Genomic DNA, 72,089 nt, shown 5'->3' on the forward strand with positions numbered 1-72,089 from the left:
TTCAGGGGTGACCTAATAACTATGTATAATATATATCACTGGACAGTACAGAGATATAAATACTATTACATATGGGGGGGTGGACAGTTCAGGGGTAACCTAATACCTATGTATAATATATATCACTGGACAGTACAGAGATATAAATACTATTACATATGGGGGGGGGGCGACAGTTCAGGGGTGACCTAATAACTATGTATAATATATATCACTGGACAGTGCAGAGATCAAAATACTATTACATATGGGGGGGTGACAGTTCAGGGGTGACCTAATACCTATGTATAATATATATCACTGGACAGTACAGAGATATAAATACTATTACATATGGGGGGGGGGCGACAGTTCAGGGGTGACCTAATAACTATGTATAATATATATCACTGGACAGTACAGAGATATAAATACTATTACATATGGGGGGGTGGACAGTTCAGGGGTGACCTAATACCTATGTATAATATATATCACAGGACAGTGCAGAGATATAAATACTATTACATATGGGGGGGGGGGGGGCGACAGTTCAGGGGTGACCTAATAACTATGTATAATATATATCACTGGACAGTGCAGAGATATAGATACTATTACATATGGGGGGGGTGACAGTTCAGGGGTGACCTAATAACTATGTATAATATATATCACTGGACAGTGCAGAGATATAAATACTATTACATATGGGGGGCGACAGTTCAGGGGTGACCTAATAACTATGTATAATATATATCACTGGACAGTGCAGTTATATAAATACTATTACATATGGGGGGGGACAGTTCAGGGGGTGACCTAATAACTATGTATAATATATATCACTGGACAGTGCAGAGATATAAATACTATTACATATGGGGGGGGGGCGACAGTTCAGGGGTGACCTAATACCTATGTATAATATATATCACTGGACAGTGCAGAGATATAAATACTATTACATATGGGGGGGGGCGACAGTTCAGGTGTGACCTAATAACTATGTATAATATATATCACTGGACAGTACAGAGATATAAATACTATTGCATATGGGGGGGTGGACAGTTCAGGGGTAACCTAATACCTATGTATAATATATATCACTGGACAGTACAGATATATAAATACTATTACATATGGGGGGGGGGGGCGACAGTTCAGGGGTGACCTAATACCTATGTATAATATATATCACTGGACAGTACAGAGATATAAATACTATTACATATGGGGGGGGGGAGACAGTTCAGGGGTGACCTAATAACTATGTATAATATATATCACTGGACAGTGCAGAGATCAAAATACTATTACATATGGGGGGGGCGACAGTTCAGGGGTGACCTAATAACTATGTATAATATATATCACTGGACAGTGCAGAGATATAAATACTATTACATATGGGGGGGCGACAGTTCAGGGGTGACCTAATACCTATGTATAATATATATCACTGGACAGTGCAGAGATATAAATACTATTACATATGCGGGTGGTGGACAGTTCAGGGGTGACCTAATAACTATGTATAATATATATCACTGGACAGTGCAGAGATATAAATACTATTACATATGGGGGGGGGGGTGGACAGTTCAGGGGTGACCTAATAACTATGTATGATATATATCACTGGACAGTACAGAGATCTAAATACTATTACATATGGGGGGGGGGCGACAGTTCAGGGGTGACCTAATAACTATGTATAATATATATCACTGGACAGTGCAGAGATATAGATACTATTACATATGGGGGGGGTGACTGTTCAGGGTTGACCTAATAACTATGTATAATATATATCACTGGACAGTGCAGAGATCTAAATACTATTACATATGGGGGGGGAGTGACAGTTCAGGGGTGACCTAATACCTATGTATAATATATATCACTGGACAGTGCAGAGATATAAATACTATTACATATGGGGGGGGGGGTGACTGTTCAGGGTTGACCTAATAACTATGTATAATATATATCACTGGACAGTACAGAGATATAAATACTATTACATATGGGGGGGGGGCGACAGTTCAGGGGTGACCTAATAACTATGTATAATATATATCACTGGACAGTACAGAGATATAAATACTATTACATATGGGGGGGGGTGGACAGTTCAGGGGTGACCTAATACCTATGTATAATATATATCACTGGACAGTACAGAGATATAAATACTATTACATATGGGGGGGGGGGCGACAGTTCAGGGGTGACCTAATACCTATGTATAATATATATCACTGGACAGTGCAGAGATCTAAATACTATTACATATGGGGGGGGGGGAGACAGTTCAGGGGTGACCTAATAACTATGTATAATATATATCACTGGACAGTGCAGAGATCTAAATACTATTACATATGGGGGGGGGGTGACAGTTCAGGGGTGACCTAATAACTATGTATAATATATATCACTGGACAGTGCAGAGATCTAAATACTATTACATATGGGGGGGCGACAGTTCAGGGGTGACCTAATACCTATGTATAATATATATCACTGGACAGTGCAGAGATATAAATACTATTACATATGCCGGTGGTGGACAGTTCAGGGGTGACCTAATAACTATGTATAATATATATCACTGGACAGTGCAGAGATATAAATACTATTACATATGGGGGGGGGGGTGGACAGATCAGGGGTGACCTAATAACTATGTATGATATATATCACTGGACAGTACAGAGATCTAAATACTATTACATATGGGGGGGGGTGACAGTTCAGGGGTGACCTAATAACTATGTATAATATATATCACTGGACAGTGCAGAGATATAAATACTATTACATATGGGGGGGGGTGACTGTTCAGGGTTGACCTAATAACTATGTATAATATATATCACTGGACAGTGCAGAGATCTAAATACTATTACATATGGGGGGGGGAGTGACAGTTCAGGGGTGACCTAATACCTATGTATAATATATATCACTGGACAGTGCAGAGATATAAATACTATTACATATGGGGGGGGTGACTGTTCAGGGTTGACCTAATAACTATGTATAATATATATCACTGGACAGTACAGAGATATAAATACTATTACATATGGGGGGGGGGCGACAGTTCAGGGGTGACCTAATAACTATGTATAATATATATATCACTGGACAGTACAGAGATATAAATACTATTACATATGGGGGGGTGGACAGTTCAGGGTGACCTAATACCTATGTATAATATATATCACTGGACAGTACAGAGATATAAATACTATTACATATGGGGGGGGGGCGACAGTTCAGGGGTGACCTAATACCTATGTATAATATATATCACTGGACAGTGCAGAGATCTAAATACTATTACATATGGGGGGGTGGACAGTTCAGGGGTGACCTAATACCTATGTATAATATATATCACTGGACAGTACAGAGATATAAATACTATTACATATGGGGGGGGGGGGCGACAGTTCAGGGGTGACCTAATACCTATGTATAATATATATCACTGGACAGTGCAGAGATCTAAATACTATTACATATGGAGGGGGGGGAGACAGTTCAGGGGTGACCTAATAACTATGTATAATATATATCACTGGACAGTGCAGAGATCTAAATACTATTACATATGGGGGGGGGGTGACAGTTCAGGGGTGACCTAATAACTATGTATAATATATATCACTGGACAGTGCAGAGATCTAAATACTATTACATATGGGGGGGCGACAGTTCAGGGGTGACCTAATAACTATGTATAATATATATCACTGGACAGTACAGAGATATAAATACTATTACATATGGGGGGGTGGACAGTTCAGGGGTGACCTAATACCTATGTATAATATATATCACTGGACAGTACAGAGATATAAATACTATTACATATGGGGGGGGGGGGCGACAGTTCAGGGGTGACCTAATACCTATGTATAATATATATCACTGGACAGTGCAGAGATCTAAATACTATTACATATGGGGGGGGAGACAGTTCAGGGGTGACCTAATAACTATGTATAATATATATCACTGGACAGTGCAGAGATCTAAATACTATTACATATGGGGGGGGTGACAGTTCAGGGGTGACCTAATAACTATGTATAATATATATCACTGGACAGTGCAGAGATCTAAATACTATTACATATGGGGGGGGCGACAGTTCAGGGGTGACCTAATAACTATGTATAATATATATCACTGGACAGTGCAGAGATCTAAATACTATTACATATGGGGGGGGCGACAGTTCAGGGGTGACCTAATAACTATGTATAATATATATCACTGGACAGTGCAGAGATCTAAATACTATTACATATGGGGGGGGGGTGACAGTTCAGGGGTGACCTAATAACTATGTATAATATATATCACTGGACAGTGCAGAGATCTAAATACTATTACATATGGGGGGGCGACAGTTCAGGGGTGACCTAATAACTATGTATAATATATATCACTGGACAGTGCAGAGATCTAAATACTATTACATATGGGGGGGGCGACAGTTCAGGGGTGACCTAATAACTATGTATAATATATATCACTGGACAGTACAGAGATCTAAATACTAAACCTATATGGAGAGCACCAAAGGAGCAGCGCCAGCCAGGCCCAAATCCCAAAAATAAATCGTTAATAAGATAAATGTCTTTTGTATACATGTAGGATAATTAGAGGGACAACAAGAAGGGGGGCGGGACTTACAAGCCCTGAGTGAGCATGATGGTATCGGTGGAGATACCCACTAAATGAATTGTAAACAGAGAAACGGAGTCCGACACACCAAGGTTGTTGAAATATAACAAATTTTATTAAACACATGACAAAGAAGAACATTAAAAAGTTTAAAGATGATAGCCACAGTATGGAAAGGATGGCAGACAGTAATATATACGATGTTAGAGTTGAATGCATTAAATAACAAAGTGACAAACAAAAGGAAACAATGACAATTCCCACTTCATACATGATTGAATGGATGAATAAATAAATAAATAAATAAATATATGTGAAATGTAGTTATAATGCACAAAGTCCTGCAACTGGTATAATGGGTGAAGACTACACCAACCGGTGTATGTCAGTCACAACCAGATGCAGGAGTTAAAGTGCAACAACAATCCACTCACATACATATAGATAACACTAGATATATGCATGGAGGTAACAGCAAAAGCAATCAATTGAGAGCTCAAAAAATGAAGTAGGACGTCTTACCCATGTCACACACAGCACTGTCTGGCACCAACCCCGACGCGCGTTTCGGCCCTCGAGCCTTCGTCTGGGGGTGGTGTCAGAAAGTGAAGAGACATCCTTTTAAACAGTCAGGGGCAAATCAGAGCATCAGGGGGCAGCTGAAGCTGCTGACAATCATTGTACAATGTATTGTAATCCATCAGTCCGGTGTGTCGGCCGCCGGGACCGGAAACGAGGCGAGAGTCACGTGTCCCGCAGCCCAGTCCGGCCAGGGACACAGGCAGCCGAACAGAAGTTCCGGCATGTCAGCCTCCCAAGCACGGACCCAGACCCCGGGAGACGGGAGACACGCCCCCATACTGCTCCGGCCGAGGCAGCAAAGACCCGGACTGACAGGCCGCGCGTGCGCAGTAGACAGAAGATGGAACACCGTGGATTATGAAGAAAAGAAGAAAAACGTATGTATATATATATTGAATTGAGTTATACTCATGTGCAGATTACGCAAGAACCAGAATAAATGTTTAAATGATTTTAAATTATGTATAGCGTTTTGGAATAATAAAATAAAGGAATAAAAGAGTGACAAAAAAATGATGATGAAATAAATGTACATATTAAATTAGTCACAATTAGTTCTTATTTGGCTGTTCCTACTACTTTCCCTACAGCAATTACATAATATAATATATATGGTATGAGTTACATGTATACACATGTGTCCATATCAAAAAAAAGGGGTTTACATATATTTGCAAATCAAACATAGACAAATGCAATCAAAATAAATTCACATGATTGTACTACTGCAGTTTGGTTTGAATAAAAAAATGTTAATACAAATTATGATAAGAAGGCATATGAACCATAACCGAACATATACATAAGAACACATATCTATATACGCATATACATACACATACACAAGTCAAAGAGTATATATAAAGCTAAATAAAAAGTAATAGTTAAGTACCATTACAACTGTAACAACATTTATGTATATTAAAGGTACACATGATACAATATATACACACATATGTTCCCCTACACTCACATATACAAAAGTACCAGAATTCATACATTACATATGCATTCAATATACACAGACATTGCAAGTATACATAAATGTATAACAATCTATATGCAAGTTTTAATAACAGGAGATACCCGTACTAAAAAGTTATAACGGTGATTAAGATATAATAGTGACAATAATATTGTGATGATAAAAAGCGGGGTGTATACAATATTAAAAAAACATCAAATATATATAGTGTATATGTATTTATAAACTATACATTAATCTAGATCTGATGATCATACAATCACCCACATAAGAACGTGAAAGAGTGTATGATGCATATTGATGATGGCACTTATAAATGCGCCAATGGTCAATGTGATGTGAAAGTGCATGTTGCTAATAATAAATTACAGTGACTAAAAAGTGAACAGTAAGTACATAATTAAACTAAAACATCAAGATATGTAGGTGAGTGTAAAAATAAAATAAATATAAATATAAAAGTCTGCAATATGTGTGTGTGGGTATGTGAAGAGCTGGGAAAAATAAGGTGAGGTGAATAATGAATGTGTGTGTGTGTGTGTGTGTGTGTGTGTGTGTGTGTGTGTGTGTGTGTGTGTGTGTGTGTATGTGTGTGTGTGTGTGTGTGTGTGTGTGTATGTGTGTGTGTGTATGTATATTCAAGTGATGTGAGAATAACAATAAAGTGGAAAAATTGATAAGAATTTTTTCTCGTTGTATGATATAGTAAAGTAGTGTGAGAAACACACTTGAATAATCACTGTTCTTACTGGATAGTAATGTTTATAACCAATTATGCACAGTTGCGCTACATATATAACTCTAAATGTCTACATTTTAGTATTGTATTCCCATAGTTTTCTACATATCCATTGTTTTAAGATAGTTAGGTGAATCCCCTGGGATGAACTGTTTAAAAATCAAATGAGGAAGTAGTTATGGTCTCAGAAGGTCATTACATGTTAGATCACAGCAAGTTCATAAACGATCATCTGTAACATTAAAAATAAAAATTAGAAACATAAAAGTTTAGAAACGACAGTGATTTGATCATTGCTAAACAATTAAAACTGACACCATGAGAGATCCCGACACCTCTATAAAAATGCTGCAAATCCCAAATTCTCATTCAAGCCATTTGGTTGTACTGTCTTTAATTTCCAGATCCATCTGGATTCCAATTTTGACAGTTTTTTCATTACTGACCCACCTCTCAAATCAGTCTTTACACAATCAATGCCTTTGACTTTGAGGGCTCTGGATTCACATCCATGGTATGTGAAAAAGTGCCTCGGAAGAGTTTTTAACAACTCAATGTTTTCTGGAGCAGTGCCCCTCGCTGCCTCTATGCTGTTCACGTGTTCCCTAGTTCTGATTTTGAGCTCTCTGCTGGTAAGACCAATATAAATCTTTGGGCATGGGCACCATGCCTAATAGATCACTCCTTTGGTACCACAGTTGATTGGCCAAGTGATTTTGTATGTCATCTGGCCAGTCGAATCTACAAATTCATCGCTCCTAGCCACATTTGGGCAGGCTATACATCTACCGCAAGGGCAGCAGCCCCATTTAGGTTTTGTCGCTCCAAAGATTGGTTTTATGCTTTGGGGTTGGTGGTAACTGTGGACAAGGGTATCACGTAGATTCCTTGCTCTTCTCGATGCTACCGCAGGTTTTACAGGGAGAATTTTAGATAAGGTAGTGTCAGTTTGTAATATAGACCAGTGTTTGGCCAGACATTTCCTCATCTGCCCCTATCTGTCATGATAGGTAGTGACATACCTGATTGTCGAGTCCACATTTCTCTTGGTAATGGGGTGAAGAAGTTGGGTTCGTGTAGAGCGTCTTGCCCTCTCATATGCCTTATTTATACATCTTCTGTTGTATCCCCTGTCGAGAAAACGTTGTTTCAGATTATTTGCCTGGATCTCAAAGTCATCATTAGATGAACATAGCCTTTTAATCCTCAAAAACTGACCGATGGGAATAGCACGGATCAGATGGCTCGGGTGTGAAGATGAGGCATGAAGATAAGAATTAACTGACGTATCCTTTTTATGTATATCTGTCCTGATATAACCGTCAGTGTCTCGTCTAATAAGTACGTCTAGAAAATCAATCACTGTTTCACTGGTTTTCCAAGTCAGGTGAATATTGAGGTCATTGATGTTAAGATTTGTCATGAAACCAGCAAATTCATCACTGGTGCCATGCCAGATGATGAAGATATCATCAATGAACCGGGTACAAAGGACCACCTTGTCCATTGATGATATCCGGTCAGATAGAAACAGATCCCTCTCCCACAGCCCCAGGAACAGGTTGGCATATGAAGGTGCACAAGCCGCCCCCATTGCCGTGCCCTGGAGCTGTAGGTAGAAGGATCCGTTGAAAGTGAAAAAGTTGTGCGTGAGCACAAATTCTAGGAGGGTGAGAATGAATTGGTACATGGGTGGATTACTATCAGTCATCCCCATAAAGTATGACACTGCCTGGAGACCATCCTGATGTCGGATGTTGGTATATAAGGATTCTACGTCACACGTAGCAAGCAACATATTAGGTTCTAATTGGATCCCTTCCAGTCTTTTGAGGAGGTCTGAGGAGTCTCTGAGGTATGATGGTAAGGTCTTAACCATGGGCTTCAGTGTAGCATCAATATACTTACTTATATTGTCACATAGGTTGCCTCTTCCAGATATGATGGGACGCCCTGGTGGTAATTTGGGGTCTTTATGTATCTTGGGTAGTAAGTATAAGCTTGCTACTGTGGGATCCTGTACCATGAGACATTCAGTAAGGGCCGCAGAGATGGTACCCTCATTTTGAGCTTCTTTTAATATATCATCAAGTAGACCACTGAAAGAAGAGAGAGGATTAAAGGTCAGCTTTTTGTAGCAGGTCGTGTTTCTCAGTTGCCGATACACTTCTCGTTCGTACATGGCCCTAGGCCACATCACTATATTGCCCCCCTTATCTGCGGGTTTAATTACAGTATCCTCGAGATTTTTCAATCTCTTTAGACTCATCCGTTCAGCGCAGGTTAAATTGTCACACTTAATACCCGTGGATATTCTCTCGAAATCCCGGGCCACCAATTTCACAAATAAGTCGATTGGTGGACATATCGAAAATGGAGGAAATTTAGAGGATCGTTTCCTTATAGTTTGAGGGATCGTACCTGTCTCAGGGTTTTGTTGTTCTTCAAGTGAACAACATGCCTGGTATTAGGGGTGACCTAATACCTATGTATAATATATATCACTGGACAGTGCAGAGATCTAAATACTATTACATATGGGGGGGGGGTGACAGTTCAGGGGTGACCTAATAACTATGTATAATATATATCACTGGACAGTACAGAGATCTAAATACTATTACATATGGGGGGGGTGACAGTTCAGGGGTGACCTAATAACTATGTATAATATATATCACTGGACAGTACAGAGATATAAATACTATTACATATGGGGGGGGTGGACAGTTCAGGGGTAACCTAATACCTATGTATAATATATATCACTGGACAGTACAGAGATCTAAATACTATTACATATGGGGGGGGGGTGACAGTTCAGGGGTGACCTAATAACTATGTATAATATATATCACTGGACAGTACAGAGATATAAATGCTATTACATATGGGGGGGGGCGACAGTTCAGGGGTGACCTAATAACTATGTATAATATATATCACTGGACAGTACAGAGATCTAAATACTATTACATATGGGGGGGCGACAGTTCAGGGGTGACCAAATACCTATGTATAATATATATCACTGGACAGTGCAGAGATATAAATACTATTACATATGGGGGGGGGGTGGACAGTACAGGGGTGACCTAATACCTATGTATAATATATATCACTGGACAGTGCAGAGATCTGTGTAATTGACTTTCTATATCCAGGACTGTAAATAAAGGGGCGTCCACTACGTGGAGATTTAGGGTTTTTGTTCTTCTCACTATATAACTGTTACTCACCTCCACAATCCTCAGGTCCTCTGCACTGCTCCATGCGGAAGAAACAGATGTCTTTTCCATCGGGGCAGCCCAACTACCAATGCCTGACAAAAGAAAGAATGAATGAGATGTGTGAAGTCCCAGAAACTTGTCCCAATCTATCAGTGTAATTCACTGCAGTCTTCTAGTGGGGAAGAAGAAATCTCAGAAATGTTCATTAGGCCTCCAGGCTGCCATGACAACTATCGGCACCCCGTGATGGCGTCATGGGCAGGCTGACGTGCTGTCGGAGGGGGCCGCTTTCCTCTTTCTAAAGGCTTAGATGCTGCAGTCACTATTGACCGCGGCATCTAAGTGGTTAAATGGAGTATTCTCCGATTCCGCCTGTTGCATTGAGGTTTCAACTGTAATATACAGCCAACGCCCGCTCCGTGTAAAGCCCGTCAGCCCGCTTTATATTTCCTCTTGGCTGTCGCGTCCATATACGTAACATGCCGCCAAGGGACTAATATTCATATAATAAACAATAATATGAAATCATGACAGGACTCGTATATGTCCACGAATCACAGCGGCTAACACCGGCCGGATTATATAATGACAGGACTCGAATATGTCCACGCATCACAACGGCTAACACCGGCCGAATTATATAATGACAGGACTCGTATATGTCCAGGCATCATAGCGGATAACACCGGCCGGATTATATAATGACAGGACTCGTATATGTCCACAAATCATAGCGGCTAACACCGGCCGGATTATATAATGACAGGACTCGTATATGTCCACGAATCATAGCGGCTAACACCGGCCGGATTATATAATGACAGGACTCGTATATGTCCAGGCATCATAGCGGATAACAACGGCCGGATTATATAATGACAGGACTCGTATATGCCCACGAATCATAGCGGATAACACCGGCCGGATTATATAATGACAGGACTCGTATATGCCCACGAATCATAACGGATAACACCGGCCGGATTATATAAAGACAGGACTCGTATATGTCCACGAATCATAGCGGATAACACCGGACGGATTATATAATGACAGGACTCGTATATGTCAACGAATCATAGCGGATAACACCGGCCGGATTATATAATGTCAGGACTCGTATATATATGTCCACAAATCATAGCGGATAACACCAGCCGGATTATATAATGACAGGACTCGTATATGTCCAGGCATCATAGCGGATAACACCGGCCGGATTATATAATGACAGGACTCGTATATGTCCACGAATCACAGCGGCGAACACCGGCCGGATTATATAATGACGACTCGTATATGTCCACGCATCACAGCGGCTGACACCGGCCGGATTATATAATGACAGGACTCGTATCATAGCGGATAACACCGGCCGGAATATAATGACAGGACTCGTATATGTCCGCAAATCACAGCGGCGAACACCGGCCGGATTATATAATGACAGGACTCGTATATGTCCACGCATCACAGCGGCTGACACCGGCTGGATTATATGATGACAGGACTCGTATATGTCCACGAATCATAGCGGATAACACCGGCTGGATTATATAATGACAGGAATCGTTTATGTCCACGAATCACAGCGGCTAACACCGGCCAGATTATATAATGACAGGACTCGTATATGCCCACGAATCACAGCGGATAACTCAGGCCGGATTATATAATGACAGGACTCGTATATGTCCACGAATCATAACGGATAACACCGGCCGGATTATATAATGACAGGACTCGTATATGTCCACGAATCATAGCGGCTAACACCGGCCGGATTATATAATGACAGGACTCGTATATGTCCACGAATCATAGCGGCTAACACCGGCCGGATTATATAATGATAGGACACGTATATGTCCACGAATCATAGCGGATAACACCGGCCAGATTATATAATGACAGGACTCGTATATGTCCACGAATCATAGCGGCTAACACCGGCCGGATTATATAATGATAGGACACGTATATGTCCACGAATCATAGCGGATAACACCGGCCAGATTATATAATGACAGGACTCGTATATGTCCACGAATCACAGCGGATAACACGGGCCGTCTTATATAATGACAGGACTCGTATATGTCCACGAATCACAGCGGCTAACACGGGCCGGATTATATAATGACAGGACTCGAATATGTCCACGAATCATAGCGGCTAACACCGGCCGGATTATATAATGACAGGACTCGTATATGTCCACAAATCACAGCGGCGAACACCGGCCGGATTATATAATGACAGGACTCGTATATGTCCACGCATCACAGCGGCTGACACCGGCCGGATTATATGATCACAGGACTCGTATATGTCCACGAATCATAGCGGATAACACCGGCCGGATTATATAATGACAGGAATCGTTTATGTCCACGAATCACAGCGGCTAACACCGGCCAGATTATATAATGACTGGACTCGTATATGTCCGCGCATCACAGCGGATAACACCGGCCGGATTATATAATGACAGGACTCGTATATGTCCACGAATCACAGCGGCTAACACCGGCCGTATTATATAATGACAGGACTCGTATATGTCCACGCATCATAGCGGATAACACCGGCCGGATTATATAATGACAGGACTCGTATATGTCCACGAATCACAGCGGATAACACAGGCCGGATTATATAATGACAGGACTCGTATATGTCCATGAATCACAGCGGCTAACACCGGCCGTATTATATAATGACAGGACTCGTATATGTCCATGCATCATAGCGGATAACACCGGCCGGATTATATAATGACAGGATTCGTACATGTCCACGAATCACAGCGGATAACACAGGCCGGATTATATAATGAAAGGACTCGTATATGTCCACGAATCATAGCGGCTAACACCGGCCGGATTATATAATGACAGGACTCGTATATGTCCACGAATCACAGCGGATAACACCGGCCGGATTATATAATGATGGGACACGTATATGTCCACGAATCATAGCGGATAACACCGGCCGGATTATATAATGACAGGACTCGTATATGTCCACGAATCACAGCGGATAACACGGGCCGTCTTATATAATGACAGGACTCGTATATGTCCACGAATCACAGCGGCTAACACGGGCCGGATTATATAATGACAGGACTCGTATATGTCCACGAATCATAGCGGCTAACACCGGCCGGATTATATAATGACAGGACTCGTATATGTTTCACGAATCATAGCGGCTAACACCGGCCGGATTATATAATGACAGGACTCGTATATGTCCACGAATCATAGCGGCTAACACCGGCCGGATTATATAATGATAGGACACGTATATGTCCACGAATCATAGCGGATAACACCGGCCGGATTATATAATGACAGGACTCGTATCATAGCGGATAACACCGGCCAGATTATATAATGACAGGACTCGTATATGTCCACGAATCACAGCGGCTAACACCGGCCGTATTATATAATGACAGGACTCGTATATGTCCACGCATCATAGCGGATAACACCGGCCGGATTATATAATGACAGGACTCGTATATGTCCACGAATCACAGCGGATAACACAGGCCGGATTATATAATGACAGGACTCGTATATGTCCACGAATCACAGCGGCTAACACCGGCCGTATTATATAATGACAGGACTCGTATATGTCCACGCATCATAGCGGATAACACCGGCCGGATTATATAATGACAGGACTCGTATATGTCCACGAATCACAGCGGATAATACAGGCCGGATTATATAATGACAGGACTCGTATATGTCCACGAATCATAGCGGCTAACACCGGCCGGATTATATAATGATAGGACACGTATATGTCCACGAATCATAGCGGATAACACCGGCCGGATTATATAATGACAGGACTCGTATATGTCCAAGAATCACAGCGGATAACACGGGCCGTCTTATATAATGACAGGACTCGTATATGTCCACGAATCATAGCTGCTAACACCGGCCGGATTATATAATGACAGGACTCGTATATGTCCACGAATCATAGCGGATAACACCGGCCGGATTATATAATGACAGGACTCGTATATGTCCACGAATCATAGCGGCTAACACCGGCCGGATTATATAATGACAGGACTCGTATATGTCCACGAATCATAGCGGCTAACACCGGCCGGATTATATAATGATAGGACACGTATATGTCCACGAATCATAGCGGATAACACCGGCCGGATTATATAATGACAGGACTCGTATATGTCCACGAATCACAGCGGATAACACCGGCCATCTTATATAATGACAGGACTCGTATATGTCCACGAATCACAGCGGCTAACACGGGCCGGATTATATAATGACAGGACTCGTATATGTCCACGAATCATAGCGGCTAACACCGGCCGGATTATATAATGACAGGACTCGTATATGTCCACGAATCATAGCGGCTAACACCGGCCGGATTATATAATGATAGGACACGTATATGTCCACGAATCATAGCGGATAACACCGGCCGGATTATATAATGACAGGACTCGTATATGTCCACGAATCACAGCGGATAACACGGGCTGTCTTATATAATGACAGGACTCGTATATGTCCACGAATCTTAGCGCCTAACACGGGCCGGATTATATAATGACAGGACTCGTATATGTCCACGAATCACAGCGGCTAACACCGGCCGTATTATATAATGACAGGACTCGTATATGTCCACGCATCATAGCGGATAACACTGGCCGGATTATATAATGACAGGACTCGTATATGTCCACGAATCACAGCGGATAACACAGGCCGGATTATATAATGACAGGACTCGTATATGTCCACGAATCATAGCGGCTAACACCGGCCGGATTATGTAATGATAGGACAAGTATATGTCCACGAATCATAGCGGATAACACCGGCCGGATTATATAATGACAGGACTCGTATATGTCCACGAATCACAGCGGATAACACGGGCCGTCTTATATAATGACAGGACTCTTATATGTCCACGAATCACAGCGGCTAACACGGGCCGGATTATATAATGAAAGGACTCGTATATGTCCACGAATCATAGCGGCTAACACCGGCCGGATTATATAATAACAGGACTCGTATATGTCCACGAATCATAGCGGCTAATACCGGCCGGATTATATAATGATAGGACACGTATATGTCCACGAATCATAGCGGATAACACCGGCCGGATTATATAATGACAGGACTCGTATATGTTTCACGAATCATAGCGGCTAACACCGGCCGGATTATATAATGACAGGACTCTTATATGTCCACGAATCACAGCGGCTAACACGGGCCGGATTATATAATGAAAGGACTCGTATATGTCCACGAATCATAGCGGCTAACACCGGCCGGATTATATAATAACAGGACTCGTATATGTCCACGAATCATAGCGGCTAATACCGGCCGGATTATATAATGATAGGACACGTATATGTCCACGAATCATAGCGGATAACACCGGCCGGATTATATAATGACAGGACTCGTATCATAGCGGATAACACCGGCCGGATTATATAATGACAGGACTCGTATATGTCCACGAAACACAGCGGCTAACACCGGCCGTATTATATAATGACAGGACTCGTATATGTCCACGCATCATAGCGGATAACACCGGCCGGATTATATAATGACAGGACTCGTATATGTCCACGAATCACAGCGGATAACACAGGCCGGATTATATAATGACAGGAGTCGTATATGTCCACGAATCACAGCGGCTAACACCGGCCGTATTATATAATGACAAGACTCGTATATGTCCACGCATCATAGCGGATAACACCGGCCGGATTATATAATGACAGGACTCGTATATGTCCACGAATCACAGCGGCTAACACCGGCCGTATTATATAATGACAGGACTCGTATATGTCCACGCATCATAGCGGATAACACCGGCCGGATTATATAATGACAGGACTCGTATATGTCCACGAATCACAGCGGATAACACAGGCCGGATTATATAATGACAGGACTCGTATATGTCCACGAATCATAGCGGCTAACACCGGCCGGATTATATAATGATAGGACACGTATATGTCCACGAATCATAGCGGATAACAACGGCCGGATTATATAATGACAGGACTCGTATATGTCCACGAATCACAGCGGATAACACGGGCCGTCTTATATAATGACAGTTCTCGTATATGTCCACGAATCACAGCGGCTAACACGGGCCGGATTATATAATGACAGGACTCGTATATGTCCACGAATCATAGCGGCTAACACCGGCCGGATTATATAATGACATGACTCGTATATGTCCTCGAATCATAGCGGCTAACACCGGCCGGATTATATAATGATAGGACACGTATATGTCCACGAATCATAGCGGATAACATCGGCCGGATGATATAATGACAGGACTCGTATATGTCCACGAATCATAGCGGCTAACACCGGCCGGATTATATAATGACAGGACTCGTATATGTCCACGAATCATAGCGGATAACACCGGCCGGATTATATAATGACAGGACTCGTATATGTCCACGAATCACAGCGGATAACACGGGCCGTCTTATATAATGACAGGACTCGTATATGTCCACAAATCATAGCGGCTAACACGGGCCGGATTAGATAATGACAGGACTCGTATATGTCCACGAATCATAGCGGCTAACACCGGCCGGATTATATAATGACAGGACTCGTATATGTCCACGAGTCATAGCGGATAACACCGGCCGGATTATATAATGACAGGACTCGTATATGTCCACGAATCATAGCGGCTAACACCGGCCGGATTATATAATGACAGGACTCGTATATGTCCACGAATCATAGCGGATAACACCGGCCGGATTATATAATGATAGGACACGTATATGTCCACGAATCATAGCGGATAACACCGGCCGGATTATATAATGACAGGACTCGTATATGTCCACGAATCACAGCGGATAACACCGGCCGGATTATATAATGACAGGACTCGTATATGTACAGGAATCATAGCGGATAACATCGGCCGGATTATATAATGATAGGACTCGTATATGTCCACGAATCATAGCGGATAACACCGGCCGGATTATATAATGACAGGACTCGTATATGTCCACGAATCACAGCGGATAACACCGGCCGGATTATATAATGACAGGACTCGTATATGTACAGGAATCATAGCGGATAACATCGGCCGGATTATATAATGAAAGGACTCATATATGTCCACGAATCATAGCGGATAACACCGGCCGGATTATATAATGACAGGACTCGTATATGTCCACGAATCATAGCGGATAACACCGGCCGGATTATATAATGACAGGACTCGTATATGTCCACGAATCACAGCGGATAACACGGGCCATTTTATATAATGACAGGACTCGTATATGTCCACGAATCACAGCGGCTAACACGGGCCGGATTATATAATGACAGGAATCGTATATTTCCACGAATCATAGCGGCTAACACCGGCCGGATTATATAATGACAGGACTCGTATATGTCCACGAATCATAGCGGCTAACACCGGCCGGATTATATAATGATAGGACACGTATATGTCCACGAATCATAGCGGATAACACCGGCCGGATTATATAATGACAGGACTCGTATATGTCCACGAATCACAGCGGATAACATGGGCCGTCTTATATAATGACAGGACTCGTATATGTCCACGAATCATAGCTGCTAACACCGGCCGGATTATATAATGACAGGACTCGTATATGTCCACGAATCATAGCGGATAACACCGGCCGGATTATATAATGACAGGACTCGTATATGTCCACGAAACATAGCGGCTAACACCGGCCGGATTATATAATGACGACTCGTATATGTCCACGAATCATAGCGGCTAACACCGGCCGGATTATATAATGATAGGACACGTATATGTCCACGAATCATAGCGGATAACACCGGCCGGATTATATAATGACAGGACTCGTATATATCCACGAATCACAGCGGATAACATGGGCCATCTTATATAATGACAGGACTCGTATATGTCCACGAATCACAGCGGCTAACACGGGCCGGATTATATAATGACAGGACTCGTATATGTCCACGAATCATAGCGGCTAACACCGGCCGGATTATATAATGACAGGACTCGTATATGTCCACGAATCATAGCGGATAACACCGGCCGGATTATATAATGACAGGACTCGTATATGTCCACGAATCACAGCGGATAACACGGGCCATTTTATATAATGACAGGACTCGTATATGTCCACGAATCACAGCGGCTAACACGGGCCGGATTATATAATGACAGGAATCGTATATTTCCACGAATCATAGCGGCTAACACCGGCCGGATTATATAATGACAGGACTCGTATATGTCCACGAATCATAGCGGCTAACACCGGCCGGATTATATAATGATAGGACACGTATATGTCCACGAATCATAGCGGATAACACCGGCCGGATTATATAATGACAGGACTCGTATATGTCCACGAATCACAGCGGATAACATGGGCCGTCTTATATAATGACAGGACTCGTATATGTCCACGAATCATAGCTGCTAACACCGGCCGGATTATATAATGACAGGACTCGTATATGTCCACGAATCATAGCGGATAACACCGGCCGGATTATATAATGACAGGACTCGTATATGTCCACGAATCATAGCGGCTAACACCGGCCGGATTATATAATGACAGGACTCGTATATGTCCACGAATCATAGCGGCTAACACCGGCCGGATTATATAATGATAGGACACGTATATGTCCACGAATCATAGCGGATAACACCGGCCGGATTATATAATGACAGGACTCGTATATGTCCACGAATCACAGCGGATAACACGGGGGCCATCTTATATAATGACAGGACTCGTATATGTCCACGAATCACAGCGGCTAACACGGGCCGGATTATATAATGACAGGACTCGTATATGTCCACGAATCATAGCGGCTAACACCGGCCGGATTATATAATGACAGGACTCGTATATGTCCACGAATCATAGCGGCTAACACCGGCCGGATTATATAATGATAGGACACGTATATGTCCACAAATCATAGCGGATAACACCGGCCGGATTATATAATGACAGGACTCGTATATGTCCACGAATCACAGCGGATAACACGGGCCGTCTTATATAATGACAGGACTCGTATATGTCCACGAATCATAGCGCCTAACACGGGCCGGATTATATAATGACAGGACTCGTATATGTCCACGAATCACAGCGGCTAACACCGGCCGTATTATATAATGACAGGACTCGTATATGTCCACGCATCATAGCGGATAACACCGGCCGGATTATATAATGACAGGACTCGTATATGTCCACGAATCACAGCGGATAACACAGGCCGGATTATATAATGACAGGACTCGTATATGTCCACGAATCATAGCGGCTAACACCGGCCAGATTATATAATGATAGGACACGTATATGTCCACGAATCATAGCGGATAACACCGGCCGGATTATATAATGACAGGACTCGTATATGTCCACGAATCACAGCGGCTAACACCGGCCGTATTATATAATGACAGGACTCGTATATGTCCACGCATCATAGCGGATAACACCGGCCGGATTATATAATGACAGGACTCGTATATGTCCACGAATCACAGCGGATAACACAGGCCGGATTATATAATGACAGGACTCGTATATGTCCACGAATCATAGCGGCTAACACCGGCCGGATTATATAATGATAGGACACGTATATGTCCACGAATCATAGCGGATAACACCGGCCGGATTATATAATGACAGGACTCGTATATGTCCACGAATCACAGCGGATAACACGGGCCGTCTTATATAATGACAGGACTCTTATATGTCCACGAATCACAGCGGCTAACACGGGCCGGATTATATAATGACAGGACTCGTATATGTCCACGAATCATAGCGGCTAACACCGGCCGGATTATATAATAACAGGACTCGTATATGTCCACGAATCATAGCGGCTAATACCGGCCGGATTATATAATGATAGGACACGTATATGTCCACGAATCATAGCGGATAACACCGGCCGGATTATATAATGACAGGACTCGTATCATAGCGGATAACACCGGCCGGATTATATAATGACAGGACTCGTATATGTCCACGAATTACAGCGGCTAACACCGGCCGTATTATATAATGACAGGACTCGTATATGTCCACGCATCATAGCGGATAACACCGGCCGGATTATATAATGACAGGACTCGTATATGTCCACGAATCACAGCGGATAACACAGGCCGGATTATATAATGACAGGAGTCGTATATGTCCACGAATCACAGCGGCTAACACCGGCCGTATTATATAATGACAAGACTCGTATATGTCCACGCATCATAGCGGATAACACAAGCCGGATTATATAATGACAGGACTCGTATATGTCCACGAATCACAGCGGCTAACACCGGCCGTATTATATAATGACAGGACTCGTATATGTCCACGCATCATAGCGGATAACACCGGCCGGATTATATAATGACAGGACTCGTATATGTCCACGAATCACAGCGGATAACACAGGCCAGATTATATAATGACAGGACTCGTATATGTCCACGAATCATAGCGGCTAACACCGGCCGGATTATATAATGATAGGACACGTATATGTCCACGAATCATAGCGGATAACACCGGCCGGATTATATAATGACAGGACTCGTATATGTCCACGAATCACAGCGGCTAACACGGGCCGGATTATATAATGACAGGACTCGTATATGTCCACGAATCATAGCGGCTAACACCGGCCGGATTATATAATGACATGACTCGTATATGTCCACGAATCATAGCGGCTAACACCGGCCGGATTATATAATGATAGGACACGTATATGTCCACGAATCATAGCGGATAACACCGGCCGGATGATATAATGACAGGACTCGTATATGTCCACGAATCATAGCGGCTAACACCGGCCGGATTATATAATGACAGGACTCGTATATGTCCACGAATCATAGCGGATAACACCGGCCGGATTATATAATGATAGGACACGTATATGTCCACGAATCATAGCGGATAACACCGGCCGGATTATATAATGACAGGACTCGTATATGTCCACGAATCACAGCGGATAACACGGGCCATCTTATATAATGACAGGACTCGTATATGTCCACGAATCACAGCGGCTAACACGGGCCGGATTATATAATGACAGGACTCGTATATGTCCACGAATCATAGCGGCTAACACCGGCCGGATTATATAATGACAGGACTCGTATATGTCCACGAATCATAGCGGCTAACACCGGCCGGATTATATAATGATAGGACACGTATATGTCCACGAATCATAGCGGATAACACCGGCCGGATTATATAATGACAGGACTCGTATATGTCCACGAATCACAGCGGATAACACGGGCCGTCTTATATAATGACAGGACTCGTATATGTCCACGAATCATAGCGCCTAACACGGGCCGGATTATATAATGACAGGACTCGTATATGTCCACGAATCACAGCGGCTAACACCGGCCTTATTATATAATGACAGGACTCGTATATGTCCACGCATCATAGCGGATAACACCGGCCGGATTATATAATGACAGGACTCGTATATGTCCACGAATCACAGCGGATAACACAGGCCGGATTATATAATGACAGGACTCGTATATGTCCACGAATCATAGCGGCTAACACCGGCCGGATTATATAATAACAGGACTCGTATATGTCCACGAATCATAGCGGCTAATACCGGCCGGATTATATAATGATAGGACACGTATATGTCCACGAATCATAGCGGATAACACCGGCCGGATTATATAATGACAGGACTCGTATCATAGCGGATAACACCGGCCGGATTATATAATGACAGGACTCGTATATGTCCACGAATTACAGCGGCTAACACCGGCCGTATTATATAATGACAGGACTCGTATATGTCCACGCATCATAGCGGATAACACCGGCCGGATTATATAATGACAGGACTCGTATATGTCCACGAATCACAGCGGATAACACAGGCCGGATTATATAATGACAGGAGTCGTATATGTCCACGAATCACAGCGGCTAACACCGGCCATATTATATAATGACAAGACTCGTATATGTCCACGCATCATAGCGGATAACACCGGCCGGATTATATAATGACAGGACTCGTATATGTCCATGAATCACAGCGGCTAACACCGGCCGTATTATATAATGACAGGACTCGTATATGTCCACGCATCATAGCGGATAACACCGGCCGGATTATATAATGACAGGACTCGTATATGTCCACGAATCACAGCGGCTAACACCGGCCGTATTATATAATGACAGGACTCGTATATGTCCACGCATCATAGCGGATAACACCGGCCGGATTATATAATGACAGGACTCGTATATGTCCACGAATCACAGCGGATAACACAGGCCGGATTATATAATGACAGGACTCGTATATGTCCACGAATCATAGCGGCTAACACCGGCCGGATTATATAATGATAGGACACGTATATGTCCACGAATCATAGCGGATAACACCGGCCGGATTATATAATGACAGGACTCGTATATGTCCACGAATCACAGCGGATAACACGGGCCGTCTTATATAATGACAGGACTCTTATATGTCCACGAATCACAGCGGCTAACACGGGCCGGATTATATAATGACAGGACTCGTATATGTCCACGAATCATAGCGGCTAACACCGGCCGGATTATATAATAACAGGACTCGTATATGTCCACGAATCATAGCGGCTAATACCGGCCGGATTATATAATGATAGGACACGTATATGTCCACGAATCATAGCGGATAACACCGGCCGGATTATATAATGACAGGACTCGTATCATAGCGGATAACACCGGCCGGATTATATAATGACAGGACTCGTATATGTCCACGAATTACAGCGGCTAACACCGGCCGTATTATATAATGACAGGACTCGTATATGTCCACGAATCATAGCGGCTAACACCGGCCGGATTATATAATGACAGGACTCGTATATGTCCACGAATCATAGCGGCTAACACCGGCCGGATTATATAATGATAGGACACGTATATGTCCACGAATCATAGCGGATAACACCGGCCGGATTATATAATGACAGGACTCGTATATGTCCACGAATCACAGCGGATAACACGGGCCATCTTATATAATGACAGGACTCGTATATGTCCACGAATCACAGCGGCTAACACGGGCCGGATTATATAATGACAGGACTCGTATATGTCCACGAATCATAGCGGCTAACACCGGCCGGATTATATAATGACAGGACTCGTATATGTCCACGAATCATAGCGGCTAACACCGGCCGGATTATATAATGATAGGACACGTATATGTCCACGAATCATAGCGGATAACACCGGCCGGATTATATAATGACAGGACTCGTATATGTCCACGAATCACAGCGGATAACACGGGCCGTCTTATATAATGACAGGACTCGTATATGTCCACGAATCATAGCGCCTAACACGGGCCGGATTATATAATGACAGGACTCGTATATGTCCACGAATCACAGCGGCTAACACCGGCCGTATTATATAATGACAGGACTCGTATATGTCCACGCATCATAGCGGATAACACCGGCCGGATTATATAATGACAGGACTCGTATATGTCCACGAATCACAGCGGATAACACAGGCCGGATTATATAATGACAGGACTCGTATATGTCCACGAATCATAGCGGCTAACACCGGCCGGATTATATAATGATAGGACACGTATATGTCCACGAATCATAGCGGATAACACCGGCCGGATTATATAATGACAGGACTCGTATATGTCCACGAATCACAGCGGCTAACACCGGCCGTATTATATAATGACAGGACTCGTATATGTCCACGCATCATAGCGGATAACACCGGCCGGATTATATAATGACAGGACTCGTATATGTCCACGAATCACAGCGGATAACACAGGCCGGATTATATAATGACAGGACTCGTATATGTCCACGAATCATAGCGGCTAACACCGGCCGGATTATATAATGATAGGACACGTATATGTCCACGAATCATAGCGGATAACACCGGCCGGATTATATAATGACAGGACTCGTATATGTCCACGAATCACAGCGGATAACACGGGCCGTCTTATATAATGACAGGACTCTTATATGTCCACGAATCACAGCGGCTAACACGGGCCGGATTATATAATGACAGGACTCGTATATGTCCACGAATCATAGCGGCTAACACCGGCCGGATTATATAATAACAGGACTCGTATATGTCCACGAATCATAGCGGCTAATACCGGCCGGATTATATAATGATAGGACACGTATATGTCCACGAATCATAGCGGATAACACCGGCCGGATTATATAATGACAGGACTCGTATCATAGCGGATAACACCGGCCGGATTATATAATGACAGGACTCGTATATGTCCACGAATTACAGCGGCTAACACCGGCCGTATTATATAATGACAGGACTCGTATATGTCCACGCATCATAGCGGATAACACCGGCCGGATTATATAATGACAGGACTCGTATATGTCCACGAATCACAGCGGATAACACAGGCCGGATTATATAATGACAGGAGTCGTATATGTCCACGAATCACAGCGGCTAACACCGGCCGTATTATATAATGACAAGACTCGTATATGTCCACGCATCATAGCGGATAACACAAGCCGGATTATATAATGACAGGACTCGTATATGTCCACGAATCACAGCGGCTAACACCGGCCGTATTATATAATGACAGGACTCGTATATGTCCACGCATCATAGCGGATAACACCGGCCGGATTATATAATGACAGGACTCGTATATGTCCACGAATCACAGCGGATAACACAGGCCAGATTATATAATGACAGGACTCGTATATGTCCACGAATCATAGCGGCTAACACCGGCCGGATTATATAATGATAGGACACGTATATGTCCACGAATCATAGCGGATAACACCGGCCGGATTATATAATGACAGGACTCGTATATGTCCACGAATCACAGCGGATAACACGGGCCGTTTTATATAATGACAGGACTCGTATATGTCCACGAATCACAGCGGCTAACACGGGCCGGATTATATAATGACAGGACTCGTATATGTCCACGAATCATAGCGGCTAACACCGGCCGGATTATATAATGACATGACTCGTATATGTCCACGAATCATAGCGGCTAACACCGGCCGGATTATATAATGATAGGACACGTATATGTCCACGAATCATAGCGGATAACACCGGCCGGATGATATAATGACAGGACTCGTATATGTCCACGAATCATAGCGGCTAACACCGGCCGGATTATATAATGACAGGACTCGTATATGTCCACGAATCATAGCGGATAACACCGGCCGGATTATATAATGATAGGACACGTATATGTCCACGAATCATAGCGGATAACACCGGCCGGATTATATAATGACAGGACTCGTATATGTCCACGAATCACAGCGGATAACACGGGCCATCTTATATAATGACAGGACTCGTATATGTCCACGAATCACAGCGGCTAACACGGGCCGGATTATATAATGACAGGACTCGTATATGTCCACGAATCATAGCGGCTAACACCGGCCGGATTATATAATGACAGGACTCGTATATGTCCACGAATCATAGCGGCTAACACCGGCCGGATTATATAATGATAGGACACGTATATGTCCACGAATCATAGCGGATAACACCGGCCGGATTATATAATGACAGGACTCGTATATGTCCACGAATCACAGCGGATAACACGGGCCGTCTTATATAATGACAGGACTCGTATATGTCCACGAATCATAGCGCCTAACACGGGCCGGATTATATAATGACAGGACTCGTATATGTCCACGAATCACAGCGGCTAACACCGGCCTTATTATATAATGACAGGACTCGTATATGTCCACGCATCATAGCGGATAACACCGGCCGGATTATATAATGACAGGACTCGTATATGTCCACGAATCACAGCGGATAACACAGGCCGGATTATATAATGACAGGACTCGTATATGTCCACGAATCATAGCGGCTAACACCGGCCGGATTATATAATAACAGGACTCGTATATGTCCACGAATCATAGCGGCTAATACCGGCCGGATTATATAATGATAGGACACGTATATGTCCACGAATCATAGCGGATAACACCGGCCGGATTATATAATGACAGGACTCGTATCATAGCGGATAACACCGGCCGGATTATATAATGACAGGACTCGTATATGTCCACGAATTACAGCGGCTAACACCGGCCGTATTATATAATGACAGGACTCGTATATGTCCACGCATCATAGCGGATAACACCGGCCGGATTATATAATGACAGGACTCGTATATGTCCACGAATCACAGCGGATAACACAGGCCGGATTATATAATGACAGGAGTCGTATATGTCCACGAATCACAGCGGCTAACACCGGCCGTATTATATAATGACAAGACTCGTATATGTCCACGCATCATAGCGGATAACACCGGCCGGATTATATAATGACAGGACTCGTATATGTCCACGAATCACAGCGGCTAACACCGGCCGTATTATATAATGACAGGACTCGTATATGTCCACGCATCATAGCGGATAACACCGGCCGGATTATATAATGACAGGACTCGTATATGTCCACGAATCACAGCGGCTAACACCGGCCGTATTATATAATGACAGGACTCGTATATGTCCACGCATCATAGCGGATAACACCGGCCGGATTATATAATGACAGGACTCGTATATGTCCACGAATCACAGCGGATAACACAGGCCGGATTATATAATGACAGGACTCGTATATGTCCACGAATCATAGCGGCTAACACCGGCCGGATTATATAATGATAGGACACGTATATGTCCACGAATCATAGCGGATAACACCGGCCGGATTATATAATGACAGGACTCGTATATGTCCACGAATCACAGCGGATAACACGGGCCGTCTTATATAATGACAGGACTCTTATATGTCCACGAATCACAGCGGCTAACACGGGCCGGATTATATAATGACAGGACTCGTATATGTCCACGAATCATAGCGGCTAACACCGGCCGGATTATATAATAACAGGACTCGTATATGTCCACGAATCATAGCGGCTAATACCGGCCGGATTATATAATGATAGGACACGTATATGTCCACGAATCATAGCGGATAACACCGGCCGGATTATATAATGACAGGACTCGTATCATAGCGGATAACACCGGCCGGATTATATAATGACAGGACTCGTATATGTCCACGAATTACAGCGGCTAACACCGGCCGTATTATATAATGACAGGACTCGTATATGTCCACGCATCATAGCGGATAACACCGGCCGGATTATATAATGACAGGACTCGTATATGTCCACGAATCACAGCGGATAACACAGGCCGGATTATATAATGACAGGAGTCGTATATGTCCACGAATCACAGCGGCTAACACCGGCCGTATTATATAATGACAAGACTCGTATATGTCCACGCATCATAGCGGATAACACCGGCCGGATTATATAATGACAGGACTCGTATATGTCCACGAATCACAGCGGCTAACACCGGCCGTATTATATAATGACAGGACTCGTATATGTCCACGCATCATAGCGGATAACACCGGCCGGATTATATAATGACAGGACTCGTATATATCCACGAATCACAGCGGATAACACAGGCCAGATTATATAATGACAGGACTCGTATATGTCCACGAATCATAGCGGCTAACACCGGCCGGATTATATAATGACAGGACTCGTATATGTCCACGAATCACAGCGGATAACACGGGCCGTCTTATATAATGACAGGACTCGTATATGTCCACGAATCACAGCGGCTAACACGGGCCGGATTATATAATGACAGGACTCGTATATGTCCACGAATCATAGCGGCTAACACCGGCCGGATTATATAATGACATGACTCGTATATGTCCACGAATCATAGCGGCTAACACCGGCCGGATTATATAATGATAGGACACGTATATGTCCACGAATCATAGCGGATAACACCGGCCGGATGATATAATGACAGGACTCGTATATGTCCACGAATCATAGCGGCTAACACCGGCCGGATTATATAATGACAGGACTCGTATATGTCCACGAATCATAGCGGATAACACCGGCCGGATTATATAATGATAGGACACGTATATGTCCACGAATCATAGCAGATAACACCGGCCGGATTATATAATGACAGGACTCGTATATGTCCACGAATCACAGCGGATAACACGGGCCATCTTATATAATGACAGGACTCGTATATGTCCACGAATCACAGCGGCTAACACGGGCCGGATTATATAATGACAGGACTCGTATATGTCCACGAATCATAGCGGCTAACACCGGCCGGATTATATAATGACAGGACTCGTATATGTCCACGAATCATAGCGGCTAACACCGGCCGGATTATATAATGATAGGACACGTATATGTCCACGAATCATAGCGGATAACACCGGCCGGATTATATAATGACAGGACTCGTATATGTCCACGAATCACAGCGGATAACACGGGCCGTCTTATATAATGACAGGACTCGTATATGTCCACGAATCACAGCGGCTAACACGGGCCGGATTATATAATGATAGGACTCGTATATGTCCACGAATCATAGCGGATAACACCGGCCGGATTATATAATGACAGGACTCGTATATGTCCACGAATCACAGCGGATAACACGGGCCGTCTTATATAATGACAGGACTCGTATATGTCCACGAATCATAGCGGCTAACACGGGCCGGATTAGATAATGACAGGACTCGTATATGTCCACGAATCATAGCGGCTAACACCGGCCGGATTATATAATGACAGGACTCGTATATGTCCACGAATCATAGCGGATAACACCGGCCGGATTATATAATGACAGGACTCGTATATGTCCACGAATCATAGCGGCTAACACCGGCCGGATTATATAATGACAGGACTCGTATATGTCCACGAATCATAGCGGATAACACCGGCCGGATTATATAATGATAGGACACGTATATGTCCACGAATCATAGCGGATAACACCGGCCGGATTATATAATGACAGGACTCGTATATGTCCACGAATCACAGCGGATAACACCGGCCGGATTATATAATGACAGGACTCGTATATGTACAGGAATCATAGCGGATAACATCGGCCGGATTATATAATGAAAGGACTCATATATGTCCACGAATCATAGCGGATAACACCGGCCGGATTATATAATGACAGGACTCGTATATGTCCACGAATCATAGCGGATAACACCGGCCGGATTATATAATGACAGGACTCGTATATGTCCACGAATCACAGCGGATAACACGGGCCGTTTTATATAATGACAGGACTCGTATATGTCCACGAATCACAGCGGCTAACACGGGCCGGATTATATAATGACAGGAATCGTATATTTCCACGAATCATAGCGGCTAATACCGGCCGGATTATATAATGACAGGACTCGTATATGTCCACGAATCATAGCGGCTAACACCGGCCGGATTATATAATGATAGGACACGTATATGTCCACGAATCATAGCGGATAACACCGGCCGGATTATATAATGACAGGACTCGTATATGTCCACGAATCACAGCGGATAACACCGGCCGGATTATATAATGACAGGACTCGTATCATAGCGGATAACACCGACCGGATGACGGGAAATCTATTCATCCGGATGTTTATTATTGAAATGTTATATGGGAAAGTCAGATCTGAATTTTATTTTCTTACCGCATGTTGTTGAGCACGGACCATATAGCAGGTCTCCTCTGATGTCTAGAAAGGAAGAAGAGACATTAAAGAACAAAGTGAGAAACCAAATGTACAACCGACCAATGTTCTATCTATCTATCTATCTATCTATCTATCTATCTATCTATCTATCTATCTATCTATCTATCTATCTATCTATCTATCTATCTATCTATCTATCTATCTATCTATCTATCTATCTATCTATCTCCTATCTATCTATCTATCTATCTCATATCTATCTATCTATCTATCTATCTATCTATCTATCTATCTCATATCTATCTATCTATCTATCTATCAAATTCAAATTCAAATTCAAATTCAAAGAAGCTTTATTGGCAGGACCAAATACATATTAGCATTGCCAAAGCAAGTAAGAAGTAAGGGAATGAGGGATAGGGACTGAGGGCTTGGGGATAGGGACACATCTAGGGTCGGGGTTATACAAGTCCATGGCATATCATGTCTCTCTCAGTTTATGGCATGCAGTGACATATTGTGCCGCTGTGCCCACTGTGGTTTCCTCTTCACCCAGCAGGATGTAGAGTTTCTCTTCCTCTTCCATGGAGCTGAAGTCCGGTAAGAGATCGGAGAGTCTCCTGAAGTGAGTGTCCCTCACTGCTGAGTATTTGGAGCAGTGTAGCAGGAAGTGGGCCTCATCCTCCACGGCCTCCTGGTCGCACTGTTGGCACAGTCGGCTCTCCCTGGGCTTGTAGGTCTGTCTGTGGCGCCCGGATTCGATGAGCAGGTTGTGGGCGCTCAGTCTGTAGCGGCTCAGGATCTGTCTGTCTCTGGAGTTTGGCAGTTTCTCCAGATATGGCGCCAGTTTATATTCCCGCTGTAGACTCCGGTATATTGTCAGTTTCTGGGATGTCTTTATGTCGTTCCTCCAGTCACTGATATACTCCTCTTGGCCTTTGTTTATTGTCTCCTTGATTTCGGCTTTTGTGAGGCCGCGCTGAGTGACATTTTCTTCAGGCCGGGTCAGTGTGAGATGTTCTGCGGGGCCTGGTTTACCTGGGACCCCTTGGTGTAGCAGGGCTTTATGGTGATAGGAACTTTGCCTGCTGCTGTGTAGATGGGCCCAGAATGATAGCGCCCTATTCTGGATTGTGAGGTGTAGTGGGAATCTGCCCAGTTCTGCCCGACAGGCACTATTTGTGGTGCTCCGATGGACTTGGAGAAGGTGTTTGCAGAATTCTAGGTGGAAGATTTCTGTTGGGCTGGAATCCCACCTTGACCAGTCTGGGTATGTGTCCGGACCCCAGACTTCACTGGCATACAGGAGGATTGGGGAGATGATGGAGTCAAAAATTTTCAGCCAGACCGTCACTGGTGGTTTGAGGTGATAGAGTTTTCTTCTGATGGCATAGAAGGTTTTGCACGCCTTGTCTTTCAGTATCTCTATGGCTTGTTTAAAGCTTCCTGATTGGTTGATTTCTAGGCCCAGGTAAGTGTATCTGTCGGTCGCTGTGATTGTGGCGTTATTTAGTGTGATGGTCGGGTGCCTGGGGGATTTTGAGTTTTTCTTCTGGAACACCATGATGTTGGTTTTCTTTGCATTGATGGGCAGTGCCCACGTGGAGCTGAATTTTTCTAGAATTTGCAGGTTGTCTTGGAGACCTTTCTCGGTTGGTGATAGTAACAGAAGGTCATCTGCATACAACAGGAATTTCACCTGGGTGTCATGGAGGGCGAGACCTGGTGCTGAGGAGGATTCCAGAGCTGTGGCCAGTTCATTGATGTAGATGTTGAAGAGCGTTGGACTGAGGCTGCAGCCTTGTCTGACTCCTCGGCTCTGCTGGAAATCGGCCGTTCTTCTCCCGTTCACCTTCACGCTGCATCTGTTCTCTGTGTAGGAGCTTCTGATGACGTCATAGGTTTTACCTCCTATTCCGCTCTCCAGCAGTTTCAGGAATAGGCCCGGGTGCCACACTGAGTCAAAGGCCTTCTTAAAGTCCACAAAACAGGCGTAAATCTTCCCATGCTTTGTATTGTGGACGTGGCTCTTGATGAGGCTGCGCAGGGTGTAGATGTGGTCAGTGGTGCGGTGGTTTGGCATGAACCCAGCTTGGCTTTGGTGGAGGACATTGTGCTGGGTGAGGAAGCTGAGGATTCTCTTATTCAGGATGCTGCTGAACAGTTTCCCCAGGTTGCTGCTGACACATATCCCTCGGTAGTTGGCCGGGTCGTACCTGTCCCCACTCTTGTGGATTGGTGTTATAAGGCCTTGGTTCCAGATTTGCGGGAAGTAGCCGGCACTCAGCACTATATTAAATAGTTTTACTATTGCGGCCTGTATTTCTGGCGGGCTGTGTTTTATCATTTCTGGTGAGATTCTGTCTAGGCCGCTGGATTTTTTACACCTTATGTCTGAGGTTCTCTCTGTTACTTCTTGCAGTGTTATTGGTGTATCCAGGGGGTTTTGAGAATCTTTAAGTGTTTCCTCCATCGCCTTCAATTTTGATATTATTTGTTTTTGTTCTTGGCTTTGTTCTTCTTTCGGGATATCTTTGTAGAGGTCCTTGAAATATTGGAGCCAGATGTTGCCATTTTGGATATGAAGGTTGTTTTTCTTGCAATTTTTGCCCATGTGTTTCCATAATTCCCAGAACGAGTTGTCATGGAGGGCGTCTTGGAGTTGGGTAAGTTTGGTGGAGATGTGCCTTTGTTTTTTCTTTCGGAGGATGGTCTTGTATTGCCTCTGTATGTTGCTGTAGGCCTCCTTCAGACCGGTGTTGTTTGGGTCTCGGTGCTTCTTATTTGAGGCATTTCTTAGGGTCTTCCGTACTTCTTTGCACTCACGGTCAAACCAACCGTTAGGATGTATTTCTTGTGGCCTCTTGTAGTCACATCTTTTCAGGTCGGACCTCTCTGCCATGGTATAGAATATATTATTGAGGTCATTTACGGCCTGATTTACCCCTCCTGGGCTGGTCTCATACACCTTGTTGTAGAGGTTGTGAAGCATCTCCTGCACTTCTGGTCTGTTCATTGTCTCTTTATATTTTATAGTTGACGTTTTGGACCATTTATAAGATGGGGGCAGGTTGAAGAGGCCGGTTTGATGCGGTTTTTGTGCAGATGGTTTGGTTGTGGATTTGATGTATAGAAGTAATTGGTTGTGATCTGACAGGTGCGTTTGTGGAGTGACTATGAGTGCGCCAATGTTTGCGGGGTCCATGTCCGTGATGGCATAGTCTATTACACTGCTGCCTACATGGGAGTTTAGTGTATACCTTCCTAAAGAGTCTCCCTTGGTGCGGCCATTCAGTATGTGGAGTCCTAAGCTTCGACATAGATTCAATAGTTTTTTCCCGCTTTTGTTGACGGTGCTGTCATAGCTGTTTCTCTCTTTCTGTAGGGAGTTCTGACAGTCGGCCTCTGCTCCAAAGATGAAGATGTTTCCATCATTGGTCAGGTAGTCTTTATCTCTCCCCGTTCTTGCATTGAGGTCTCCGTAGATGAGAACGCTGCCCAGGGTCTGGAAATGGGCGGCTTCCCTTTGTATAATCTCAAAGCTGTCTGGGTTGGAGTACGGGGACTCTGGCGGTGCGATGTACGTTGCGCAGAGATACATGTCAGACTGAGAGGTGAGGATGGAGCGGCCTATTCTTATCCAGATGTGGCTGTCTCCTCGCTTCACGGCTTTGATCTGCTCATGGAGCTCCTCCTTGTACCAGACTAATATTCCTCCTGAACACCGGCCCTGCTTGATGTGTTTATTTTTCAGGGCGGGGACAGAGATTTCCCTGTATCCAGTGGGCACCAGGGACTCATTCTCTGTCCTAGTCCATGTTTCCAGGAGGATTTGTATATCGATATTTTTCAGTCTTTGGTTGAAGTCTGGATCGTTAGTTTTGCATCCAAAGGCTGAGGCGTTGAGGCCTTGAATATTCCAGCTGCTGATTATAAAGGACGTCATTGTGTGTCCATATACCTTGTAATGAGCGGCGCTGTGTAGGACGGGCTGGAGATGTGACTGTTGGATGTGTTGTAGATGTTCTCGTGTTGTACAGTCACATTAGTTTTTTACATAGAGTGCTGAGCAGGGTCTTTATCTCCTCCATGTCTCTGATCTGCGTGTCTCTGTGTGAGGCAGGGGGTTTCCTCCATGTCTCTGCTCTGCGTGTCTCTGTGTGAGGCAGGAGGTTTCCTCCATGTCTCTGCTCTGTGTGTCTCTGTGTGGGGCAGGGGGTTTCCTCCATGTCTCTCCCCTGCGTGTCTCTGTGTGAGGCAGGGGGTTTCCTCCATGGCTTTTGCCTCTGTTGGTCTGACCTTGGGTAAAGGGGTTTTTCTCCTGGGTGTAGTGAGGTGTGTGGAGTTTGGGGTCTTTTCATTGTTAGTGATGTCTCCATGTTTTGGCTTTGGCTGGTGTGGGGTCCAGGTCTGGGGGGTCTGTTCAGCACAATGTCTTTCAGTTCTTTGGCCAGAAGGCTGACCCCTCGTTTGTTGAGGTGTTTGTCATCATACAGGTGGTGCTGCTCTATGGAGGGGTGTTGTGCCAGGCTGATGTTTGACATTGAGCTGATGTTCGCTGCCAGCTTTGTGTTGATGGCCTGGGTGATCTCGTTGGGCATATCTTTTCTTGGGAGCACGGATGATAGAATTATTTTACTGTCAGGGAACTTTTGTTGTGCCGTCTTTGTTAGTTGGGTCAGTTGTTCTGCAATCTGCTGTTGCTGGTCTTGGAGGTTGTTTGTACCCGTGTGTATAATGAGATGGTTTGGATTGGTAAAATGTGGGTTATTGATGACTGATGTGACTTGTTGGATAGTTGCACAGTGAATTTTACTGACCCTTTTTCCTGGGAAGAGTCGCCGTGTATTAAGGTATTTGCCATTTGAGTCAATTATTAGGACAGTATCAGGACATTGTGACTTGCGGGTGGCTTGTCTGATGCTTGTGTCCTGGGTCCTGCTTGGTGGTGGTATGTGGTGCTGCTATCTATCTATCTATCTATCTATCTATCTATCTATCTATCTATCTATCTATCTATCTATCTATCTATCTATCTATCTATCTATCTATCTATCTATCTCATATCTATCTATCTATCTATCTATCTATCTATCTATCTATCTATCTATCTATCTATCTATCTATCTATCTATCTCATATCTATCTATCTATCTATCTATCTATCTCATATCTATCTATCTATCTATCTATCTATCTATCTATCTATCTATCTATCTATCTATCTATCTATCTCATATCTATCTATCTATCTATCTATCTATCTATCTATCTATCTATCTATCTCATATCTATCTATCTATCTATCTATCTATCTATCTATCTATCTATCTATCATCTATCTATCTATCTATCTATCTATCTATCTATCTATCTATCTATCTATCTATCTATCTATCAATTCAATTCAAAGAAGCTTTATTGGCAGGACCAAATACATATTAGCATTGCCAATATCTATCTATCTCTCTCATATCTATCTATCTCATATCTATCTATCTATCTATCTATCTATCTATCTATCTATCTATCTATCTATCTATCTCATATCTATCTCATATCTATCTATCTATCTATCTATCTATCTATCTATCTATCTATCTATCTATCTATCTATCTATCTATCTATCTCATATCTATCTATCTATCTCATATCTATCTATCTATCTATCTATCTATCTATCTATCTATCTATCTATCTATCTATCTATCTATCTATCTATCTATCTATCTATCTATCTCATATCTATCTCCTATCTATCTATCTATCTATCTATCTATCTATCTATCTATCTATCTATCTATCTATCTATCTATCTATCTATCTATCTATCTATCGATCTCATATCTATCTCCTATCTATCTATCTATCTATCTATCTATCTATCTATCTATCTATCTATCTATCTATCTATCTATCTATCTATCTCATATCTATCTATCTATCTATCTATCTATCTATCTATCTATCTATCTATCTATCTATCTATCTATCTATCTATCTATCTCATATCTATCTATCTATCTATCTATCTATCTATCTATCTATCTATCTATCTATCTATCTATCTATCTCCTATCTATCTATCTTTCTATCTATCTATCTATCTATCTATCTATCTATCTATCTATCTATCTATCTATCTATCTATCTATCTATCTATCTATCTATCTATCTATCTATCTATCTCATATCTATCTCCTATCTATCTATCTATCTATCTATCTATCTATCTATCTATCTATCTATCTATCTATCTATCTATCTATCTATCTATCTATCTATCTATCTATCTATCTATCTATCTATCTATCTATCTATATCTATCTATCTCATATCTATCTATCTATCTATCTATCTATCTATCTATCTATCTATCTATCTATCTATCTATCTATCTATCTATCATGGATAGAACACTATTACGCTTCCTTCACAAACACTTTTTTTCAGAGTTTTTAAACATTTGTTTCAAGCCTTTTTAATGGTGATTTTGAATGTGTTTTTTTCGTTCTTTGACGTTTTTTTTCCGTAGGCTTCTCTATAGAACTTCAAAAACGCCAGAAAAATCCGCAATACCCAGAGCACGCTGTGTGAAAGTCACGCCACTGACCCCCATCAGCACAAGACACCACAACACTGAGCGCTGAGCGAGTCACCGTCTTATATTTTATTCTACACTTTATAGTAACATTCGGCTGCAGCATTTTGGGCAAAAAAGTGGGAAAAAGGCTGTAACCCCCAGAAGTAACCGCTGTGTATGATCCAGCCTCAGGCGTCCATGTATAATCTATGTGTTACTGGACTGAACACGTGGATCAGTCCTATCAGATCATTGACCTGTCCACCAGCATTAACCCCTTATTCACTGTATATCTGGTAATGCACTTACTTGTATTTATCCGATTCTCCGCAACCGATTCATATCCGCGGATACCGATAGGAGCGCCTTCCACAGACGCTAAAAGCACAGTCACAATGAGAAATAATCGTAACAGCATGATGGCCTGGAGATATATCTCTTCTTCTCTATATATCCAGACTAATCCCACAGCTCCGTAACATGGCTCAATACTCCTACAGATTCCGTGATGTCACAATAGGACGCACATTACAAGGAGCAGTATACAGCAGTGATGTCACATCTATACACACATCACAAGGAGCAGTATACAGCAGTGATGTCACATCTATACACACATCACAGGGAGCAGTATACAGCAGTGATGTCACATCTATACACACATCACAGGGAGGAGTATACAGCAGCGATGTCACATTTATACACACATCACAGAGAGCAGTATACAGCAGTGATGTCACAATAGTACGCACATTACAGGAAGCAGTATACAGCAGTGATATCACAACTATACACACATCACAGGGAGCAGTATACAGCAGTGATGTCACATCTATAAACACATCACAGAGAGCAGTATACAGCAGTGATGTCACAATAGTACGCACATTACAGGAAGTAGTATACAGCAGTGATATCACAACTATACACACATCACAGGGAGCCGTATACAGCAGTGATGTCACATCTATACACACATCACAGGGAGCCGTATACAGCAGTGATGTCACATCTATACACACATCACAGGGAGCAGTATACAGCAGTGATGTCACAACTATACACACATCACATGGAGCAGTATACAGCAGTAATGTCACAACTATACACACATCACAGGGAGCAGTATACAGCAGTGATATCACAACTATATACACATCACAGGGAGCAGTATACAGCAGTGATGTCACATCTATACACACATCACAGGGAGGAGTATACAGCAGTGATGTCAGTAGTACGCACATTACAGGGAGGAGTATACAGCAGTGATGTCACATCTATACACACATCACAGGGAGCCGTATACAGCAGTGATGTCACATCTATACACACATCACAGGGAGCAGTATACAGCAGTGATATCACAACTATACACACATCACAGGGAGCAGTATACAGCAGTGATGTCACATCTATAAACACATCACAGGGAGCAGTATACAGCAGTGATGTCACATCTATACACACATCACAGGGAGCAGCATACAGCAGTGATGTCACAACTGTACACACATCACAGGGAGCAGTATACAGCAGTGATATCACATCTATACACACATCACAGGGAGCAGTATACAGCAGTGATATCACAACTGTACACACATCACAGGGAGCCATATACAGCAGTGATGTCACATCTATACACACATCACAGGGAGCCGTATACAGCAGTGATGTCACATCTATACACACATCACAGGGAGCCGTATACAGCAGTGATGTCACATCTATACACACATCACAGGGAGCAGTATACAGCAGTGATGTCACAACTATACACACATCACATGGAGCAGTATACAGCAGTAATGTCACAACTATACACACATCACAGGGAGCAGTATACAGCAGTGATATCACAACTATATACACATCACAGGGAGCAGTATACAGCAGTGATGTCACATCTATACACACATCACAGGGAGGAGTATACAGCAGTGATGTCAGTAGTACGCACATTACAGGGAGGAGTATACAGCAGTGATGTCACATCTATACACACATCACAGGGAGCCGTATACAGCAGTGATGTCACATCTATACACACATCACAGGGAGCAGTATACAGCAGTGATATCACAACTATACACACATCACAGGGAGCAGTATACAGCAGTGATGTCACATCTATAAACACATCACAGGGAGCAGTATACAGCAGTGATGTCACATCTATACACACATCACAGGGAGCAGCATACAGCAGTGATGTCACAACTGTACACACATCACAGGGAGCAGTATACAGCAGTGATATCACATCTATACACACATCACAGGGAGCAGTATACAGCAGTGATATCACAACTGTACACACATCACAGGGAGCCATATACAGCAGTGATGTCACATCTATACACACATCACAGGGAGCCGTATACAGCAGTGATGTCACATCTATATACACACATCACAGGGAGCCGTATACAGCAGTGATGTCACATCTATACACATCACAGGGAGCCGTATACAGCAGTGATGTCACATCTATACACACATCACAGGGAGCAGTATACAGCAGTGATGTCACAACTGTACACACATCACAGGGAGCAGTATACAGCACTGATGTCACAACTGTACACACATCACAGGGAGCCGTATACAGCAGTGATGTCACATCTATACACACACATCACAGGGAGCCGTATACAGCAGTGATGTCACATCTATACACACATCACAGGGAGCAGTATACAGCAGTGATGTCACATCTATACACACATCACAGGGAGCCGTATACAGCAGTGATATCAGATCTATACACACATCACAGGGAGCAGGATACAGTAGTGATATCACAACTATACACACATCACCGGGAGCAGTATACAGCAGTGATATCACAACTATACACACATCACAGGGAGCCGTATACAGCAGTGATGTCACAACTATACACACATCACAGGGAGCAGTATACAGCAGTGATATCACAACTATACACACATCACAGGGAGCCGTATACAGCAGTGATATCACAACTATACACACATCACAGGGAGCCGTATACAGCAGTGATGTCACAACTATACACACATCACATGGAGCAGTATACAGCAGTGATGTCACAATAGTACACACATCACAGGGAGCAGTATACAGCAGTGATATTACAACTATACACACATCACAGGGAGCGGTATACAGCAGTGATATCACATCTATACACACATCACAGGGAGCAGTATACAGCAGTGATGTCACATCTATATACACATCACAGGGAGCAGTATACAGCAGTGATATCACAACTATACACACATCACAGGGAGCAGTATACAGCAGTGATGTCACATCTATACACACATCACAGGGAGCAGTATACATCAGTGATGTCACAACTATACACACATCACAGGGAGCAGTATACAGCAGTGATGTCACATCTATACACACATCACAGGGAGCAGTATACAGCAGTGATGTCACAATAGTACACACATCACAGGGAGCAGTATACAGCAGTGATATCACATCTATACACACATCACAGGGAGCAGTATACAGCAGTGATGTCACAATAGTACACACATCATCGGGAGCAGTATACAGCAGTGATGTCACAACTATACACACATCACATGGAGCAATATACAGCACTGATGTCACAATAGTACACACATCACTGGGAGCGGCATACAGCAGTGATGTCACATCTATACACACATTACAGGGAGCCGTATACAGCAGTGATGTCACAACTATACACACATGACAGGGAGCAGTATACAGCAGTGATATCACAACTATACACACATCACAGGGAGCCGTATACAGCAGTGATATCACAACTATACACACATCACAGGGAGCCGTATACAGCAGTGATGTCACAACTATACACACATCACATGGAGCAGTATACAGCAGTGATGTCACAATAGTACACACATCACAGGGAGCAGTATACAGCAGTGATATTACAACTATACACACATCACAGGGAGCGGTATACAGCAGTGATATCACATCTATACACACATCACAGGGAGCAGTATACAGCAGTGATGTCACATCTATATACACATCACAGGGAGCAGTATACAGCAGTGATATCACAACTATACACACATCACAGGGAGCAGTATACAGCAGTGATGTCACATCTATACACACATCACAGGGAGCAGTATACATCAGTGATATCACATCTATACACATATCACAGGGAGCAGTATACAGCAGTGATATCACATCTATACACACATCACAGGGAGCAGTATACAGCAGTGATGTCACAATAGTACACACATCATCGGGAGCAGTATACAGCAGTGATGTCACAACTATACACACATCACATGGAGCAATATACAGCACTGATGTCACAATAGTACACACATCACTGGGAGCGGCATACAGCAGTGATGTCACATCTATACACACATTACAGGGAGCAGTATACAGCAGTGATGTCACATCTATACACACATCACAGGGAGCAGTATACAGTAGTGATATTACAACTATACACACATCACAGGGAGCAGTATACAGCAGTGATGTCACAACTATATACACATCACAGGGAGCAGTATACAACAGTGATGTCACAATAGTACACACATCACAGGGAGCAGTATACAGCAGTGATATCTCATCTATACACACATCACAGGGAGCAGTATACAGTAGTGATATTACAACTATACACACATCACAGGGAGCAGTATACAGCAGTGATATCACATCTATACACACATCACAGGGAGCAGTATACAGCAGTGATGTCACATCTATACACACATCACATGGAGCAGTATACAGTACAGTAGTGATATTACAACTATACGCACATCACAGGGAGCAGTATACAGCAGTGATATCACATCTATACACATATCACAGGGAGCAGTATACAGCAGTGATGTCACATCTATACACACATCACAGGGAGCAGTATACAGCAGTGATGTCACAATAGTACACATCACAGGGAGCAGTATACAGCAGCGATGTCACAATAGTACACACATAACAGGGAGTGATATAGGTTTCCTATATATAATGTCCTGTCACCCGGATTTCCTATATATAATGTCCTACCATCCAGCTTTCCTATATATAATGCCCTGTCATCCAGCTTTCCTATATGTAATGTCCTGTCACCCAGCATTCCTATATACAATGTCCTGTCAGCCAGCTTTCCTATATGTAATGTCCTGTCATCCAGCTTTCCTATATATAGTGCCCTGTCATCCATCTTTCCTACATGTAACGTCCGGTCACCCAGCTTTCCTATATATAATTCCTGTCACCCAGCTTTCTTATATATAATGTCCTGTCACCCAGCATTCCTAAATATAATTTCCTGTCACCCAGCATTCCTAAATATAATTTCCTGTCACCCAGCTTTCCTATATTTAATGTCATGGTGTAGTAGACACTTTGCACAGGTGATGCTTGGCGTAGCAGATAACACTGGACGTAGCAGATGACACTGAACGTGGCAGATGACACTGGACGTAGCAGATGACACTGGACGTCGCAGATGACAACATGGCTCCAACACTAAGTACAGCTCAGGAACAAGCACAGTTACGGGATACAGAAAGAAGGATACGGGAACACTGGGAGCAGGATACAAGTACGGGACCATTTGCTAGACCAAGATGGGAATAAAACAACAACGTTCAGGCAAGGAGTGGAAGGGCAGAGCCCTTTATATAGTCCAGGATGAAAGGGGATAGGTTAGGAAACATTTTGTTGGTGCGCCCTAGAGGCAGGAGAGTGCAGCCGCATGTGTTGGCTTCTCCTGGGAGGGAAATGCCGACAAGCCCACGGTGTCCTGTGATTGCGGCTGCCGGTAAGTACAGCGTGCCGGCAGTCAGCGACCGCGGACTCAACAACACGCAGGCAAACTGACACCAAAACTCATACTGTTGGATAACACCTGAAGAACTAGGACTCTACACAGCCGACAAGATTCATCATTTGCTCTAATATGGGTCCTGTTAATTAGGCAATGCTACTTCAAAATTGCCGTATTTCAATATTGCTGATTTCTGTTTATGGTTTTATCAATTTTCTGACTTTTTCTATAACATTATGATATGACAGGGAGGTTAGTCGCATGTCAATAGACATATACCCACTTATCTGCTTAATTATACTTAAAATGAGGCAAAATTAAAGCAAATCTTAAAAAACAAACAAACAAAAAAAAGCATATCAACCTGCTTCAGGAGACCCGTTTTACAATAACCATATCCATACAAGTAAAAGTACAGATATTCTTTATAAACTATATTAACAATAGGGTCCTTTTTCTGTAGAATTATATTTTCATATCTCCTGACATCAGTTTTAGCAACGTGCTCTGCGGTTCTTACACAAGGTTTTAGTCCGTTGTCTTAATCTTTTTATCTCTGTTGGTCCTGTGGTCATTTTCATCAATCTGATAAAAACTGAAATACAGAAAGGATTACATAAGTTCCTTCACCACTGAGCACCACCAGTGGGGAACCAAAAATAGTAGAACTAAGAAAAAGTCATTTTATATCAGGTAAAGAAACTTTTTCAAGTTCTGTACTTTTCTTCTAGGCACAATTTGGAGAGGTCTCACCAACAGTGTTACTGGGCGCATTATCCTGCTGAAAGAGGGCACTGCCATTAAGGAATACCCTTGCCATGAAGGGGTACTTGGTTGGCAGTAATGTTCAGGTAGGTGGTGGTACGTGTCAAAGGAACTTCCACATGAATGCCGGGACCCAAAGTTTCCAGCAGAAAATTGCCCAGATCGTCACGGTGCCTCCGCCGGCTTGTCTTCTTCCCATAGTGCATCCTGGTTCCAATCTCTTCCCCCAGCTACAACGTTCACCCACCCGACCGTTTACATGATGTAAAAGAAAACGTGATTCATCAGTCCAGGCCACCTTCTTCCATTGCTCATTACTCCAATTCTGATGCTCATGTACCCATCGTAGGCACTTTTGACGGCGGGCAGGCATCAGCATGGGCACTCAGATCGGTCTGAGGCAACGCAGCCCAAAGTGCAGCAAGCTGAAAATGTTCTGCGTGTTCTGACAACTTTTGTATCACAGCCATCAGTAACTTTTTCAGCAATTTGTGCTTCATTAGCCTTTCTGTGGTATCAGACAAGACGGGCTAGCCTTCGCTCCCCACATGCGTCACTGAGCCTTGCGCGCCCATGGCACTATTGCAAGTTAACCGGTTGTCCTTCCTTGGACCACCTTTGTTAGGTACTAACCACTGCATATCCAGAACACCCCACAAGACCGGACGCTTTGGAGATGCCCTGACCCAGCCGCCTGGTCACCACAATAGATATTGTATACATCAGCAAGAGAAATAGTGAATATATAGCATACATATTGTACAGATAAGTACTGGACACTGCAGTCCAATAAATAGTGCAGATCAGGCAATACATGGTTTGCTTTGTAACATGCGCCTTCATGTTGGCGTCACTTCATAGCTTGACCATGGATATGATTTTGTTGAACGTGCTGTCTGCCCCTGTAAGGGCTGATGACGAAAAAATTATAACCAGGGCCCGCACCTTGTGTCGGAATTAAGTTTCTTTGGCCCACTAGAGGAAATAATTCTAAAGTCCACCTCCATCTATGAAGAACATGCGCACCGACACTTCTAATTGTAACATAAAGATTGTTGTTTTCATTGTACAAACTGGAGACGTTATCAATAAAAGTTTGTGAATCAACCTATAAGATAGAGTAATAGTCAATATTTTTTTAAATATTCTGGCAGCTAAAATTGCTATAGCTACATCTGGAGACGCACTGTAATTCCTCTTCATTTAGTTAAAACGAAGTTGAATTGGATTATGGTGAATGAGCGATTACACTGTATGGTCTCAGATAAGGAGCAACTCTTCCTTCAAGTATGGCAACCATGGCTCGGATATCTAGGGACGGTCTCTTAGGTATATATGGCCTCTAGGACACTCGACCCTTATTCTTCTACCTTTCCCCTGTCTTCCCTTTCCTTCTTTCCCTTCTCTTTTATATTCCCTCCCCCTATTTTATTTCCTGACCTGTAGTAATACATGGTATATTTCTGCCTGTTACAATTCCATTTGTGGGGACTACCCCCAGATGCTATTTGTACTGATTATCGCATGTTTGTTTTTTTGAAAACCTTCAATAAAAATTATTGAAACACAACCTATAAGCTATAGACTCGAGTGACATGTAATTGCCCCCAAAGTCAGCTCAAAATAGGGTTGTTTTTTGCTAGACCTTGCAATTGTATCAGAGCCTGGGACCACCGGAAGATCCTCTGGTACTCTGGCTGGCAAGTACAACACTGTCCACACTAACAGTACCGTCAAGAGTGCCCCCATTTATTAAGGGGCTCAAGTCTGAGATCTCCACTTATCAGGAGAACATGGGTCCCATTATTCCTGTTCCACAAGGCTGACGTTCTTTCTATAACTTGATAGCCTTGAATGTGCAGTCACCTTCAGTGGCGTACAGGTCGCGGTCGTAGGCGGTGTAATTTCGACTGGACCAGCATAGGAAGAGGGTCTAAACAGGGTTGGATTTAGGGGGTGCCATTGGGGGCAATTGCTCTCCCCAAACGAGTGCGGTCCCAGACTCCTCCTCAGGTTCAGGAGCTACTGCAATGGGTACTGATGGAGTCCAGCGTCTAGAGGTATTGTGCAGCGGTTCATACAGCATCCTGAAACTTTCGTCGTTAGGACCCTGTGTGTGGTGGTACCCAGAGCTGAACAGGAGCCCGGGAGTAAGGAGGGTAAACATATGAGTCTGGCCTGGGGTCTGAATCCTTTATCTTTATCTGGTTTGGGTCCGAATTTAATGGTCTGCTCTGAGTTCTGAATTCATTTAGGGGGTCTGGTCTGAATTTAGAGGTCTGGTCTTGGGTCTAAGTTAAATAAAATATCTGGTCTGGGTCTGAATATATTTTGGGGTCTAGTCTGGGGTATAAATTAATTTAGCGGTCTGGTCTGGGGTCTGTTTTAACTCTGGGTTCTGGGCTGTGGACTGAATATATTTATGGGTCGAGTCTAAGTCTAAATTAATTTAGGGAAAGGAAAAGAAGAAATTAAGAGCCCAAAATGATATACCGAACAATCCAAGTTTATTGTGTTATACATATAATACCTCACAAGACAAATATATAGTCAGATGACCGCGCCCTCCGCTTCATAAACCAGATAACATTACCTTGATTCTAAGCCAAACCGTACCCATGAAATTCGTGTACTGGGTGCAGTAACACAATAATGTTTGATCGTAACACTACCCTATTGCAGACCTACTCACAGTATTCAACAGGAAGACATCGCTGTGTGCAAAGGAGTGTAGAAAAATATACGTCAACCTTTTTATGTTTGTTTTTTGTTTGTAGGACATTTTATAAGTGTATAGAGCGTTTGGATCGTCAGTTTCCATTAGTGCCATATAGTTTAAATGGAGCACCAGGGCGCATTCCCAACCTGCACTCCATTCAATGCCTTTGTGCAGCGGACGTGTGATGGTTGGGTGGCCCAGCAGATAGACCCCCACCAATCTAACAGTTATCACCTATCCAGTGGATAGGTAATAACTTCTTGTGCCCGGAATACCCCTTGAAGTCTAGATCCCCAAGTCATTCCCCCCCAAACAGGTAACAATGAAACATCTGGAGAGCAAGAAATCCTGGCGTAATACTGAACCTCCCTACTCATATGCATCACACCCACCTCTTTCCAGTGCAAATGGTTCACGTCATGCTGGAAGTCCAATTGTCGAGCAGCTGTCAGCTCATAAGGTACCTCAAAACACATAGGAGTGGCCCAAAACCCAGACCAGACACTCCGGTGAACCTGTAATAAATCGTAACACAACAAGAGGACGGCGCATGCAGGACACCGAGGCCAACCAGACATACAATGAACGTGGAACATAAACTGTAATAAATGATGCACATTCAATCTGAAAAGATCAGACTCACACCCACCAATCATCTAAACTACATTCACACCCAGCCGCCACCGAGATCCGAGATGCCCCAGTGACAGATCTAATCCTGAAGGAGTGGGCACTAAAATCAGCAGTTTTCTCACTGGCTGCAGAAAGACGCACCTGAACACAGTGACAAACTGGCAAGAAGAAAGGGCTGACCCATCATCATACAAGAACAGAGATCCATCCACTCGTGGCCTTCGCCCTAGGAAGTCATCCCAACACTGGGCACATGCTGGAACCTGGCGTTGCAAACCATGTCACATCCACCCCTCTGCCGAGCTGATCCATCTTGGACCTAAGTAACCTGCAACCAATCTGATTATTCTGCCTCTGTGTGTGTCCCACCTGCTCCAGACTGGTAAGCCGAAACCAGCTCCCCGACCGTAAAGACCCCCAAAGAAGCCAACAAAAATGATGAATGAAAATCTCAGATAACGATCTCCATGCATAACAACATCTCATACAATGCGTGCCGCCGAGGGTCCCTTGACATCTTTCACTGCCACCTTTACCCCTTCATCATTTGGTACCATGAAAAGACTTTATCCTATCAGGTTCTTCTGGTAACTTAGTAAAAAGATGAGCACTGTCAGCGACTTATTACCAAATGCTGCACCTAAAAAAAAACAGCAACTGCAGAACGACATCCCATTGCAAACCACAGGCCTTACTGACAAACCTCTCCCAATATCTCCATATTCCTGTGTAAGCCGCCCACATGGAACTACTTACAGACTGGCGGATTAAGTCTCCCACTGTCCTAACCTCAAACTCCATAGATGACCTGGGAACTGTATTCCCACTGCTCGACTCCCAGTGCCAAATGGCAGAATCTGGGCAACTAGAAACGAGACAACGAATCAGCAATTTTATTAGTCAAACCGGGTACGAGTATGGCAATAAAATAACTATTCACAGACAACACAACATCAGGTACCTCAGTAAACACAACTTCATTGGAGGGGCTGTCTGTTTATTGAGTGCCTGCACAACTGTTAGATTGTCGCAATGGAAACAAACACTCCGATTGCATAAACTATCGCAATACCTCCCACGCCACCATAATAAGAGAGAGCTCAGGGAAGGCCAGGTTTTTTAAAAAAAACTCCCTTGGCTTCAACTCCGCACACCACTGACCATCAAAATAACCTCAAAATCCTAAGGAACCTATTGCATCGGTACAAAAATCCAAAGAGTCACTTGAGACCACCCATTCTAACCAAACTGACCTCCCATTGTACTGTGCTAAAACCTTCTCCCATAGTGGTGGCTAGACGCCTACAAAAAGTTTGGCCCATGGGAATGATGCAACACGCGAAGTTCAGCTTATCCATCAACGGTTGTACCTGACGAAGCCTGATCTTCCGCACTTGCCACGCTAGATTTACCAACTGCTGCAAAACCTGAAGTCTGGCATCCGACCACTGTCTCTGGGAACTTTATACCGGTAGCAGGGCCCTCTGTGCCCTGAATCTCTTAAAAACAAGGCGAACCGTTTCCAGCAGGTTAACACTCAAAACCCAGACGGACCCCCACACAAAAAGGTGTCTAATTAGAGCAACACAGACATCAAACCAGACTCCGCTCTGACCACGCATTCCAAAATAAGTGCTAAAAGTCACAGAAGAAAAAGATGTGGTGCAGCCCATGAGCAAACAACAATCAACATAAAAATTTTTTGCCATTAAAAGGGTTTTCCCATGAGGGACGTTTATGTCATATCCACAGCATACATCATAAATATATAGATACAGGTCCCACCTCTGGGACCCGCACCAATCCCTAGAACGGGGTCACCTAAACCCCGTTCTAGCTTTTTGTGCCCACGCTGCCTCCTGGCCACTTCCTGATTACATGGTCGGAGCTCTTTCCATAACTCCCATAGAACTAAATAGTAGTTACGGAAAAAGAGTAGCTCAGCGAGTCCTGCTCTTTCCGTAACTCCCGACCATGTAATCAGTAAGTGGCCGGGAGGCAGCATGAGCACAAAAACTAGAACGGGGCTTAGGGAGCCCCATTCTATAGATAGGTGCCATCCCAGAGGTGGGACCCGCATCTATCTGACATTTATGACCTATCCTTGGGATATGTCATAAATGTCCCTCAAACAAAAGAGGCATTTCTCTGAGATTCAGGTTGAGTCCAATACACCGTCCTAGTTTGATGGAGTAGTGGGCTTTCCGTCCAGCCAGACAGTCCATGCTTTGGGCTTCTTGATTAGCCTAATTAGGTGTCAGCTGGGAGAGCTCAGTAAATAAGCTCTTCCCATAGTGCTCCCAGTCTGGGGAAGTCAGGCTCCGCAAGGCCTGTGAGAGAAACTGGTTCTTGTTTTGGGGCATTGGGCAGTAGGCCCGGGGTCTCACAGTAAGGGACACTGTATGTGTGTAGTTAGAGGCTGCACGGTCTAGGGTCTACTTTTGCATTGTGTTGTAAACTGCTTTGCTGTGTTTGAGGATAATAAAGTTGGTTGTGGCCAGTTTAAAACCTAATCCACTGTGTTGAAGTGGGAACTTTCTTAGTGTGCCAACCTTCATACCATGGAGAAGGTAGCCCTAACTTGCCCCCGAGTTGTCACAATACGTTCCAGGGGTATGATGTGGATGAAGATTTACCAGGGCTGGGTATGCAGTAGAGAGACTCCGGTCCCGGAGCACGGCGTGGTAAATACGTTACAGTGCCCCCTTCTGCCCGGGAACTGGAATGTGTCTATAGCGATAAGTGTACATATGAGTGTGAGGACGTAAATTGGGCACTCGCAAGCTTCTTGTCTTATCACAGGATACCCCCTCTTCATTAAGATCTAGAGGTTCTGCAGTGTATCTCGGGGTGCACAATGAGCCCCAGATTGTACAATAGTCTCTTGCCTTTGCTTAATGTATGTAAACTCACCACCTGCCTTGAGCAGGAGGAGGAGGACACTGAAAGGCAGTATGGGCAAGAGAGGGAAAGGGAGGCCGTGCGAGCATCAAGCTCCGCTCCGCATAGAAGAACATTCTGTCACTGACTGGCATCCCCTTGTGAGCTGTGGAAGGTGGCCCAGGACCCCCTACAATGCATTAAAAAAAACTTAGGGGTTATTCAACTTGTAATAAACTTTTAAAAACAGCTGCAAATGACGTGGTCTCAGTAGTCCCGTGCCGTATTCCTGGCACCGTGGCTCCCGTTTTTGAATGGTGATATTGTTGGTATGGCACGTGACCACTGAGGCCGCTTGTAAACTAACACCAGAAGGACCACTGGAGCGCCAGTGCTGGATCATTGTGAAAAGGAATAGAGTATTGTTTTTCTTTTTGTTTTATTACATTCGTATCTGTATTCAAAAATGTTTTACATGCTGGATAACCTCTTTAATTATAGGGTTAAACAGCGGCAGGCCAGGGGACCTACTAGAGCGGCCCACCGGGAACCTGCTGCTAGGGAAGATTGTCGGTTCAGGTCTGGTTATAGGTGAAATGTGCTGCCTGGTTGGTTATTTCTAAATATTGTACGAAGCAGACTATAACAGATGGGCTGCAGAATCAAGGGGCCAAAGTGGTCTGGGCAGCAAAATCTGCAGTCTTTGGGAGAAATCATGTTGATGGTCTGAATGGAGAAAAAACAGGAAAGAGGGACTCCAATTAGAGGCGACGTCACCAGTGAGTTACTGGATGTAATTGTGTATTCTATATTTTGTGTGTGTGTATACATATCTATATATATATATATATATATATATATATATATATATATATATATATATACACTATTGTTGTGGGGGTGCTCTAATTGGATTGCCACCTGCACAGCCTGTCTGTGAACCTGCTGATCTGGGCAGTCGATAAGGTTGCTTTGTCTGGATCTCTTGTTAAGGTGGGGTAGAAGCAGGTTCTTGGCAAAGTGAGTGACATTGGACCACAGGAGTAAAAGGGCTAGAAAGATTTTACATAAATGAATTAATGCATGAATTTTAAATTGCACATATATTTAATAAGGGGAGAGCGTGTATGTATGAATGAATCCATAAATAATACATAGAAGTGGTGACACAATGTGTTTGGGTATACTGGGGGGGGGGGGTCCAAAATTTGCCAGGCCCCACAGGACTCTAGTTACACCATTGGTCACCTCTCTATTCTTCAACTGAAGTAATTCCCCTGATACATGTGTGTCCCGGAGGTGGTGCACCCACCTATTTCAGATATTAATGGCATGTCCTGTGGATGGGGCTATCCCTTTTAAATACATTATATGGATCTATTTATGGTGTTATTTTAAATGAATTTAACACGTTTGTCTTATAACAGCCTAAATTAGGCAAATACTAAGAAACATGAGTTCACATTAAAGTTTGGACCGTTAAACTTAGGTAATCCTTTAGGCTGGTATTATCTGATTTTGCACCATTTCTTATCAGCTTCCCGGGCTAATGATCAGGTTCCTAAAATACAGCTATAAAAGAGAAGACCTTAAACATAAGAACACAGCTGAACAAGACCTTCAGAAGTGTGAGAAGACACCTAGAAGACATGTTGAGCCTTCTACTGCTGCTTTTGGTGGGGACCACCTTTGCCCAAGAATCTGGTGAGTTCATAATAGATAAATTATTCTTGATGTTGCTGCTCAATCAGATCAGTTGTCTTGGCTAGTAGGATAGTGGTCACTGCTGGGGTGGAAAATTTATTTTATTACGTCAAGACATCTTAGATCTCTCAGATTGACTATTTTTTGGCCACTGTTTATACATAGATACTTTTCCACATATCCATGTTCAACCAGGCCAAGCTAATGTTACACATATATTAGGATTATCTTCAAGATTTAGTTTTTCCAAGCTAAATAAAGTCAAGACCTCAGATACCATTTATTTACTGTAGTTATTCACTCACCTTTGACTCCTCTCCAGCTTTATATACTTTTAAAGTGTGGAGCCCAAAACTGCGCCTCATATTCAAACCAAGAGCTTACAGGGAATTTATAGAGGGGCAATATTATATTTGAATCACTTCTTTTTCTCTCCTTTTAAACTCCATAAAATCCAATTTGCTTTTGCAGCTGCTGCCTGACATTGAGTGCCGCTGCTTAACAGACTTGTAACCAAAATAACCAGGTCCTACTCTTGTTCTGTTATGGCAAGTTGTATTCCAATACACAGCCATGCCATTACCACTACTTGTACATTACTTTACATTCATAGCCATTACATTTTATCTGCCACCTTCTTGCCAATGCTGCCAGCTCATCAAAGTCTTTTTTGTAATTTTTTACAATTAAGATGAGTTTTAAGTATCCATCAAAATTTGTGTCATCAGCATAAACTAACACTTTTGTATTCTGTCTCCAGGGTCATTAGTCAAAAGATTATTTCAGTTCAATTGTCTGGAATTGCCCTTTTATGATAAAGAAGTTCCTTAATCCAACATCCAAAAATCAACTAACTCCTTTAAGGAGCCAATAACCCTACAGTAGAAGTTGTGTTCTTCAATTATAATATTTTTTTGTTCACAGGAGATTATGCTGAGGAAAACTTTGATCAGTTAATTAAAGTGACCAATGATGAAGGTAATAACTTTGAGTCATTTGATGAAGCCAACGATGAGAAAGAGGACGAGTGTGATGAAAATGGCTTGTCTCTGAGTCAGGAAAGTGACAATATTGAGCCGGATGTTACTGAGAAAGCAGAAGATGCTGTCTGTCCTGATAAAGGAACATGCAGCTACCATGTCTTTTTCGCCTCTAGGACCTTCCAAAGAGCCCGGGTATGTTTATATGTCTAATTACAAAGCCCTAAAAATTGTGTCAAATTGTGTAAGGATACAATATATTCACCTATGAAACCAACTTTTCATTGTGTTCATTTTCTCTAACCTGGCAATTTGTTAATTTGCCCATAATAGTCACAAGTGCTAAGATGAGGTGTAGCCAGGTGACTATAGCATGTGGGGCTATAACAGGAAAAGCAACAGGTGGGATCGAAGCTAACTTTGATCCCACCCATTACAGCAGGAGCCTGGCTGTCTATAGACAAGCTATGATTAAGGACCTCACTGGTCTGAAACGCGTAAGCGTAGTCCCGGGTGTTAGGGATCTGCCAGGTACTACATCTAGGTATACTCCTGGGATTAATCAATCCACACCTGAGGCCAGACCTGTTAGACTGACACCGTCTCCCACCAACCAGGGTGGCAGGCTCAGGAGTGGGAGAGCCTATCGCGGCCTGGTCAGTCGGAGTTAGCTCCGCCCCCTGTCCTTTATTTGCCAACTTCTCGGTCGTCGCTAAGCCTCTTACGGACCTTACTCGCAACTATTTTGCGAGTAAGGTCCGTAAGAGGCTTAGCGACGACCGAGAAGTTGGCAAATAAAGGACAGGGGGCGGAGCTAACTCCGACTGACCAGGCCGCGATAGGCTCTCCCACTCCTGAGCCTGCCACCCTGGTTGGTGGGAGACGGTGTCAGTCTAACAGGTCTGGCCTCAGGTGTGGATTGATTAATCCCAGGAGTATACCTAGACGTAGTACCTGGCAGATCCCTAACACCGGGATTCTTTGTTTTAACCTTTTTGTTTTAAACATGACCTAATAAACCTTAGAACTTTTATTGTGAGTGCTGGATATACCTACACTATACACCACTATTGTCTATAGACAGCCCGACACTTGCTCTAGCCGGCACGGGACACTTGTGTCAGGCTTATGTCACAGCGCCGCCTGTTCACGGCATAAGTACCCTTAATGACTTCACAAAAAGGCATATCGGTGGTCAATAAAGGGTTAAGGGTTTGTAACTAATATCTCTTATATACTATACACACATACGCTATTACTATTATATAACTAGACCGATATTGTGATTTAAAATGAACATTGTTTTTTTCTATTTCTTTTTCTTTTTTAGCGTATCTGCCGTTGTCGGAGAGGAAATTTGAGCTCCATTCATAGCTATGGAACAAATAATTTCTTAAGAAGATTCCTGAGGAAAACCTGTAGGAACATCAGCTATGTTTGGATTGGTGTTTGGAAGAGAAATACAGTATGTACAGCCACGTTTTCTATGTGTTCTTGTGTCCTCTTCCAATGAATGTTTTTTCATTTCTATGGGGCCCCATGGAAAGATATGATACGGGACACCCTACCAGGGCTTGATAATCACACCCCACCATCCTGAGACATGGGCGCCCAATACTTATTACCCTTTCCCATTACAATTGGAGAACAGAAGGTCTGTGTATATTTTCACAGCCCATATAAAAGAGGAATAGGGCAGACGGTGCCGGACTTCATTCTCATGGGACCCATATCATCTCTACCGGATGTATGCCCCTGTATGATAGATATATGAACTATCTTTAGGGCAGAGTTCCCTGCTTTCCATCTGTATAAAATTCTAGATACCTGCAATCGCCAGCCAATATTTTATCACTTAACTCTATAGAATTGTGAAGGTATCGGATTATTCCGAGCGCTGTAACACAAAAACCGAGCTCCAGCCCCCTATAAAGATGTGCAGTTCACTTTCTGGGAACACAAAATCTGCCAACCGGCATGAGTTCCAAAAAATCTTTCAGGACCCTCATGCTCTGTTACGACGACTAGGCAACAATGACGTCATGTCCATAGTTATGTGATGTCACGTGGCTGCACCATCCAATGCATTTAGACCCCACCGACATTTACCACAGTGGTGTGTCGCCCGTGGGATGTAGAGCTCCGGAGCAGCCATTAAACAATGAAGTATTGTGATCTGACATCAATATGGAGGCATCATCGCTTCGGCCTGGTCACCAGTGTACGGAGGAATTTTGACTGTAAGTATATTGTAGCCCTATTTACCAGGCTGGTGGTATTTTTGGAAACTGAAAAAACCCTATAAGAAGTCCATGGCCCTTACTGCCCCCGACAATTCAGCCTCCCTTTGACACTGATATATGGAGGTAATGAAAGGACTTTTTAAGAAATTAAAGTCACTAAGTTTTATTTTTTTTTAGAAATAGTATTGAATGACTGAAGGAGAAGCCGACACTGTGTGCCACATGACAAAATCAACTTTTCATCTTTTTATTTTTTTTATTCTTTTAACTCTATACTTTTGTTTTAAACATAATTTATTTTTAGTGTTTTCCATACCGGAATATTGATCGAAGCCGACTGGATTATGCCAACTGGGCATCGGGACAACGCAAATCCTATGGACGATGGTGTGTTGCCATGAATTTACACAGTAAGTACAGATGAAATGGTGACAATTTGCTTTTCCGCACGGTAATGAGCCTTCTACGGATGAGAAAATCTGCAGTTTCTCATTTTTCTATACGGATTAGAAAACCCCGTCCACATTTATTGTACTGTAAATTGCTGCGGATTTGCGGTGTGAAGTCCGCACGACAAATCCTCAGCGATCACGCCACGTGGGATCATGGCCTTACTGTGAGAGCTACTTGCAGTGTTTTATATCAGCATCACTATGGAACTTCTCTACCTTTATATTTATATGACTTTTTATTTTTTTGGGGAAACGCAGATTTCGGTCTGTAAATAAGGGGACTCTGACATTTATCATCTAATAGGGTCTATATAGTCCAATTTAAATTTCTTCCAGCAGTCAATGCAAGCATAGAAACTACCATTGCTATCAATTGGTGTACACAGCTCCGATGCAGACTTATGTATTCACATAGTTAGAGACTAGAAACAAACCCTAAGCACAGTGAAATCCTGCAGTCATGTTTTACTTTCTCTGGTCCTCTTCTAATCTTAACCCTTTTATCTTCCTCTCAGCCGGCCAGTGGTTCTCTTTGAGATGCCGCACTCGATTGCCATTCCTCTGCACCTTCTGAGCATCAACCCAGCTCTTCACCCTTTACGCACCAGCTTTAAATGAATGTAACCCTGAAGACATATAAAGAAATTGTTTACCACGCGCAGGTGTTGGATTAGTAGCGGAGTCTTGTCATTTCAAAGTCTCTGGCCTCCCCTAATTGTTTCATAAGCATGCGCTGTTCATGTTCCAACTACCTACTCTTCTGCTATGTAGCTAATAATAAAAGTATAATTTCCATGCAACTGAATAAACTATGATTTATTTTCTTATTGACAGCTATCTGTAGTAAACCTCTGCTTATAACTAGTAACAAATAAGCAAAGCAGCAGCGCTCAATGTCAAGCAGCTGCTGCTAAAGCAAATAGGATTTTAGAGTGTATAAAAAGAGAGATAAAAACCGGTGATTTAAATGTAATATCACCTCCTGTATAATGTAATATCACCTCCTCTATAATGTAATATCACCTCCTCTATAATGTAATATCACCTCCTCTATAATGTAATATCACCTCATCTATAATGTAATATCGCCTCCTCTATAATGTAATATCACCTCCTCTATAATGTAATGTCACCTCCTCTATAATGTAATATCGCCTCCTCTATAATGTAATATCACCTCCTCTATAATGTAATATCGCCTCCTCTATAATGTAATATCTCCTCCTCTATAATGTAATATCACCGCCTCTATAATGTAATATCACCTCCTCTATAATGTAATATCACCTCCTCTATAATGTAATATCTCCTCCTCTATAATGTAATATCACCTCCTCTATAATGTAATATCACCTCCTCTATAATGTAATATCACCTCCTCTATAATGTAATATCACCTCCTCTATAATGTAATATCACCTCCTCTATAATGTAATATCATCTCCTCTATAATGTAATATCACCCCCTCTATAATGTAATATCACCCCCTCTATAATGTAATATCGCCTCCTCTATAATGTAATATCACCCCCTCTATAATGTAATATCACCTCCTCTATAATGTAATATCACCCCCTCTATAATGTAATATCACCCCCTCTATAATGTAATATCACCACCTCTATAATGTAATATCACCTCCTCTATAATGTAATATCGCCCCCTCTATAATGTAATATCTCCTCCTCTATAATGTAATATCACCTCCTGTATAATGTAATATCACCTCCTCTATAATGTAATATCACCTCCTGTATAATGTAATATCACCCCTCTATAATGTAATATCACCTCCTCTATAATGTAATATCACCCCCTCTATAATGTAATATCACCTCCTCTATAATGTAATATCACCCCCTCTATAATGTAATATCACCCCCTCTATAATGTAATATCACCCCCTCTATAATGTAATATCACCTCCTCTATAATGTAATATCACCTCCTCTATAATGTAATATCACCTCCTCTATAATGTAATATCACCTCCTCTATAATGTAATATCACCCCTCTATAATGTAATATCACCTCCTCTATAATGTAATATCACCTCCTCTATAATGTAATATCACCTCCTCTATAATGTAATATCATCTCCTCTATAATTTAATATCACCTCCTCTATAATGTAATGTCACCTCCTCTATAATGTAATATCACCTCCTCTATAATGTAATATCACCTCCTCTATAATGTAATATCACCTCCTCTATAATGTAACATCACCCCCTCTATAATGTAATATCACCTCCTCTATAATGTAATATCACCTCCTCTATAATGTAATATCACCCCCTCTATAATGTAATATCACCTCCTCTATAATGTAATATCACCTCCTCTATAATGTAATATCACCTCCTCTATAATGTAATATCTCCTCCTCTATAATGTAATATCACCCCCTCTATAATGTAATATCACCTCCTCTATAATGTAATATCACCCCCTCTATAATGTAATATTACCTCCTCTATAATGTAATATCACCCCCTCTATAATGTAATATCACCTCCTCTATAATGTAATATCATCTCCTCTATAATGTAATATCACCTCCTCTATAATGTAATATCACCCCCTCTATAATGTAATATCACCTCCTCTATAATGTAATATCATCTCCTCTATAATATAATATCTCCTCCTCTATAATGTAATATCACCTCCTCTATAATGTAATATCACCTCCTCTATAATGTAATATCACCTCCTCTATAATGTAATATCACCTCCTCTATAATGTAATATCATCTCCTCTATAATGTAATATCACCTCCTCTATAATGTAATATCACCTCCTCTATAATGTAATATCACCTCCTCTATAATGTAATATCACCCCCTCTATAATGTAATATCACCTCCTCTATAATGTAATATCACCCCCTCTATAATGTAATATTACCTCTCTATAAATGTAATATCATCTCCTCTATAATGTAATATCACCTCCTCTATAATGTAATATCACCCCCTCTATAATGTAATATCACATCCTCTATAATGTAATATCACCCCCTCTATAATGTAATATCACCACCTCTATAATGTAATATCACCTCCTCTATAATGTAATATCACCTCCTCTATAATGTAATATCACCTCCTCTATAATGTAATATCACCTCCTCTATAATGTAATATCACCCCTCTATAATGTAATATCACCTCCTCTATAATGTAATATCACCTCCTTTATAATGTAATATCACCTGCTCTATAATGTAATATCAACCCCTCTATAATGTAATATCACCCCTCTATAATGTAATATCGCCTCCTCTATAATGTAATATCACCTCCTCTATAATGTAATGTCACCTCCTCTATAATGTAATATCACCCCCTCTATAATGTAATATCACCTCCTCTATAATGTAATATCACCCCCTCTATAATGTAATATCACCCCCTCTATAATGTAATATCACCCCCTCTATAATGTAATATCACCTCCTCTATAATGTAATATCACCTCCTCTATAATGTAATATCACCTCCTCTATAATGTAATATCACCTCCTCTATAATGTAATATCACCTCCTCTATAATGTAATGTCACCTCCTCTATAATGTAATATCACCTCCTCTATAATGTAATATCACCCCCTCTATAATGTAATATCACCTCCTCTATAATGTAATATCACCTCCTCTATAATGTAATATCACCCACTCTATAATGTAATATCGCCTCCTCTATAATGTAATATCACCTCCTCTATAATGTAATATAACCTCCTCTATAATGTAATATAACCTCCTCTATAATGTAATATCACCTCCTCTATAATGTAATATCACCTCCTCTATAATGTAATATCACCCCTCTATAATGTAATATCACCCCCTCTATAATGTAATATCACCCCTCTATAATGTAATATCACCTCCTCTATAATGTAATATCACCTCCTCTATAATGTAATATCACCCCCTCTATAATGTAATATCACCTCCTCTATAATGTAATACCACCTCCTCTATAATGTAATATCACCTCCTCTATAATGTAATATCACCACCTCTATAATGTAATATTACCTCCTCTATAATGTAATATCACCTCCTCTATAATGTACTATCACCTCCTCTATAATATAATATCACCTCCTCTATAATGTAATATCACCCCCTCTATAATGTAATATCACCTCCTATATAATGTAATATCGCCTCCTCTATAATGTAATATCACCCCCTCTATAATGTAATATCACCTCCTCTATAATGTAATATCACCTCCTCTATAATGTAATATCACCTCCTCTATAATGTAATATCACCTCCTCTATAATGTAATATCGCCTCCTCTATAATGTAATATCTCCTCCTCTATAATGTAATATCGCCCCCTCTATAATGTAATATCACCTCCTATATAATGTAATATCGCCTCCTCTATAATGTAATATCACCCCCACTATAATGTAATATCACCCCCTCTATAATGTAATATCGCCCCCTCTATAATGTAATATCACCTCCTATATAATGTAATATCGCCTCCTCTATAATGTAATATCACCCCCTCTATAATGTAATATCACCTCCTCTATAATGTAATATCACCTCCTCTATAATGTAATATCACCTCCTCTATAATGTAATATCACCTCCTCTATAATGTAATATCATCTCCTCTATAATGTAATATCACCTCCTCTATAATGTAATATCACCTCCTCTATAATGTAATATCACCTCCTCTATAATGTAATATCACCCCCTCTATAATGTAATATCACCTCCTCTATAATGTAATATCACCCCCTCTATAATGTAATATTACCTCTCTATAAATGTAATATCATCTCCTCTATAATGTAATATCACACCCCTCTATAATGTAATATCACCTCCTCTATAATGTAATATCACCCCCTCTATAATGTAATATCACCTCCTCTATAATGTAATATCACCTCCTTTATAATGTAATATCACCTGCTCTATAATGTAATATCGCCCCCTCTATAATGTAATATCACCCCTCTATAATGTAATATCGCCTCCTCTATAATGTAATATCACCTCCTCTATAATGTAATGTCACCTCCTCTATAATGTAATATCACCTCCTCTATAATATCACCTCCTCTATAATATCACCCCCTCTATAATGTAATATCACCTCCTCTATAATGTAATATCGCCTCCTCTATAATGTAATATCACCTCCTCTATAATGTAATATCACCCCCTCTATAATATAATATCACCTCCTCTATAATGTAATATCACCCCCTCTATAATGTAATATCACCTCCTCTATAATGTAATATCACCTCCTCTATAATGTAATATCACCTCCTCTATAATGTAATATCACCTCCTCTATAATGTAATATCACCTCCTCTATAATGTAATATCACCTCCTCTATAATGTAATATCGCCTCCTCTATAATGTAATATCTCCTCCTCTATAATGTAATATCGCCCCCTCTATAATGTAATATCACCTCCTATATAATGTAATATCGCCTCCTCTATAATGTAATATCACCCCCACTATAATGTAATATCACCCCCTCTATAATGTAATATCGCCCCCTCTATAATGTAATATCACCTCCTATATAATGTAATATCGCCTCCTCTATAATGTAATATCACCCCCTCTATAATGTAATATCACCTCCTCTATAATGTAATATCACCTCCTCTATAATGTAATATCACCTCCTCTATAATGTAATATCACCTCCTCTATAATGTAATATCATCTCCTCTATAATGTAATATCACCTCCTCTATAATGTAATATCACCTCCTCTATAATGTAATATCACCTCCTCTATAATGTAATATCACCCCCTCTATAATGTAATATCACCTCCTCTATAATGTAATATCACCCCCTCTATAATGTAATATTACCTCTCTATAAATGTAATATCATCTCCTCTATAATGTAATATCACACCCCTCTATAATGTAATATCACCTCCTCTATAATGTAATATCACCCCCTCTATAATGTAATATCACCTCCTCTATAATGTAATATCACCTCCTTTATAATGTAATATCACCTGCTCTATAATGTAATATCGCCCCCTCTATAATGTAATATCACCCCTCTATAATGTAATATCGCCTCCTCTATAATGTAATATCACCTCCTCTATAATGTAATGTCACCTCCTCTATAATGTAATATCACCCCCTCTATAATGTAATATCACCTCCTCTATAATGTAATATCACCCCCTCTATAATGTAATATCACCCCCTCTATAATGTAATATCACCCCCTCTATAATGTAATATCACCTCCTCTATAATGTAATATCACCTCCTCTATAATGTAATATCACCTCCTCTATAATGTAATATCACCTCCTCTATAATGTAATATCACCTCCTCTATAATGTAATATCACCTCCTCTATAATGTAATGTCACCTCCTCTATAATGTAATATCACCTCCTCTATAATGTAATATCACCCCCTCTATAATGTAATATCACCCCCTCTATAATGTAATATCACCTCCTCTATAATGTAATATCACCCCCTCTATAATGTAATATCACCTCCTCTATAATGTAATATCACCTCCTCTATAATGTAATATCACCCACTCTATAATGTAATATCGCCTCCTCTATAATGTAATATCACCTCCTCTATAATGTAATATAACCTCCTCTATAATGTAATATCACCTCCTCTATAATGTAATATCACCTCCTCTATAATGTAATATCACCTCCTCTATAATGTAATATCACCTCCTCTATAATGTAATATCACCCCCTCTATAATGTAATATCTCCCCCTCTATAATGTAATATCACCTCGTCTATAATGTAATATCACCCCCTCTATAATGTAATATCACCTCCTCTATAATGTAATATCACCCCCTCTATAATATAATATCACCTCCTCTATAATGTAATATCACCCCCTCTATAATGTAATATCACCTCCTATATAATGTAATATCGCCTCCTCTATAATGTAATATCACCCCCTCTATAATGTAATATCACCTCCTCTATAATGTAATATCACCTCCTCTATAATGTAATATCACCTCCTCTATAATGTAATATCACCTCCTCTATAATGTAATATCACCTCCTCTATAATGTAATATCTCCTCCTCTATAATGTAATATCGCCCCCTCTATAATGTAATATCACCTCCTATATAATGTAATATCGCCTCCTGTATAACGTAATATCACCCCCACTATAATGTAATATCACCCCCTCTATAATGTAATATCGCCCCCTCTATAATGTAATATCACCTCCTATATAATGTAATATCGCCTCCTCTATAATGTAATATCACCCCCTCTATAATGTAATATCACCTCCTCTATAATGTAATATCACCTCCTATATAATGTAATATCGCCTCCTCTATAATGTAATATCACGCCCTCTATAATGTAATATCACCTCCTCTATAATGTAATATCACCCCCTCTATAATATAATATCACCTCCTCTATAATGTAATATCACCCCCTCTATAATGTAATATCACCTCCTATATAATGTAATATCGCCTCCTCTATAATGTAATATCACCCACTCTATAATGTAATATCTCCTCCTCTATAATGTAATATCGCCCCCTCTATAATGTAATATCACCTCCTATATAATGTAATATCGCCTCATCTATAATGTAATATCACCCCCACTATAATGTAATATCACCCCCTCTATAATGTAATATCGCCCCCTCTATAATGTAATATCACCTCCTATATAATGTAATATCGCCTCCTCTATAATGTAATATCACCCCCTCTATAATGTAATATCACCTCCTCTATAATGTAATATCACCTCCTATATAATGTAATATCGCCTCCTCTATAATGTAATATCACGCCCTCTATAATGTAATATCACCTCCTCTATAATGTAATATCACCCCCTCTATAATGTAATATCACCCCCTCTATAATGTAATACCTCCTCTATAAATGTAATATCACCTCCTCTATAATGTAATACCACCTGCTCTATAATGTAATACCTCCTCTATAAATGTAATATCATCCCCTCAATAATGTAATATCACCCCCTCTATAATGTAATATCACCTCCTCTATAATGTAATATCACCACCTCTATAATGTAATATCACCTCCTCTATAATGTAATATCACCTCCTCTATAATGTAATATCACCTCCTCTATAATGTAATATCACCTACTCTATAATGTAATATCACCTCCTCTATAATGTAATATCACCCCCTCTATAATGTAATATCACCTCCTCTATAATGTAATATCACCTCCTCTATAATGTAATATTACCTCTCTATAAATGTAATATCACCTCCTCTATAATGTAATATCACCCCCTCTATAATGTTTTATCACCCCCTCTATAATGTAATATCACCTCCTCTATAATGTAATATCACCTCCTCTATAATGTAATATCACCCCTCTATAATGTAATATCACCTCCTCTATAATGTAATATCACCTCCTCTATAATGTAATATCACCTCCTCTATAATGTAATATCACCTCCTCTGTAATGTAATATCACCTCCTCTATAATGTAATATCACCTCCTCTATAATGTAATATCACCTCCCCTATAATGTAATATCACCTCCTCTATAATGTAATATCACCCCCTCTATAATGTAATATCACCTCCTCTATAATGTAATATCACCTCCTCTATAATGTAATATCACCTCCTCTATAATGTAATATCATCTCCTCTATAATGTAATGTCACCTCCTCTATAATGTAATATCACCTCCTCTATAATGTAATATCACCCCCTCTATAATGTAATATCACCTCCTCTATAATGTAATATCACCCCCTCTATAATGTAATATTACCTCTCTATAAATGTAATATCATCTCCTCTATAATGCAATATCACCTCCTCTATAATGTAATATCACCCCCTCTATAATGTAATATCACCCCCTCTATAATGTAATATCACCTCCTCTATAATGTAATATCACCTCCTTTATAATGTAATATCACCTCCTCTATAATGTAATATCACCCCCTCTATAATGTAATATCACCTCCTCTATAATGTAATATCACCTCCTCTATAATGTAATATCACCTCCTCTATAATGTAATATCACCTCCTCTATAATGTAATATCTCCTCCTCTATAATGTAATATCGCCCCCTCTATAATGTAATATCACCTCCTATATAATGTAATATCGCCTCCTCTATAATGTAATATCACCCCCACTATAATGTAATATCACCCCCTCTATAATGTAATATCGCCCCCTCTATAATGTAATATCACCTCCTATATAATGTAATATCGCCTCCTCTATAATGTAATATCACCCCCTCTATAATGTAATATCACCTCCTCTATAATGTAATATCACCTCCTATATAATGTAATATCGCCTCCTCTATAATGTAATATCACGCCCTCTATAATGTAATATCACCTCCTCTATAATGTAATATCACCCCCTCTATAATATAATATCACCTCCTCTATAATGTAATATCACCCCCTCTATAATGTAATATCACCTCCTATATAATGTAATATCGCCTCCTCTATAATGTAATATCACCCCCTCTATAATGTAATATCACCTCCTCTATAATGTAATATCTTCTCCTCTATAATGTAATATCGCCCCCTCTATAATGTAATATCACCTCCTATATAATGTAATATCGCCTCCTCTATAATGTAATATCACCCCCACTATAATGTAATATCACCCCCTCTATAATGTAATATCGCCCCCTCTATAATGTAATATCACCTCCTATATAATGTAATATCGCCTCCTCTATAATGTAATATCACCCCCTCTATAATGTAATATCACCTCCTCTATAATGTAATATCACCTCCTATATAATGTAATATCACCTCCTCTATAATGTAATATCACCTCCTCTATAATGTAATATCACCACCTCTATAATGTAATATCACCTCCTCTATAATGTAATATCACCCCCTCTATAATGTAATATCACCTCCTCTATAATGTAATATCACCTCCTCTATAATGTAATATCACGCCCTCTATAATGTAATATCACCTCCTCTATAATGTAATATCACCTCCTCTATAATGTAATATCACGCCCTCTATAATGTAATATCACCACCTCTATAATGTAATATCACCTCCTCTATAATGTAATATCACCTCCTCTATAATGTAATATCACCTCCTCTATAATGTAATATCACCTCCTCTATAATGTAATATCACCTACTCTATAATGTAATATCACCTCCTCTATAATGTAATATCACCCCCTCTATAATGTAATATCACCTCCTCTATAATGTAATATCACCTCCTCTATAATGTAATATTACCTCCTCTATAATGTAATATCACCTCCTCTATAATGTAATATCACCTCCTCTATAATGTAATATCACCCCCTCTATAATGTAATATCACCTCCTCTATAATGTAATATCACCTCCTCTATAATGTAATATCACCTCCTCTATAATGTAATATCACCTCCTCTGTAATGTAATATCACCTCCTCTATAATGTAATATCACCTCCTCTATAATGTAATATCACCTCCCCTATAATGTAATATCACCTCCTCTATAATGTAATATCACCCCCTCTATAATATAATATCTCCTCCTCTATAATGTAATATCACCTCCTCTATAATGTAATACCACCTGCTCTATAATGTAATACCTCCTCTATAAATGTAATATCATCCCCTCAATAATGTAATATCACCCCCTCTATAATGTAATATCACCTCCTCTATAATGTAATATCACCACCTCTATAATGTAATATCACCTCCTCTATAATGTAATATCACCTCCTCTATAATGTAATATCACCTCCTCTATAATGTAATATCACCTCCTCTATAATGTAATATCACCTACTCTATAATGTAATATCACCTCCTCTATAATGTAATATCACCCCCTCTATAATGTAATATCACCTCCTCTATAATGTAATATCACCTCCTCTATAATGTAATATTACCTCCTCTATAATGTAATATCACCTCCTCTATAATGTAATATCACCTCCTCTATAATGTAATATCACCTCCTCTATAATGTAATATCACCTCCTCTATAATGTAATATCACCTCCTCTATAATGTAATATCACCTCCTCTATAATGTAATATCACCCCCTCTATAATGTAATATCACCCCCTCTATAATGTAATACCTCCTCTATAAATGTAATATCACCTCCTCTATAATGTAATACCACCTGCTCTATAATGTAATACCTCCTCTATAAATGTAATATCATCCCCTCAATAATGTAATATCACCCCCTCTATAATGTAATATCACCTCCTCTATAATGTAATATCACCACCTCTATAATGTAATATCACCTCCTCTATAATGTAATATCACCTCCTCTATAATGTAATATCACCTCCTCTATAATGTAATATCACCTCCTCTATAATGTAATATCACCCCCTCTATAATGTAATATCACCTCCTCTATAATGTAATATCACCTCCTCTATAATGTAATATTACCTCCTCTATAATGTAATATCACCTCCTCTATAATGTAATATCACCTCCTCTATAATGTAATATCACCTCCTCTATAATGTAATATCACCTCCTCTATAATGTAATATCACCTCCTCTATAATGTAATATCACCTCCTCTATAATGTAATATCACCCCCTCTATAATGTTTTATCACCCCCTCTATAATGTAATATCACCTCCTCTATAACGTAATATCACCTCCTCTATAATGTAATATCACCCCTCTATAATGTAATATCACCTCCTCTATAATGTAATATCACCTCCTCTATAATGTAATATCACCTCCTCTATAATGTAATATCACCTCCTCTGTAATGTAATATCACCTCCTCTATAATGTAATATCACCTCCTCTATAATGTAATATCACCTCCCCTATAATGTAATATCACCTCCTCTATAATGTAATATCACCCCCTCTATAATATAATATCTCCTCCTCTATAATGTAATATCACCTCCTCTATAATGTAATACCACCTGCTCTATAATGTAATACCTCCTCTATAAATGTAATATCATCCCCTCAATAATGTAATATCACCCCCTCTATAATGTAATATCACCTCCTCTATAATGTAATATCACCACCTCTATAATGTAATATCACCTCCTCTATAATGTAATATCACCTCCTCTATAATGTAATATCACCTCCTCTATAATGTAATATCACCTACTCTATAATGTAATATCACCTCCTCTATAATGTAATATCACCCCCTCTATAATGTAATATCACCTCCTCTATAATGTAATATCACCTCCTCTATAATGTAATATCACCTCCTCTATAATGTAATATCACCTCCTCTATAATGTAATATCACCTCCTCTATAATGTAATATCACCTCCTCTATAATGTAATATCACCTCCTCTATAATGTAATATCACCTCCTCTATAATGTAATATCACCCCCTCTATAATGTTTTATCACCCCCTCTATAATGTAATATCACCTCCTCTATAATGTAATATCACCTCCTCTATAATGTAATATCACCCCTCTATAATGTAATATCACCTCCTCTATAATGTAATATCACCTCCTCTATAATGTAATATCACCTCCTCTATAATGTAATATCACCTCCTCTGTAATGTAATATCACCTCCTCTATAATGTAATATCACCTCCTCTATAATGTAATATCATCTCCTCTATAATGTAATATCACCTCCTCTATAATGTAATATCACCTCCTCTATAATGTAATATCACCTCCTCTATAATGTAATATCACCTCCTCTATAATGTAATATCACCTCCTCTATAATGTAATATCACCTCCTCTATAATGTAATATCACCTCCTCTATAATGTAATATCACCTGCTCTATAATGTAATATCACCCCCTCTATAATGTAACATCACCTCCTGTATAATGTAATATCACCTCCTCTATAATGTAATATCACCTCCTCTATAATGTAATATCACCCCCTCTATAATATAATATCACCTCCTCTATAATGTAATATCACCCCCTCTATAATGTAATATCACCTCCTCTATAATGTAATATCACCCCTCTATAATGTAATATCACCCCCTCTATAATGTAATATCACCCCTCTATAATGTAATATCACCTCCTCTATAATGTAATATCACCTCCTCTATAATGTAATATCACCCCCTCTATAATGTAATATCACCTCCTCTATAATGTAATATCACCTCCTCTATAATGTAATATCACCCCTCTATAATGTAATATCACCTCCTCTATAATGTAATATCACCCCCTCTATAATGTAATATCACCTCCTCTATAATGTAATATCACCCCCTCTATAATGTAATATCACCTCCTCTATAATGTAATATCACCTCCTCTATAATGTAATATCACCTCCTCTATAATGTAATATCACCTCCTCTATAATGTAATATCACCCCCTCTATAATGTAATATCACCCCCTCTATAATGTAATATCGCCTCCTCTATAATGTAATATCACCTCCTCTATAATGTAATATCACCTCCCCTATAATGTAATATCACCTCCTCTATAATGTAATATCACCCCCTCTATAATATAATATCTCCTCCTCTATAATGTAATATCACCTCCTCTATAATGTAATATCACCTCCTCTATAATGTAATATCACCTCCTCTATAATGTAATATCATCTCCTCTATAATGTAATATCACCTCCTCTATAATGTAATATCACCTCCTCTATAATGTAATATCACCTCCTCTATAATGTAATATCACCCCCTCTATAATGTAATATCACCTCCTCTATAATGTAATATCACCCCTCTATAATGTAATATTACCTCTCTATAAATGTAATATCATCTCCTCTATAATGTAATATCACCTCCTCTATAATGTAATATCACCCCCTCTATAATGTAATATCACCTCCTCTATAATGTAATATCACCCCCTCTATAATGTAATATCACCTCCTCTATAATGTAATATCACCTCCTTTATAATGTAATATCACCTCCTCTATAATGTAATATCACCCCCTCTATAATGTAATATCACCCCTCTATAATGTAATATCGCCTCCTCTATAATGTAATATCACCTCCTCTATAATGTAATGTCACCTCCTCTATAATGTAATATCACCCCCTCTATAATGTAATATCACCTCCTCTATAATGTAATATCACCCCCTCTATAATGTAATATCACCCCCTCTATAATGTAATATCACCCCCTCTATAATGTAATATCACCTCCTCTATAATGTAATATCACCTCCTCTATAATGTAATATCACCTCCTCTATAATGTAATATCACCCCATCTATAATGTAATATCACCTCCTCTATAATGTAATATCACCTCCTCTATAATGTAATATCACCTCCTCTATAATGTAATATCACCTCCTCTATAATGTAATATCACCTCCTCTATAATGTAATATCACCCCATCTATAATGTAATATCACCTCCTCTATAATGTAATATCACCCCCTCTATAATGTAATATCACCTCCTCTATAATGTAATATCACCTCCTCTATAATGTAATATCACCTCCTCTATAATGTAATATCACCTCCTCTATAATGTAATATCACCTCCTCTATAATGTAATGTCACCTCCTCTATAATGTAATATCACCTCCTCTATAATGTAATATCACCCCCTCTATAATGTAATATCACCTCCTCTATAATGTAATATCACCTCCTCTATAATGTAATATCACCCCCTCTATAATGTAATATCGCCTCCTCTATAATGTAATATCACCTCCTCTATAATGTAATATAACCTCCTCTATAATGTAATATCACCTCCTCTATAATGTAATATCACCTCCTCTATAATGTAATATCACCTCCTCTATAATGTAATATCACCTCCTCTATAATGTAATATCACCCCCTCTATAATATAATATCACCTCCTCTATAATGTAATATCACCCCCTCTATAATGTAATATCACCTCCTATATAATGTAATATCGCCTCCTCTATAATGTAATATCACCCCCTCTATAATGTAATATCACCTCCTCTATAATGTAATATCACCTCCTCTATAATGTAATATCACCTCCTCTATAATGTAATATCACCCCCTCTATAATGTAATATCACCTCCTCTATAATGTAATATCACCCCCTCTATAATGTAATATCACATCCTCTATAATGTAATATCACCTCCTCTATAATGTAATATCACCTCCTCTATAATGTAATATCACCTCCTCTATAATGTAATATCACCTCCTCTATAATGTAATGTCACCTCCTCTATAATGTAATATCTCCTCCTCTATAATGTAATATCACCCCCTCTATAATGTAATATCACCCCCTCTATAATGTAATATCACCTCCTCTATAATGTAATATCATCTCCTCTATAATGTAATATCGCCTCCTCTATAATGTAATATCACCTCCTCTATAATGTAATATCTCTTCCTCTATAATGTAATATCGCCCCCTCTATAATGTAATATCACCTCCTATATAATGTAATATCGCCTCCTCTATAATGTAATATCACCCCCACTATAATGTAATATCACCTCCTCTATAATGTAATATCACCTCCTATATAATGTAATATCGCCTCCTCTATAATGTAATATCACGCCCTCTATAATGTAATATCACCTCCTCTATAATGTAATATCACCCCCTCTATAATATAATATCACCTCCTCTATAATGTAATATCACCCCCTCTATAATGTAATATCACCTCCTATATAATGTAATATCGCCTCCTCTATAATGTAATATCACCCCCTCTATAATGTAATATCACCTCCTCTATAATGTAATATCACCTCCTCTATAATGTAATATCACCTCCTCTATAATGTAATATCACCTCCTCTATAATGTAATATCTCCTCCTCTATAATGTAATATCGCCCCCTCTATAATGTAATATCACCTCCTATATAATGTAATATCGCCTCCTCTATAATGTAATATCACCCCCACTATAATGTAATATCACCCCCTCTATAATGTAATATCGCCCCCTCTATAATGTAATATCACCTCCTATATAATGTAATATCGCCTCCTCTATAATGTAATATCACCCCCTCTATAATGTAATATCACCTCCTCTATAATGTAATATCACCTCCTATATAATGTAATATCGCCTCCTCTATAATGTAATATCACGCCCTCTATAATGTAATATCACCTCCTCTATAATGTAATATCACCCCCTCTATAATGTAATATCACCCCCTCTATAATGTAATACCTCCTCTATAAATGTAATATCACCTCCTCTATAATGTAATACCACCTGCTCTATAATGTAATACCTCCTCTATAAATGTAATATCATCCCCTCAATAATGTAATATCACCCCCTCTATAATGTAATATCACCTCCTCTATAATGTAATATCACCCCCTCTATAATGTAATATCACCTCCTCTATAATGTAATATCACCTCCTCTATAATGTAATATCACCTCCTCTATAATGTAATATCACCTCCTCTATAATGTAATATCACCTCCTCTATAATGTAATATCACCTCCTCTATAATGTAATATCACCTCCTCTATAATATAATATCACCTCCTCTATAATGTAATATCACCTCCTCTATAATGTAATATCACCTCCTCTATAATGTAATATCACCTCCTCTATAATGTAATATCACCTCCTCTATAATGTAATATCTCCTCCTCTATAATGTAATATCACCTCCTCTATAATGTAATATCACCCCCACTATAATGTAATATCACCTCCTCTATAATGTAATATCACCACCTCTATAATGTAATATCACCTCCTCTATAATGTAATATCACCTCCTCTATAATGTAATATCACCTCCTCTATAATGTAATATCACCTCCTCTATAATGTAATATCACCTACTCTATAATGTAATATCACCTCCTCTATAATGTAATATCACCCCCTCTATAATGTAATATCACCTCCTCTATAATGTAATACCACCTCCTCTATAATGTAATATCACCTCCTCTATAATGTAATACCACCTCCTCTATAATGTAATATCACCTCCTCTATAATGTACTATCA

General features: G+C 40.9%; 1 protein-coding gene and 1 long non-coding RNA gene across 2 annotated transcripts; one reads left to right on the plus strand and one right to left on the minus strand.

The window, feature by feature from the left end:
- Positions 1-7,143: 7,143 nt before the first annotated feature.
- On the minus strand, positions 7,144-37,177 carry LOC142729277 (uncharacterized). The gene is made up of 6 exons (XR_012878109.1): positions 37,094-37,177; positions 30,198-30,242; positions 10,238-10,320; positions 8,907-9,097; positions 8,021-8,128; positions 7,144-7,230 (listed from the first exon to the last, which is right to left on the minus strand). It is a non-coding gene; the product is annotated as an uncharacterized LOC142729277 (long non-coding RNA).
- A 6,191-nt stretch (positions 37,178-43,368) lies between these two features.
- Positions 43,369-55,773, plus strand: LOC142729280 (proteoglycan 3-like). The gene is made up of 6 exons (XM_075849247.1): positions 43,369-43,456; positions 51,140-51,306; positions 52,231-52,481; positions 53,617-53,751; positions 54,834-54,939; positions 55,497-55,773. The coding sequence occupies exons 2-6, from the start codon at positions 51,252-51,254 to the stop codon at positions 55,553-55,555; spliced, it is 606 nt and encodes a 201-aa protein (XP_075705362.1). The 5' UTR covers positions 43,369-43,456; positions 51,140-51,251; the 3' UTR covers positions 55,556-55,773.
- The last annotated feature ends 16,316 nt before the right edge of the window (positions 55,774-72,089 follow it).

Source organism: Rhinoderma darwinii, unplaced genomic scaffold (genome assembly GCF_050947455.1).
Source record: "Rhinoderma darwinii isolate aRhiDar2 unplaced genomic scaffold, aRhiDar2.hap1 Scaffold_717, whole genome shotgun sequence".
In the NCBI taxonomy this organism is placed as follows: domain Eukaryota; kingdom Metazoa; phylum Chordata; class Amphibia; order Anura; family Rhinodermatidae; genus Rhinoderma; species Rhinoderma darwinii.

Bases quoted from the DNA above. Each gene is read 5' to 3' on its own strand.
- LOC142729280 (XM_075849247.1), top strand. From the start codon at position 51,252: ATGTTGAGCCTTCTACTGCTGCTTTTGGTGGGGACCACCTTTGCCCAA. The intron at 51,307-52,230 runs GTGAGTTCATAA...TTTTGTTCACAG, and splicing joins CACCTTTGCCCAAGAATCTG to GAGATTATGCTGAGGAAAAC. The intron at 54,940-55,496 runs GTAAGTACAGAT...TCTTCCTCTCAG, and splicing joins TGTTGCCATGAATTTACACA to CCGGCCAGTGGTTCTCTTTG.